The following is a 72089-nucleotide window of genomic DNA, read 5'->3' on the forward strand; positions in this document are numbered from 1 at the left end:
AGTATTGCCCAATTCTAGGGTGGAAGGTAAAGCCAATTAAAATCTTTAAAGTAAATTGTCACTTTGTCCTTTGACAGTATTCAGTGTCCAGGTTGGCAAGTCTGTAGAGACAGAAAGTAGATTAGTAATTGCCTTGCACTGGGATTCGGGGGTCACTGCCATTGGGCACAAGGTTTCTGTTCATACTGATGAAAATGATCTAAAATGGATTGTGGTATTGGTTGCACATTTGTGAATATAAACCTTCTGGAGTTGTGCATTGAGAGTAACGGAGTTGTATGCTATGTGGCTATCTCAGTGAAGATGCCAAAATACAAAACCTGAACAACAATGAAATAGGGCTGAGGAGCAGGAGCCAGAATTGTGGCCCTCCCAGCTTGCCCCTGCCTGCTTGCACCTGTCTTGTTGGTGAGGTGCTAGCACTCTGGTGAAGATCCTATCCCAGTCTGTCCTTCGAAGGTAGCACAGACCTGCTGGGCCTGGGAGCTTCTTGTGTCCTGTTCATGAAGATGGTACTGATGGTGCTGTGAGAAGGAACCACGGTCAAGGGAGGTGGTATAGCTCGGTGGCTCCTGTTGTACATCTCAGGAAAGTATCTGCCTTTGACTGCACATTTTTTTTGCTTCAAAGACAACTTCCTTTGGCTAAAGTTAATAAACCCACCCGTAAAAAGCTTAGTGAGAGAACAGGTGCACCTGGGGCATAAGGTATTGCACAGTACCTCCTTGAGGAACTCACGGTAGTTGGGGCCATTTGTGGTCTTGGGGGGTCAGGTGAGCATATCTTAAGCATTATGAGCCTTATCACATTTTTACATTCAAGTATACATTTTAACGTGATAATAACAATCTCTGGTCTCATACAATAGGATTGATTATGTTCAACATACGATGCATACCAAGGACATGCTTAGTGTTTGTGAGAAAGATGTTTACTATTAAACTTCAAAGGAATGGGCTTCATGAGTTACCTGCAGGGATCTCATGTTTTACTCATTGAGATTATATTGGTTTGGCTAGCACTGCCCTCTAACAAGATGCAGCGTTTGGGAACACATTCCCTATGCCAATTACAAATTATAGTCCATATTACCAGGCCCTGATTTAAATATGGTGCCTTTGCTTGTGAAAGGGGATCAGGTGAGTGTGGTTCAATAGCTCAAGAGAGGAAGGAAAAAAAATCAGCCATCCTTAATATAGAACCGGGGTAAAGTATAAAATGTCAGAGCACAATTTTCTGTGACAGTGGGTAGGCAGTATATACTTGAGCATGAAGAATATCACTAAATTACATATTCCCTGAGATATTAACAACTAGAAATAAAGTTACAATGAAAGCAGAGTCTTGGGAGTTGAAGGAGGAAAACAACTTATTTCAAATAAGTGCATGAAGAAATAGAAGAATCACCCTTAATGGTACATGTGACCATTCCAGGAATGTTTAGAATGTTGCAGTGGAAGTCCTACTTCAAGTAGTATGATAACATCCTGTGACTTAGTAGGCATTGTAGAAGGGACCATCTGCGTGGATGCTACTCAGAAATGAGTACAGTGGTGCATCAGCTTGCTACAGGCTGTACTATGAGAAATGTGTCATTAGGCAGCTTCAGAGCTTTGTGAACATCATGAGTACACGTGCCCAGCGTGGCCAAGAGCTGTGGTGTCACAATGAAGCACGAGCTTATAGGACTACCCTCATGTGTGTGGTCCTTTGTTGACTGAAATGTCACAAGGAAAGAGTTTGTCTTGATCTTTTGCTGTACTATGAATATGTTGAACACTAAAAATTGAAGGAATAATTGTGCTCTTTCTAGACTTCTTTTATTAAAACATTTGCATCTTCACATATTTTTTCCTTTTCCTCAAAAAATATTCCCCATGGCCAGTGTTAGTAAATTCACCTTTCTACCTCAGGGACTTGAAGAACAGAGTAGCATGCTGGGGTCTGGTAATGTTTGCGTGCAGCTCAGGATTGAAGGCAGAGCACGCTGGCCTGGTATGAGTTAATCCTGGTGCTTTGTGTTTCTGACTATTAACAAAGCAAATTTATTTCTTCTTAGGAGTGATGCAATTCCAAAGCAAAATTTTGATGTCAGTTCTAATGAGTCTGCTTTCGATTGTAGAGTGCAATGATGCCCTAGTAAGGATTAGTGAGAAACCTACTTTGTTGTAGATAATAAATCTGAGAAGTTGTCAGCATAGACTGAAGTGAATCTGGCATGCAGTTGCTTTGTGAATGACCCTGTGAGCAGACTCTGCAGTTCTGAATGTGGTTTTAAATCACTGAATTTGTAGGCAGGTACATATTACAATTGTCTGTTTTTCTTTTTAGGGCTCATGTAATCAAAGAAGTTTCTTTGTTGTGTGTATCTTTACAGAACACAACAGGAATTGAAAATGAATCAGGTGAGTTTAAAAATAAAATTTATACAAATACATGATCTAGATGTCAGACCAGTTCTTGATTTTAAAAGATAGCCACACACGTATTTATTCCTCCCAGATTTTCACTTTTGTTTCTTAATGCCATTTATTAGTTTGTTGCTTTCACAGTGTGCATTTGTGGAGTGGAATGTGCTGTTTGGTGGGGTTGACATTTCTGTGGGTCCCTGGAGGGCTCATACTTAGGGATTTTAGTTCAACTTTTCTTTTTTACTTCTCCCCTGCCACACTCTACTGTGAGGTTTTGTCTTTGTTTTTAAGCTTATTAAGCTTTTGTTTTAAACACTTTTTATTTTGCAATTTTCCATTGATTGAAAAGGGAAGAGGGAGTTATTTTTAGAGACTGCCATGGCTCCAGTGTAAACATGAAGTATTTTGTCCTTGAAAGTCCTTTTCAGAGAATAAAGAGGACAGATATTGAAAAATAAGATGTGTTTCTTTTTACAGAAGGGTATGGGATTACCTGGAAATTAAATTATTCTACTCCAGCTATTTCTATAACCTCAAGGATGTTCTGATGAGTGGAATCAGTTGTGTGGATTTAATGTATTCTTATTTTCTGGTTTCAATATTATTTCATTTGCAGTTACCGAAATTTATGGGTGTCAGAAACATTTTCTCAGAAATCTTCATAAAAACATTTTTTAATATGCAGGATAAAACCTAAAAATGTGAAGTATGTATTTTTTTTTTTTTTTAGTTCTTAACTTAGAACTCTCAGACTTGAAAACATTTTGTATCCTTCAGCTGAAACTTTAGACACTATTTTTATCATTTACAGGTGCTTCTAACTTGAGATCACAAGTCCAATTTCATTAGGTGAGGAAGCTTAATAAATTCAGTTCTGTGTTGCATTGAGAGATGTGAAATTTTTGGAATGGATTCTTTTGATTTTTTTTCATTACTTTCTTTATCAGAAATATGTTTATTTTAATGCAGAGGACTATACTTCATAAAAAATGAGTCTGGAAAACACATGGACACATGGTTTCTATTCTTTTAAAACATGGAGATTTACTGACGTGCCTTTGAAGACAAATTATTTTTGAAATGGTGAGGGCGGGGTGAAGGAATAAAGAACAGTGGATTTTCACAGTTTTCATCCAACAAAGTGATGTGCGTATGTATCATAGGTTTCATTTATTTTCTGATTCTTGATGTGACCCTGGTCACTCAGAGGAGCTTGCTCTTCTGCTGCCTCAGGACTTTTGTTAGAGGAGTCTGGATTCTGGTTAGAATGCTCTCCAGTGCTTCCCAGGTGGAGTCTGAATATTGGTTTGGTTCTTGTTGCATCCACGTTCAGCACTCATTTGTTTGAGGGGCCTGCAGTTTTAACCTCAGGCTTAACTATGCCTAATTCTTATATCCTGTTGGGCCAGTAGTGTGTTTTGTGTGTGAACTTTTTTTTTTGTTTGTTTGTTTGTTTTGGACACTTCACACATTTGCTTTAACACTCCATGTATACCAAATGAACTTCCATTTGAAAGAAGACCACATGCCATTCAAAAGAGTTGCAGCAATAACCATTTCTCTTTTTGGCTCATTTACAGTTTCATTCTGCTTTTGACAAGTTCTAATGCCAGATCTATGGAGGGCTGCCTTTGATGTTAAATGCCAGATATCAGTGAAAAAGTGTCCTCTTATGTTTCTAATGGTTAGCACATTTCTGATTTGAGTGTAATTTAAATGGTCTGGTAGTAATGAAAGTTTTATTTGGTTTGTAAAAATTGCTCATTTTCTCTGACTAAAATTTTCAGCATTTTTGCTTAGATTTCATTATTGAAAAAGTATTAGTTGCATGCTATTTAGACTTGATCATTATGCTGTAGCATAAAATCTGTTGGTGTTTTCCAGCGATTGTCCCAGTAATTTTAAGAAATTAAGGATTATTCTTGATAGTTGATAGTTTTCACTTGTGTATTTATTCCTTTCATTTGCAGCCAGTGAAAATAATTAATAAATTGCACTAAAAATTTACTTCAAAATAACTCTACACAAAAAATTCAGATATTAAAAAATGTGAACTTGAGCAAGATTAACTTTCAGTTGAAATCCTGATGATTATTTTGAGGTAGGAGTAGTCTTTCTTGGAACTGATGGGCATTGCTTTGAGCTGTCAGACCTGTCTGATGAAGGGCATGCTATCTAAGAGAATAGTACAGAACTGTTTGTTTCATGTGTCCCTGCCAGTTGAGGTCAGGGACTGAAGGGTCCTGGGTGCTGCACACCATATTGCTAGCAAATGATTATTTTAGAAGAAAATAGAGTTCAGCGCCTGTCAGTATTGTTGGCATTGACCATTGAGAAGCATCCTGAGCTGTCCCACCAGGTCGTGCCTTGCCAGGTTCTCCCTTTATGGTCAGCTATGGGGTTCCACCAGGCCCTGGAGTATTCTTTGTCTTTCTTCCTCTGCCCTTTGTTCCTACTCAGTACTTACTCCTCTCTTCATCTCTAATCCTCTCCACATAGAATTCCAGCTTGCTCTGCGTGCCGTATTGGCAGGTGGAGTAGCAATCACTGACCTCCCCACCCCTATTTCTCATCTTCTCTATTTTCAAATCCTTCCTATTTTTTTTTTCTTTCATTAACATGCTACATCCATCCTGGTACAGATTTTTCTCCACTCACTCTGTGGTTACGTCCCGATAAACCCATCATAAAGTCAAAAAATGGTAAGTCAATCCATAATGTGTTGGGTTTCATCTATATTTAACTTTTGAGGTCTTCTAGTCTTTCCTTAGACTTATTTAATGTTGTAATGCAAGTAGGCTCATAGCCGCTTAGAATAGATATGTAGAGTTTAATACCATTTGCTCTCTATTGAGGTTGCTTAACAAACTGGACAGGCACTCTGTTAAGCATAGTATGTACATTTTCATATTAATTTAGTCTTTGTAGCCACTCAATGAAGCATAGATATTGTAACTTTAATTTTATGGATGAAAATATTAAGGCCCAAACAGGTGGCTGTAGCTTGCTTGTGGTCATTCAAATGGTAAGTACAGCTGTTCTTATAATGAACAGCTCCTCAGATTCCATAGTTCAGGTTCTTGGTCACTGTGCTGTACTGCTGCAGTAGGGTAAATTATGTTATGACGAGGGAGCAAGCAACTTGAAATTTTTGGTGGCACAACACAGCGATAATTTGTATCTTGTTCTTGCCACCAACCCATTGTGGACTTGTTTGGGGCTCTGCTGTTGTAGTCACTCAGGAACCAAGGGTGATGGAAGTTTGTCTCCATATACAGCACCCTGGTGTGCACTCATTGGTACAGTCATGCTGGCATCTCTAACTTAGCACTTGGGTCAGGGGAGCAGTATAGTGCAATTGGGTGCCTCGTAGCAGAGGAGAACTGTGACATTTAAAAACAACCATGATGATTTTACTGCAAGTACTTTTACTACTAATTCACTGAATTACACTTAGATTTTTTTTTCAAGAGTTTTTGCGCAGTGCAAATTGTTATTAGTGTGTCAGTTTAGTGGTTTATGATTGCATTGTCTGTACATCCTGATTAGTAATCTGTTACTGCTGTTTACCAGTAGCAAAGCAATTTAGTTTTCTAAGCTTGTTTCAAAGATTAGTAAAATAACCAAAGGAGCTTTTAATCACTCAGTGTGACAAATTCAACCCTGAGAGTTGGGATGAGCCACCCATAGTTCCATTATCTCAGCCATCTTGAATGTCCCTCCACCTCTCACATCCTGGTGCAGACCCTATCCCAGATGTGGTGGATGCCGCAGAGAGCTAGGTGGCAAAGCACTGTAATCTGTGAGCTCACAGAGGGACAGGGACTGCAGCCAGGCAATTTCCAGTAGTGCAAAGTGCTGTGGTGGAGAATGGTAGGTCAGGATGGGGGAGGTTCTCTGGATTACACAGAGAAGGCTGTCCTAAGGAGATAACAGATAGTAGAAACAAGACTTAGGTGATAACCACGAACTAGCTAGATATGTGAAGATCTAGAGAAAGAAAATTCTAGGCAGAGTAAATGCACAGTAAATACAGGGATCCTGAGGTGGGAATGAGTTTGGTTCAAGAAAGAGAGGGCAAGCCAGGGGGTGGAGCTTGGCCATACTTGGAGCTCCATCTGACTCAGGGACAAGATGACATTGGTGAGAGGTAAGGGCCAGATTTATAGGACTTAGGGCCATGGGAAGGCATTTATATTTATTATATTTACAGTTAGAAGCTCTGGATAGCGACATGATCTGATTTCCATTTTTAGAATATCACTTTTACTGTGCCTTGGAGAGTGGGTTGGGAGGGGGTAAGGACTTGGTAATATGCTTTCTCATTATTGAGATTAACACCATATTTGATGACAGCTTCTTCAGTTGGAGAACTTAATGAGCTGCCAGCTTTTGAAAAGAAGGTATATTTTTGTGTTTGAGAACTAGTTGCCGTTCTTTCAAAGATATAAGTATAAACGACTTTCTTTTCTGTGTCCATCTGCTTATTGTTATTGCAGTTAGATTCATTCCTTAACCAAATGCAGTTTAATGCTATTTCAGTAAAGTGAAGCTTGTTGGATTTTTCCCCCTATTGTTTAGTAGCTTAGAATCTTGATTGTAAGTCTAAAAAAAGAAGAGTTGTCCAAAGAGTTCTGGAATATTTTAATACCCTATGATTCTTGGATGTTCTTTGCTTATAGTAATTGCTATGGGATTCTTCTTAGCCTATTGTAGGAGCAGCCTCTTAACTTTGCATGAAGATAACTACAACATGTTCTTAATATTAAACGTTATTGAGTTTAATGTCCCCATCAGCCACTGCTTTTACTCTTCAGTGTTTTGTTCTGAAAGGTCTGTAACAAGCTAGATGCTTTAATTAAATAGTTAAAGGAGATATAATCATATCCTGTCACTATCTGGGTGAATTGTGTTAAGTGGAATATGAATAAAATATGCTTATTCTTGCATTTTTTAAAAACCAAAAACATGAGTATGTGTTGCCCAGGTGAGGTGGTATATGCAGCCTGTGTAACAGCAGGCAGGGCCAGTTGTGCTGTTCTGTGGGGCTGTCCTAAGCACTGTAGTGGACATTTGTCCAGTGGGATGGAGAGAGGGCCACGGTGAGGGGGTGGAGGAAACTGAGGCTACATGTGCTGGAGCTGAGAGGTGGGGGCTGGGAGAAGGGGTAGGTCGTGGAGAAGGTGTGGGGTCAGCTCCATGGGTTTTGTAAGGACCAGAGTAGAATTTGCCTGGGAGATGGCAGCCTCGAGCAGAGGAATGTTTGGAGGGTCTCAAGCAGAGGAATGTTTGAGTCAGGTTGAAAAAATGAAACTTGATTAAAAAACTTGTTTTGTATTGCATCAGTATTTTTGTCTTTTAAACTATTTTCTTGGTTCACTGTAAGTTTCATTTTAACACGATTTCAAGATAAGAACATAGGAATTATTTATTTTTTAGTTAGCAGTAAAACGTACCCACCTTAAGTGCATAGCTTGTTTGACAAACGTCTACATGCATGTCCACTGTCATCAAATTACAGGACATTTCTGTTATCCCCCAAAGATCTTTTTGCCACCCCAGACAACCCCGGATGAGTTTTCTGTGCCTATAGATTGGTTTTTCCTGTTCAAAACTAGGACCATTCAGTGGCTGCTGTTTCATGTGTGACTTTCATTGATCACTATATTGTTTTTGAGATTGGTTTACTTTCCATGTGTCAGTATTTCATTTCTTGTACAGGAGCTAGTTTGGGGAGAACATCTGACCTTCTAGTTAAGTAAGTTCATAAACTGAGCTTTAAGGGTTGGTGAACTTGGGTTGCTTTCTTTCATTTTGGTTATCTTCCTCCCCTTTTCTAATCCTGAAAATAAACATATTATAAAATAGTTGAAACCAAAAGCATATGCTAACAATATATATGTTGTGTTTTTTATAATTATAAATACAAAGTTGATTTTTCATATTTTTAATTTTTATTTTTTGCAATACTGGGGATCAAACCCAGTGCCTTATGCATGCAGGACAAACATTCTACCACAGAGCTATACCCCCAGCCCTAATTTTCATTTTTTGATATTCTTTTATACTCTTTAATATAACAGAACATATTTACCACTGACTTTAATATTCTTTTTTTAAAAAAAATTGTTCTGTTTGGATATCTTTCCTATTCCCATACTCCCTCCCTTCCCTTCATTCCCCATTGTGTAATCCATTGTGTTCCCCCTGGACGCCCCCTTATTGTGTGTTAGCATAGCATATCAGAGAGAACATTTGGCCTTTGGTTTTTTGGGATTGCCTAGCTCTGACTTTTTTCAACTATTTCAAGTAAGACTTTCAAGTAAGCGCTTCCTATCTGTTACGGCTTAAATATCAATTAATAAATTATTAATAAATTAACATCCTGAATATTGATGGCACCTAAATCTCATTTTGAATCATGTATTCTACTAGATAAATTAGCAATTTATAAAATCTGGGACATTGTCTTTCTGCATCAAACTATTAGATTATTTCTGAAAATTTTAGGTAGGATTTCCTTAAATAACTAGGGGGAGCTTTTGGTGAGAAGGATTACCTTTTATGTTGTTTGGATATTAATACTGTGGTAGAGATATTTCAGAATAGCTCAGCTCTGCCTCCCCTTTGTGGTCTTTTGACTCAGTCTCCATAATTAATTTGGACTCAGCCACTCCAGCTCTGTGACCTTGGCAGGTCACCTGACTTCTTGGTCTTAGCTTTCTTGTCTGTTAACTAGAGGTAGACCTGTACTTTTGTTTAACTGTAAAGGAGTCAGTTAACATAAACGAGCTCAGGCCAGTGCCTGGCATATAGGAAACATTGTGTAAGTATTATTATTATTCATTATTATTTTCAGTCAGTAACCACATCCTGATTCTGCTATATAAAATGCTTTCTAACACTCTTAAGTCTTCATCCCACATACTTCTTGTTTGAACTAGTACACAAACCTCCCAGTTGATTGCCTTGCTGACAGTTTCTCTCCCTGGCAAATCATTCCCCACAGGCCTTGAGTTCTGTTGTTACATAACACAAAACAGACTATATAGGAAGCTAGAAAAGGGGCTATCATGGAGGGTTATCAAGAACTTCATGGGATTTGAACTTGACCTAGTAGTATGTAGAGGATATTGACTGGTTGGAAGAATTGAGGGCCAGGAGGACCAGTGGCTGGATTGTTAGTGAAAAAGCCTGACTAGTGACAGACTCCACCAGGAAGGAAGAGGACCAGGTCTAGGGGCAGTTAGGGGCCTGGGAGGAATCTTGAGAGAAAAATGGGACTTTTCTGTGATTTCTCCCAGTAGAATTTTTTTCCTTAAATAAAGCCATGAGTAGACCAGACGAACCCCACCTGACTTGGAGGGCTGTAGCCCCATGGTTTGATTGGATGAAAATGATTTAAGAAATTATAATCCAGTCATCAGCAGTGGACCCTTAGGAGGCGGCATATAACCTCTACCTGCCCCAGCCCATTCCCACTCTGACTCCATTCCTGTCCAGCCTTCCTGCCAGCCTGAGGGCTGCAGGTGGCAGGAAGCTTGTCCTGTCACTTATTTTTTTGTGGTACTGGAGGTTGAGCCCTGGGCCTAGTGGGTGCTGGGCAAGCACGGCACTCTGAGCTGACCCCCAGCCCTGCTGCTCACTTGCAGTATGGCTGCTGTTAGTGGGATGCCTGCAGGTTCCCACAGCAGCTTGGGGGCCCAGCGCGTGTGAGTCCTGCCTGTTTTGGTTGCTGAAGGCCTAGGGGAGCACTTGCCAGCCACATGGGGGACAAGTGGGGTTGACTGTGCCATTTCAGGTTTGAAGAGTGGTGGTGGCAGTGGGATTGGAGAAGGGCACAGGTACAGAGATTTCAAAGGCCCTGCTGCCTCCCCCTGCTGGGGTCCTCTCCCCAGCTCTGGTCTCCTCCCCGACTGCCTCTCCTCTGATTTGGGGCACTAGCGCCTCTTCACTGCTCTTCTTTCTCTTCCACTTGGGAACACGGTTTCCCGAGGCTCCCTTCTTACCTTTTCCCTCCTCCTCTGTTTACCATGAAGGCCCTCCTGCGGCCCCGGGGAGCCCATCTCCAGTTGAGTCTGTGGCACTGTTCAGCCACCCCGGTGTCCCAGACTGCTTTGCAGTTTTGACTGCTGGACTTTTGTTCCTTCACAGCAGCCACTGCTCTGTGCATGGATGCTGGGCCAGGGCCAGGCACAGCTGCGGTGAAACTGCGCTAGCTCAGTCTGTCTAAGCCTGTCCTTCCTGAGAGTCCAAGTCAGGGCTTAGGAAAGGCAAACTGCAGCGAGTTGAGGAAGTGTTGTAAGGACCTCAGGGGAAGTCCCCCAGGGTAGGATGGTGGGCACCTGCTTCTCAGAGGCCAAAGTGTCTTCTGGGTAGAGCTGAGGCGTGCAATACCGATGCCAAGTGGCCCCTTTAGGTTCTGTGCTGCCTTGCTGGTGCCTTAGCCCCACGCCCCTGGGCTTGATTGCAGAGGGCAGCAACTCTCTTCTGTGTTTCTTTTGTTTCCCTGGAGCTCAGTCTGGGGCACTGAGCATAGACTATTGCACTGGATACTCTGAGACCATTGTGCTTTGCTGGGAGACCCCAGCGGGGCCCTTAGCAGCCTGCAGTGAGGTCTTTCTCAGTCAACTTGGCTTTCCCCAGGTGGCCTCATGAAGCTGAAGTGCAGCATCAGAACTGCAAAGGTGATTTGGTGCAGTATATTCAACTGCAGGCCTTATTTACAAATCTGATACATTTAAAATACAAAATTAAGCAATCAGACATTCTATCATCTGGTGAGTGATGGTGCCATCATACATTTTAGCTTCCAGAAAACTCTCTTCTACACCTGAGAGTGGACAAGGCAGGTGACATCTTGGTGGTGTGATAACAATACTTCTGACCTTGTGAACCCCCAAGAGGGTCTTCTGAAGCATCCCTGGATGATGTGGAAGAGACTTCACTGGGTTGGTCATAAAATGTGGACTCTAGACTTTAACTAGCTGGATTTTATGGGGCTGCTCTGGGCCTGCTTTCTGAGTCCAGACCCCGAGTCCTGACTGCCTGTGTTGGAATAACCCAGTGCTGCCACTTGCTTGTTGTGGCAGTGGACAAGTTTCAGTTTCCTCGGTGGAGTGGGAATCGTAAAAGTGTCTGTAGCACATGGTGATGTGAAGGCCAGACAGGCGATGCAGAGTGCTCCAAGCATGTCTGGGTTCCTCGAAGCACCATCGCTGTGCGGATGATGCTTAACTGAAGAGACACTTCCCTGCCCAGAGGAAGCAGTGAAGGGTTCATTCCTCAGCTCCCCACCTGTCCAGCAAGGGAAGGTTGTCCTGGGAATGGTGTCATGCAAAGTGTCGAAGGACCTGTCACATGCTCCCAGCAAGGTGGCATCTGGAGAACCGAAAAGCTTTCTTGAGGTTTCTTAAATGGTGGGAACAGAGAGGGTCCCCTAGGTGGCACGTTTCATGACAGCTTAACCTTTGTGTCTCCACTGTCCAGCAGAGCCAGCCGGAAGCAGGCACCCAGGAAATATTTGTTAATGACTGAATGAGGGACTGAATGAAGGAGAATGGTTTGTGGCCATTAGTTGGGGAAAGGGGGGAATATTGGCTTTTCTTTGAGTTTAAGGTAGTTGGAAGTTGAAAATATGTATTAATGAGGTTAATTAATGGTTAACAACTAAGTAGCTTATTACATTAACTTAAATTGGACACATTAGGTTGGATGCTTACTGTTCCCTGTCAGTATCGATGTGTTTGGAGACGGTACTCATTAGGCATGAAAGAGTGAGGCCTCCTTGAGGTCTTTGTCACAGGGGAGTAGAGAAGTCCTTCAACTTACACCTCTGTCCCAGTTGTCAGTGATTTAAGGGTCTCTAAACCAGGAATGTGCCTGTATTAGGGCAGCAAGTCAGGGTGCCAGGAGGCTGGGTCACCACAGAGAGGTCCTGGGAGGCTCTGGAGGGAGCTCGGTGCCCCTTGCTGATCCTGGCCTTCTGTTCTCTGATGGTACACTCCTCCCGCTCACTCGCAAATAGCCAGTGGCCTGCAGCCCTGCTCTGCCTACCTCCCCTCTAAGTGCTTCTCTCACTTCCTTTGCCCTGGATGCTTTGGGTTTTTGTGGGACTGCTCGCAGAACACACCAGGCTCCTTCCTAACTTAGGATCTGGTCCCTGCTGTTGAGTATCCTCCCATGTCACCATACAAGTCCCTTTTCATTTTCATTTCTAGAGTCCTGAGCATTCTGTCTGAGTGGCACCCCCATCCCTGCTCCAACACTGAGTCCCCTTTTCATGCTCGATTTTTCTTTTGATCAGGCATTGTGTGTGTGTGTGTGTGTGTGTGTGTGTGTGTGTGTGTGTGTTTGAGTTTATCTGTCTTCCTCCCCAGTAACACATTGTTGGTCCAATTGTGATGCCCAGAACATCGGCCCCAGCAGGAATTCAGAAATCTATTAATATGTTGAGTAGGTATTGCAGTTTCTTTTACATAAGATCAATCTGGGAATAATTCCAGGATCAAATTATGACTCTTTAGTGCAAGAGTTAAGCATTGGGAACCCAGTGCTGAGCAAGTCAGACACCATCTGTCTTCACGGCAGTCTCCCAGGGGAGGCACTCATTAAACACATAATTATACAAATAATTATTAAAATATGTAATAAGAACTACGAAAGAAAAATAAGGAAAGCTAGAAGGTGTTTCTTTATAGGCTGGTCATCCCACAACTTCCCCTCTTCTACTTCTCAAGTCATTACATCTTCTAAGAATGTTCCAGGGAGTTTGCAGTCAGACCCACTGCTGTGGAGAGTCCAGCAGCTGGGGAGGTGGGAGGAGAGGCCCAAGGCCACTGTGTCTGGAGTGGGTTGCTGTGAACTTAGGTTCCTTGTTATAGTTGAGTCCTATTATTGTATGAGCCCATGTGAAAAATCATGGGTTGACCTAAACAGGTAAGCAAAGCCATAGGAATTTTCCTTTTTCTTGTTTTTGCCTGACAACTTTGCTGAGGTTCTTTATATTCATAGGTGATTCAGAAGTTTTAGTCTCTGTGGTCTCTGTCTTGTTCTTGAGTTTCATGTCTCCTGTGGGCATGGCCATGTCTTCTGTAGGAAGTCTTCAGTTGAGTTTTTCCATGCAAGTCTGGAAGTTTTAGGACAGAAATTATCAGATTATATTCCAGAGATTTAAATGCAGATCCCACAGTGGTTGTGAACTTGGGCTCCAGAGTTAGACAAGGGTTCAGATTCCGGCCTTGCTTGAGCAACTTAGTCCCTTTCCCTGAGTCCCACTTTCCTATTCTAGTGTGTGTCAGGGGCAGGACAGGAAGGCACTGGTAGCACCTGTCCCTTGGACTGTTTGGGGTAAACTCCATCAAGCGTGGAAGACTGTTAGCACAGGACCTCGCACCAAGGGAGTCTGCAGAATGTCTTGTGGAGCTGTTACTCCTGTTACTGTGGCAGCGCCTGAAAGAGGGCTAGCAGACGCTGTCCTTTCAGGGAAGTGCTCCTGGGGATGGCAGATGGTGCCAGGTCTTTGCCCAGGATCACAGCCCAGAAAGGGGAAGAGAATTCCCTCTGTACTAAATGGCCAGTGCCTCTACGACTCTGGCTCGTATTTGTTAATATCACTTAATTTTTCAATGTTATAATCATTATGTATCCTTGGATATAATTACCAACTTAACACCTTTTTTCCCCCTTTGGAAAAACTTTATCCACATAAAAAAACCCAGCTTACAGAATAAAAATGTAAAAACAGGGATATTATATTTAGAAGTGAGAAATGTCAGTCCTAATTTTATTCACAGTTTAGGTAATCTGAAGCCATGAGGCCATTTTCTGGGACAATTTGATTTTCCCAGGGTCTGGAAGGCCTGTGTAGGGTTTTGACAAGACAAAGGTAGAGGGCTGGGGATATGGCTCAGGGGTAGAGCGCTCGCCTCACATGTGAGAAGCACTGGGTCGATCCTCAGCACCACATAAAAATAAATTAATTTAATAAAGGTATCGTGTTCATCTACAATTAAAAAAATATTAAAAAAAAAAAGACAAAGGTGGAACTCAGGCAGAGCCGAGCATTTGTGCACTGGTGTCTTGACCCTGCTCAAGAGGTGACCCTGGTCTGTGCACCCCTGCAGACTTTCTGGCTGTCTACACAGGCCAGGGAGCAGACCATCAATATGACTGGGAGATTTATTTCTCGAAGCAGCTATTGATGTTTAAAAAAAGGTTGAGATATTGGAAATCTGCAAATTTGGATGATATTATTTTCTTGGCACATGAACATTCTTAAAAACTATAAAAGCTTCATTGTTGTTGGGAAAAATTAATCTTTTTAGCTCGGAACTTTTTTTTTTTTTGCCTACATTGGCTCCTTTGAAAATCATTGAAACATTTCTTTGCAGTGAAATAAAATACTCATACTACAAAATTCATCATTCTTAGAAGGGGTGTGATAAACAAATCAGTTCTTTAGGGTTTATGTGGTACCAGTTACTAGACACTTGGTTTTCCATCAATTTAAAAATTATTTTTAATGTAATAGTCATGCTCTACCAGTTGGCGCAGATCCTTCCATACATGTCTTAAATTATGATGAATTCTTCCAAACTTTGACAAATAGTTGTATAAAATTCTCTATTTCCTAGTACCTTGGGATGTTGGGATGGCTTTACTGTTTAGCGGTTGGCATACAGTGGTCAGCTCCTGTTTCCTGGAAAGTCAGAGCTCCAGTGTGGACTGCAGGAAGAGTGCAGTGCTCCTGGGGAGAATATGTGAGTTGTGGTCAAGTTGGGTGTGGTCGCTACAGGGATGCATGAGTGAGGCACTGGCAGATTAGTCAGGACAGGCTTTATGGTATGTGTAGCTTTTACAGTTATTCTTTTAAGTGGGGAGGGTTGATTTTTATTTTCAAAATGTGCTTATAGCTACTGGTAACTTTTGATTTTAAATTAAGCTTAAGATGTATTTTTCTGTAGGATTCTGTTGCACTTTAAAAAGGAGTATGGTGCTGGAGATTCATGTATTTTGAAAATGGCTGCAGTGGCAGAACCAAAATAGATCAACACAGATGTGCTTGAAGGTTGAGTGGTTTCCTTTGGGCACTAACAAATAGGCATCAGAGTAACTGCCCAAATGCTTAGCATCATTGTTTCGGATTTGCCCACTTCAGATTTCAGTTGTATTTTGGCATATTTACTTATTGGACCAGATAGAAAAACAAAATACAACAAAACACTACTTGTACTTTCTTCCTTTTGCTCTGATCCTTCTCCGTCTTGACTTGCAGAACGCTCCTGAGCCTTTGGCAGCTGCTGAGACCCTGGCTGAGGTACCTGAACACGTGCTGCGAGGACTTCCGGAGGAAGTGAGGCTGTTCCCATCAGCTGTTGACAAGACCCGGATCGGTAAGTACTGCATTCAGAGAGATGGGCAGCAGAGCAGGCAGAGTCCTGTGGGAGCAAGTGAGGTGGCAGGCAGCACACCCAAGGGCAGTGGATTTGCCCTGACTTAAGAGACATAGATTATTAAAAACAAAACTAGGCACACACCCACACCCCATCCTTGCTGACTCTTCCAGGCATCCCCTGCATCTCTTGGGCTTCTTCCAACAGGATGTGGTGTTCTCTTCTCTCTGTCTTCACTGTGGCTTTTGTATGATCGTGTTATTTTGCTTATTTCATTATTCTGTGGTTGTCTTTACGTCTGTCCCGGTCCTTGATTGTGAGTACCTTCATTTCTTACTTGCCTTTGTGTCTCCAGTACCAGCATTTTATGGACTCTCAGTAGATCTTTGAATGAATGACATGACCCCGGTGTGTCCGAATCTTCTGGTATGGTTTCTCATTGAATACAAACCAAGCTTGTGTGTATTGGGTTATTTTTATTTATAGAAGGCTAAGGAGGTAAATTTTAAAAATCCAACCAAAATGTCTTGGACTATATCATGTTTATATCCCATTTCTTTATTTTTTAAGATGTACTTCTGATATTATAGTTTATATACATATGTAGTGAATACATTTTTAATAAATGTTTTCCTAATTCTCATTGAAAATTTATTTGCTGAACAGTTAAGAGTGTTAATTTGGGGCTGGGTTGTGGCTCTGTGTTAAAGCACTTGCCCAGCATGTGTGAGGCACTGGGTTCAATCCCTAGCACTACATAAAAATAAACAAAATAAAATAAAGTTGTCTGTCCATTTACAACTACAAACAAAAAAAAGTGTTAATTTTGTATAAGTGAAAGGAATTAATTTTATACCTCAGCATATTGTTTGCTAACTGCATGTCATCAAATGCAGTTCATAGCCGACCTACAGAAAAGTGGAATTCATATGTCCTCTCAGGACAGGACTGGCCCACCCTCTACTCCATTCTGTACATAAGGACACTGAGGTTAGAAAATGAAGGAGCTTGTACAGAGTGGCCCTGAGTGCCAATTTTCTTGACTCCCAGGCTGGGCTCCTGCTGATTCACCAACTTGCTTTTTTCATTGCATCTATTTGCTTATGATCTGTACACAGAAGATAGAAACAATCCTAGGCATACCTGGATGAGCATGCATTTTGATTGTTTGAAACTCTAAAAAACAAGTTGTCTCAGTAGCTACATTTTCAGGAAGTGTAGCTAGAGAGAAGAGGTTTTCCACTGTAAACAAATGAATGTCAAATGAATATAAAAAATATTTGCTTATAAAATTATATTTCTAATTCTTTATAAAAACAAGTCATATTTAGTGGAGAAAATTTGAAATCTGTAGAAATGTAAAATGAAGAGTTTTTTTATTTACTTGCATTTTGATACTAGGGTTTGAACGTGGGAACATTTTACCATTGAGCCACATCCCCAGTCCTTTTTATTTTTTATTTTGAGATAGGGTCTCACCAAGTTTCTGAGGTTGGAACTTGTGATCCTTCTGCCTCAGCTTCCTGAGTTGCAGGGACTACCAGTGTGCACTGCCATGATTGGCATGAAAAGTTTAAATTGTTTTAGTTTTATTCCATTCTAATATCTTTTCTCTTCAGTTGTGATTGTTTTCGAAGTGTTTGTGATTGTACTATATGAGCAATCTTACGTGGAAAAATTAAATATAAAACCTTTTCTGGTTATAACACAATACAGGTTCTTTAAACCTATTTAGAAAATATTGAAAAGTATAAAGAAGAAAAATAAAAATCCCTGTTGAGGATTTGATGTAATTTGATTTATCTCAGTTGATTTAACATTATCTTACTTTTAGGGAATCTAGCTTTTTAACTATTTCGTGAAATTGAATTGACTTCATTCAATGCTTTCAATCTTTAAAATAATCACAATACATTTAAAAATATTGGTTTTATTTTCTAGGTGTCTGGGCCACTAAACCAATTTTAAAAGGCAAAAAGTTTGGGCCATTTGTTGGTGATAAGAAAAAAAGATCTCAGGTTAAGAATAATGTATACATGTGGGAGGTAAGAAAGAATTCTGGTTCTTTGTTTATCAGAGTTCTGTACATTTTAAAGCCATCATGATCCTGTTCTCTCAGGTTTTCTCATTTTGAACTTAAAACAATCATTTTAATATGTTCTTTAAAATCAAGAATATTTTTATTAAAGAGAAAATGTGTTTCCTGGGTACAGACTTCTACTGATAATGTATTTTTGTATTTGAACCTGCTTGACTGTCCTCAACAATAAACGTCAAATTTGTTTTTTTTATTTTGACTGTCCAGGTGTTTTACTTTGCAACTAAGACCTCAACTTCCTGTGTGGTGGTTTGTCACTTTACAGGTGTCACTAGATATATACCATAAAAGACTCTCCAAGTGGCTGCAAAGAAAACACTGGTTACTCTATATTTTAGAAAGTAATTTTTGTATCCTTGGAATACTTAGAATTGGTTATATTTAGCACATGGCACACTAAAAAAGCATTTAATTTTTCGGAAGATTTTCATTAATTAATTTTGTGATCTCACAACAGTTCTGGAAAATGGAACAGGGCAAGAGCAGGCCCCTTTTAAAGGAGAACTAGCCAGGAAACAGGCCCAGGCTTGAGGAATACAGATGCAGAGTCAGGAGCCATCTGTCCTGCCTTAAAGTGGGGCATTTAAATTGTTGTCTTTCATTGACTGGGCTCAGATCCTGCTTCTGATTTCATGACTTTGAGCAGGGTACCTGACCTCAGCAGTGAAATCCTCAATTTAAACAATGGGTATACTAAAAGAAATCACTTTAGGATAGTTGAGAAGACAAAAATTTGTCAGTGTCATTCTGTAGGTATTCTGTGTGAATTCTGCATTTATGTTGATTGTAGTTCAGACCAGTGCCCTGTTCAAGCTCCTCAGGTATTGGAGGGTTGTGGTGTGACTCTTTTAAAAGCAAGTTAAGTTTTTTGAATAAGCATTCCTATTAGGTTGTCTTAAATTGAATCACATCTGCTTCTCACATATTAAGATCTGAAAGCCTGAAAGCAAAACATGGCTAGGAAATATTGGGCACTTCCTCCAGAAGTTCTGGGCACTGGGAGGCTTAATGTGTGGCTGTTTTTTTCTAAGGCCATAGCAGTGTTCTTAACTTGGTCTGATGTTTGTCCATCATTTTGGGTTTGTTTCTTGTGAATTTTTTGTAATGCACCTCCTGAGAACTAACCCAGGGGCTTTAAGATAATTTGAGAGTCCTTGTGTTTTATCATTCAACTATTTCTGCGGTGAGGGAATTTTGCAATTGTAGGAAAACTGCCCAGGCAAAAAAGTCTTAATTGCTGAAGAGAGTGCCTGTCTCTCTCTCTTTTTTTTTTTTTTACATTTTTTTTATTGGTTGTTCAAAACATTACAAAGCTCATGATATATCATCTTTCATACATTTGACTCAATTGGGTTATGAAGAGTGCCTGTCTCTTTAAAAATGTCATTACCAGTGCTCCAAAACAAACTGTACTTTTAAATTTTAAAAGTTTATCAAGGGAAACTAACAAACATGCTCTACCAGGTTAAACACTAATCTCAGTGATGTTAATGTCAAGGTACCAGCAAATGCTTGCTCTAGTTCTATGTATGTAATGCCAAGTTTGAACAAATGCCATTCATATTAAGCTTAAGTTAAGGGCACCTATTTTTCCCAGTGTAACAATTTGTATTGTTAGGCATAATGTGTAAATGATTACTCCTGCCTTATGTGAATTTTGAGTTTGATTTGCACTGAAATTCATACATAGTATTGACTTGACAGTAGATTGTTGAAAAATTGTGATTTGGAACCATGAGATATTAGGGACTCACTTTCCACTATGAACTTGTTACTACTACGTTGTTAATTTAAGATACTTGTACTTACATACTAGTCATAGTTTGTAAATTCTTAAAATGGTGCCAGTTCTCTTCAGTCAGGCTTAAGGATTTGGTTGTTAAGGCTGGCTTTCTTTTTCAGCAATTGAAATTGTAGGATCTCATTCACTTAGTTCCCACCATAGGGTGTATGTTTGATATAATGGACTTTAGGCCTCTTGTTTTTTTAAACTCTTTTAAAAATAAAGGTGTAGGGGTTGGGGTTATATGTAGCTCAGTTGTAGAGTGCTTGCCTAGTACGTGTGAGGCCCTGGGTTCGATCCTCAGCATCATATTAAGATAAATAAATAACATAAAGGTATTGTGTCCATCTATAACTACAAAAAATATTAAAGATATTTTTTTAAAAAATAAGGTGTATGTATATATACACCTGCACGTGATATACAAGTATGCATGTGATGAACTATAGGAAATATAGGTTATAATGTATTGAAAAGATAAAAATGTAGTATTTTCCCATTTATTTATTCCAATTCTGGTCTTGTTCTCAGACTTGCATCAGAATGTCTCTAATGTAACAAGTGCTGATCGTCAGACTCTTATCTTGGTATGTGTTCTTCCATCAAGGCCCTTAAACTGGCTTAGAACTCTTATTTTAAAGCTAATCTAAGACAAAGTGTTAAATTGCTTTTCTGGAGCCCTTGGTAATCTAACCTGCACTATGTCCTCTAAGCTTTTACTGAAAATATTCTACTGAGTCAGAAATAACAGGAGAAAAGCTGTAGAGTATGCTCAGGGTGAATGCACAAAATAGGTGCTCAGAAGAGGAGAGTGCATTCTTCACTGTTTCTGGTGGGTAACGTTAGTGAACTGGCAGGCGGGGCTGTGTGCAGTACTCCTCCCAGCTACCCCAAGTGTTGAGCAATCTGCAGTGTTTTGAAACCACTTCTGATAAAAGCCTTCCCACTTGACTTCTGTGGTACTCAAATTACTTCTAGCGAGCAGAACTTTTGAATTGCTTGAATGAGAATTCTTTTAATATGTCTGTTTGCTAAAGAGACTTAATTTTTTCAGCAGTTTTAGTTTCACAGAAAAATTGACCTGAAAATACATAAATGTTTCTATCCTGTTCTGTTTCATGTTGCCATAATAAAATAACACAGACTGGGCAATTTATAGATGCTTTTTATTGGCTCACAGTTCTGGGGGCTAGGAGGTCTAAGATCTAGGAACTACATGCTGAAGGGCTTCTTGCTGCCTCAACGTGGCCAAAGGCATTGCAGGGCATTGAGCTCGCATCATCCCATCAGGCTCTTCCTCTCAACACTGTTGCATTGGGGATTGAGTTTCCAACACATGCTTTTGGGAGATGCTCTCAAACCTTAATCCCCACCCCAACATTCTACACAAGCACAGCCTTCCCCACCATGAGTACCTCACACCAGACTGGGCCACTCATGATAGTTATTGAATCTGCCTTGGCACATGTTTATCACCCAAAGTTCTTAGTTTATGTTAGGTCTCACTCTTGGTGATGTACATTCTAATAAGTCTTTTTTTTTAACTTTATACATTCTCATTGTAAAATCAATTAAACAGTACAGAAAAATAAACAAGAAGGTAAAAATTATTCCATCTCCTGGCACGCAGGTATAACCACTGTGAATGTCTTGGTGAACGTTCTTTTAACTCTGCTTTTCTGTCTGCTTTTTAAATGTCTCTCATATGGTGGGTGTATCATTACACCTGGCTCTTTTTTTTAATATTTATTTTTTAGTTATCAGCGGACACAACATCTTTGTTTGTATGTGGTGCTGAGGATCAAACCCGGGCCGCACGCTTGCCAGGCGAGCGCGCTACCGCTTGAGCCACATCCCTAGCCCCCTGGCTCTTTTTAATAGTTTTTAAAAACCTTTCTTATGGATGAAATCTGATAATTCACTCTTTCTGTTTGTTTTATTCATTCAGGCAAAATTTGAGTCAGGAGGATGAAGGGAAATAGTAGAATTGCATGTCAATTAAACTTGATAGAGAAATGACTCTGAGATGAGAAGACTTTAATTTTTTAATGAAGTGAAAGCACTTTTTATTAGTCAGAACCATTACGATTAATTAAATATTAGCAAGAGTGTGGCATAAACCTTGCTATCTCAATTCTTTTAATTTCAAGTCACTTTTAAGTTAAAATTGCAGGGAAGAAGAAAGAGCGGAGAGAAGTCAGCTAGCTGATTCTGCAGAACCTTTTTTCAGAAAGGGTCAATGAGCCCTTACAGCTGCTTTCCAGCCTCTGAACCTGTGTCAAAGCAGCCTCCTAGGAAAGGTCTGGATCTTTGGGGGAGTCCAACCTGCCCCCTGTTTTTTAAGCCCTGGAGTTACTAAGGGTTTTTACATTTTTTAATGGTAGGAAAAATTCAAATGTTTTGTGACATAGGAACATTTTGTGAAATTCAAATTTTAGTTCATGAGTAAAGTTTTATTGGAACATAGCTCTGTTCATTTGTTTACATGTTATCTGTGGCTGCTTTTGTCCCATAATGGCAGAGTTAAGCAGTGGCAACAGAAACTGTGTCTGGCCTGCTAAGCAGAAAATATTTTTTGCATAATCCTTGATGGAAAAAGTATGCTTAACCCGGCTGGTGTGTGAGGAAGAGGAGGGTAGGAGTGAGCGAGTGAGCTAGCGTGGAAGTGCCTGGTGTTAAACGTTCAGTGAGTGGTGCTGGGAAGTGGGATGGCTGCAGAGCTGGTTGTCATGGAAACAATTGAGCCAATCACATTCTTCTCTCAGGAATTGCAGGACAGATGAGGACATTGAAGTACAGAGGATTAATTGATATTTCTGAGCAAGTTAGCTGTGCTCAGATTGTCAGCCTGGTCTAGGACAAAAAGGAATTTCTCTTTGGGATCCTATTATTTACCTATTTAGTGCCTATCTGTTAAGCTTTTACCAAATACCAGGCCCTGTCCTAAGTTCTGGAACATAAGGCTTGGTGTATAACTTTTGTCATGTTATGAACTGCTGGTGATACCTGATATCTGATGACATGTTCATGGAATGAAGGACTACTAGAAATAACCTAAATTTTACCACAAATCAGAAATTCTTGACCTCCTGGGCTGCTGGATGTCTGTAAGCTGGTAGCCCTGGAGTCACATCAGGAGCCACCTTTGATTGCCTGTGCAGTTCTCTTCCTGTTGGCAAAGAGCATCCCTCAGATATGGCAGCACATCATGGTGAGCACACATGTAGGAACAAAACAGTCACATCTCAGACCTCAAACCAGAGCAGAGTGGGAGGGGACCGCAGGGCCCCACATTTTCTTTTGAGGGCATGGCACTAATAATACTAAGGACCTCACACTAAGTCCCACCTTATCTTACAGGTTCACCGCCTCTCAGTCCCACTAACCAGGGGACCAAGCCTTCACACATGGACCTTTGGGGAGACACTCTAACCATAGCACTCCCTGAAAGTCTCCCCAGAAAGTATGCACATGCACATGCACATGTACACAGAGGAGCTTGCGTGTTATTTCTAGGGTTCTATGGAATTCATAAACATCCTTGGCCCACAGGCCCACAGAGTTTCTGACTTAAGAGTTTCAAGAATAAATTATTTTGTTTATCCAGAAGATGTTGATTGGGGGCCTGCTATGAACCAGTTAGCAGTTATTGATCATCTTTTGTGTTGATATTTTTCAGAACATTTGTGTGGTTGTAGTCCAAAACTTACTGAGAGTCATTTCAAAAGAGAGGTCCAGTCAGTGTGGCTTGCTCCATAGAGATGGATGTTAGACTGTGCGTTAAGGGTCTGAAAGGCTAAGCTATTTACTTTTTAAGTGTGTATTTTCGAGTCCACCTATGTGAGTAACAGGCTTATGGTAAAATGTGCAATGACTGACTGGATTCTCTTACTTCTTTTATTCCAGAATGTTTAGAACATTTCAGAAAATAGTGATACATTTGAGTAGTTCTTTAAAAGTCCCTGCCCTCTGAAAGCAATCTAAAGAGTGAAGTAGTTGATACCGAAGGTCCATTTTTGTATTCCCCAGAAAGTTACTTCTGTGGGGTGAAAGTTTTGTAATCCATAATAAGACCTGCAAATATCCAGCTCTATTATTGAAAAATGACTGGAATTTGAACATATTAAGGAAGTATGGTATTTTCTAGGTAGCAGTTTTAATAAATTCTCTTTATATAAGATATAACTTTTATTAAATGTTTTCACACCAAATTTAGGTTACCCTTTTCTTTTTCTTTATTCTCGTTGATTTGCTTGACTGCAGATTGGAATATGTTTATGAAATTAGTAGTTTAAGACGATTCTGGCTCAGTTTAGAAATATTAGTTGAACCCAAACATTGAAGAAAAACATTTGATCATAGAGAATAAAAATTCTTTTTTTTTTTTGTAGTTGCAGTACAAGTGGGAAACAGAACTAGTCAAGCAAACTAGATCCTCAAGGAGATGAAATATGAAAAGGAGCCTTAGGCAGTGTGGGCACACCAGGGCCACTGAAATGGGGACCTGGCTTCCAGGAGATTCTCTGTCTCTTGGCTGATGTGTTGGCACCCCAGTTTTCCTGTGCTGCAAGGGGTCCAGAGAAGAGTGGAGGGAGAAGGCTTTGCTACTGCGGACTCTGACTCTGGGGAGCTGGTTCCCATGAAAATAGACTCTTTCACAAAGAGAGCTGATACAATATAAGATTTATTTGTTGCCTTAAATTCTGGGAGTGATTTCTGTCACAGTTAGTTGGTTCCTTGCAGGTAAACAGTTGAGGATGTGAATGATGGTATGTTTGCATAAATGAATGAGAATTTTTAAAATTTACAAGGTGAATTAATGCACTTAAAAAGTAACAAATGATAAAGTTTGCTGCACATCTTCTCTAAATGATATAAAGAAATGAATTTGAATGTGTATTTAAATTGGTATGTGCACTAAAGTTTGAGTTTAGATTATTTTATGATAATTTCAAAATGACCAGATAAATTGAATGGAAATTGGGTGGTATCAGACTGACACTCCACAAAGTTGGTGCCTGCTTCCTGATTAGTGATGGAAGCAGAAAGGAGGTAGGCCTAGATAACATAGGAGTAAGAGACTCAAGGGGGTCTGTAAGGAGGGAAGACAGGAAGTAAATTGAGAGCGCCCCTCAAGACAAAAGGGAACCTTTCTCTCCATTCCCTTATTTATATACTGTTTTATTTTAGTGTAGGATATAGGAAAAAATGAGGGGGCCAGGTTTGAACACTGGCTCTGATTTTTATTGACTTGATTACTATAGTGGCCAATCCATTGTCAGTTTCCCTCATTTAGGAAAGGGACTTAGTATTTCATAGATTATCTTTAGATTCTTATGAAGGTTAAACAAATAACTCATAACGCCCCTAGTCTGGTGCTTGGTAGAGTGGCATTGATACTACATAAACAGAACTTTATTTTGTGAAAAGGGATTGTTTTGTGGATTCAGTCAGGAAAAAAAAAATCATTAATTGTATGTAATAACATTTCTCTTAGGATCCAGTAAGCTGAGTATTTCCTGGTTATTGTAAAGATCTGGAAGTAGACTTCTTACATGAAGCCTATCTTGTTTCATTTGTGGGTTTAAGTGAGGGTAGAAGTTCGTCCTGTTTTTGCCTGTCTTGTCTGAAAGGAGGAAATTGGAGTTGGTTTTCCAGCCTAATGGCGGATGGCACTTTTGAAGTCTAGTGATCTGTAGTCACGTGAGGCAAAATTTGATCACATTTTGGAGGTAGGTTCTGTTTGTCATTCATTAAAATTAATTTGATTGGAAACCAGGCTTTGACCTACTAAGATGGGAATTGTATAAGAGCACATTCTCATCCCAGTTCCTAGGTATAAGATTAAGCTCAGGGGGGCTGGGGTTATGGCTCAGAGGTAGAGCGCTCGCCTAGCATGCATGAGGTACTTGGTTTCATCCTCAGCACCACATAAAAATAAAATAAAGATATTGTGTCCACCTGTAACTAAAAAATAAATATTAAAAAAAGATTAAGCTCAGTAAAATGAGAAAGCTATGCGCTGCTGCTTTTTAAAATCTGTGTGATGATGATGATGAAGAGGATTTTGACTTAGGCCTTGGTTACCTTCATTCAGACTTAGGCTTTTGTTCAGAAGAGCATGTGCTCCTCCCGGTCCATCTCCCTCTTTTGCCATGCAGATTCTACTAAGTCAATGGTGGAAAGGTATAGACAATTCTTATTAAACAAGAAAAAAGTAAAAATTATGACTCATTTATCTTTTTAGAGAAAACCACTATTGTGTTTTCATTCATTAAGTTTTAAGAATTTTTTCTTATATAGTTATATGTTTAAGACAAAATGATATCATGTAATTGATTCTTTCTATAATAGCTTGATTCAGTCATCAATGTATTATGTATCTTGATAAATAGATTTCTACAATATCCTGTTATCTTTATTCTTTATTTTCTTTTAGTTACAGAAATTATGTATCACATTAAAAAATTCTTGGGTATAGCAGTGTCTCACAGGAAATAATCCGATTAATCACTTACATAACTTTTAAGTGTCTTCTTAGTACTCTTTTGTATTGACGGATTATAGTTTTCTGAGCTGATTCCATATGGTTTTGTAGTAAACCACACTGCTGGGAACAGCCTTGTACATAAGTGTTGGTACAGTTGCTCAATTGTCTGATTAAAATAAATTCCTCTAAGCTTGCATGCTGGTTGGAATGTGTATATATTGAAAGATTTTTTTTGTTAAGTGCTGCTAAAATTCCACCCAAAACAATTATACCAGTTTGTTCTCTGATTGTAAGCACTTGGGAGAATGTGTTCATACAACCCTTCCAATATGTTTTTTTTTTCCCTTAAAAATAATTTTTGACAATTTAATAAATGAAAACTTTTAATTTGAAATTATTTTTGATCATTAAGTTTCTTTTTTGAGGTTTTTAGGCTATGTGTATTCCTTTGTGAATTCCTTGTTTTCCTATTTTTAAAAAAATTGAAGTGTCCATCTTTTTCTATAAAATTAAGTATTTTCTTTTTGCACACCAATGTGACTTAGAAGTTGCCTTAGTCCCCTTTGAAGCACAGGGAGTTATGCACAAAGAAAGAATTCACTCAACTGGAACAGCTTGCTTTTCACAAAGGTCTGTGCTGACCTGAGAGCTAGGAAGATCCAGCAGAGCCTCATTGTGTGGGCAGGTGGATGTGGCTGCCTTCCTCCACGCTGTGGGATTGCTGGCAGCCATGCCTGTCTCTGCAGTCCCATTGAACACATGTGTCTCTGAAACATTTTAAATGAAAGCAGCTTTTGCTGTTTTGGTGTGTTAAGTTTGAATTTTGCATTGTGATGCAGTTTCTTGCCACATAGGCTACTCTGTTTCAAAGGGGAGGAATGTGGAGAGGGAGTATGACAGTGAGGTGCAAGGGAGCCTGATGCCACATGGTTACCTCTTGAGAGTGGTGCAGGTGGTTGCTTTCTGAGCAGTCAAGTTTTGAATCAGCTCACAGCTGGATGGCAGTTAAAATATGTACCTTGGTGCTTATGATGATGAAATAAACTGACTGCAGAGGGGGTTCTGCCACAGTCCCCACCACACAGTAGGCGTTCATTGGATGGTGGTGGTTATGCACTCGGGTGGTCATTTATTGTTACCTTACTGTATGCCAGGCACTAGTTGAGGTGTTGGAGGCACTGGCACAAGAGAAAAGGCTGATGCCTTCTCAGGGTGCTGAGGCTCTAGTGGGAAAGGCCCTGAACAAGGAACTGAAGTGACAGACGATACTGCACTGCACCTAGCACCTGGAAGGGTAGGAAAAGTGAGGTGGAAAGACTGGGTGCTGAGGAGAGGGAGGGGTGCACTTTTATGGGGGTGGTAGGGGCAGCTCTGGGTCTTGGAGGTTCTGCAGACCTGGGTTTAAGCCCATTTTGGCCGCAGTTGAGTGACTTTGAAAGGAAAGTCGTTTGACTTTTGAGCCTTGGTTTCCACGTGGTGGAAGAAGTAGTAGTAAATGAGCCTCCTGGGGCTCAGTGAGGAAGCAGGAAGTGGTGGGCAGCGGAGCGTCGTGCCTGATGAGCCCCGAGCCCCGGCAGTTGCCCAGGAGGGTGGGTGCTGCACCCTGCTTGCCAGGCCTCTAGGACATCAGGTAGGGGCTGGTGCTTTGTTCTGGAAGGAACAGTGCAGCTATGGGTGGTGATTCACGTGGGAGGAGAGGAGAGGAGGAGCAAGTGGTGGGAGTCATGGTAAGAGTTATGGCATGTAGATTCTTTTCTTTCCTCCTAAAAGGAAAATAAAAAACTTGTTCTTATCTCTCTGCGTTTCTCTTTCAGTGCCTAGTGGGTGTTTTGCAGTTTAGTTTTGGTGAATAAAATGTGTACATGTATTGCATATATAAAAGTTAAAGTGAAAAATTGTTGAAAAATAGATGTTCTTTAAAACCAAGGAATGTTGCCAGGCATGGTGGTGCATGCCTGTAATCCTAGCAGCTCAGGAGGCTGAGGCAGGAAGATCACAATTTCAAAGCCAGCCTCAACAATATAGTGAGGCCCTGAGCAACTCAGTGAGAACCTGTCTCTAAATAAAATACAGAAAGGGGTGTTACTCAGTGGTTAAGTGCCCCTGGGTTCAATCCCTGGTATTCCACAAAAAATAAATAAATACAAGAAGGAATGTTAGCTAAGCGCTGGAAGCCTCTCTGGGAGAAATTGTCTAAGGGTCTTGCAGGGACGCTTCCTGCAAGAGTGGATTTGATGTGACTTCTCAAAGAAGGGCTGAATTTTCAGTATGTTTTTGGAAGGCATTGATGTTTCCTAGAGTGTGACCCATGGCACCTTAGTCCTGACAGGAGCCCTGGATAGAGTGGTAAGAGCTGGCTGAGTTTGCAGAGCATCATGCTCCATCACCCTCGTGACTGGTTCACAGTGTGTGTTTACTTCCTGAAGTCCCTGTCAATCCTGCCAGAAAAAGACCCACTGACTTGGGTCACCCACAGGGCCAGGCCCCCCTGCTGGAGTGGCAGAGCAACCCTGAGAATGGGGATTTGCCCTGCTCAGCACTCTTCAAGCTTCACAGTCCTAAGTCACATTTTCAGGAATGTAGTTGTCACTTCCTTTATGCATGTATTTGCAAAGCTTTTGGTGATCATCAAGTATATTAGTTACATAGCTCCTTCTGTTTAGGGGAAAAAGTAAGCAGGCCCAAATAAAAAAATAATGGGAATCACATGGTTTTGAGTTTCAGTTTTTACTTGGTATTTTTCTTTTCTCTGTCACTTATTTTGTTTCTGTAAAATGCTTTATCGAGTAGTTGTGTGTAATGAGGAAGACTTGTTTTAAACATTGAACATGAAGATACTTGTAAGTACTCCTATCTTAACAAAGGTTGTTTTCCCCCATTTCCAAGGTATATTACCCGAATTTGGGATGGATGTGCATCGATGCCACTGATCCAGAGAAGGGGAACTGGCTGCGATATGTGAACTGGGCTTGCTCAGGAGAGGAGCAAAATTTGTTTCCACTGGAAATCAACAGAGCCATTTACTATAAAACTTTAAAGGTAACAATGTTGGAATAGTCTACTGCAAGTGACTCTGCATGCGTTTTCTAAATGTGGTCCTTAGCTGTGACTGACAATAACTATTTTTCTGACCTTGAAAGGACTATATTTGAAGTGGTTCATTTGTACACTCAAGGTCCTATGGTAAAGAAATGGTTGTCTCTACTTCATGTATGTCAGGGAACTTAACTAAACACGAAGATGGGATTGAGTAATCACATGCTGTGTCTTTCTGGATACTGTGGATAAAGCGTGGGGCAGCTGCTCCCCTCCTCCCAGGACACACGGGAACTGGCTGACTGGCAGATTTATTCCACTGTAAGAAGCCATCAATAGTTGTGGTGATGCTGGGTTCAAAGTCTTCATATGTTCATAGTCTTCAATGTAAATGAAGCAATGAAGCCTTGGGTTGGCTTTTCCTTTCCTTCAGTTTTATTCAGAATAGAAATTACACAGAATGTTGTGTTTTTTTTGCCACATTTTTATTGGGAGACATTAATCACTGAGGTGAGAAGGGGCAAGTCAGGTGTGCCACCAACAAGACTGCATCTCTTTCCTTGTTTTCACTGGTCATGGTCTTGGGGAAGACAGGTCTACACATCATGCATGGAATTGTTCCAAGGTGGAATGTTGAGGTTGTAGAGGCCGATGGTTGTTGCTTGTTTGGAATAGATGGCTTTGCTAAAGTTGCTGTAAGGAAAGCTTGTTTTTATTCACTTGCTTCCATTAAATATAGACTGAGGGACAGTCCGTAAAAATAATTGTCTCTATGGAGTTGATAAGTCTTGATGAGCAAACACTGAAGGTACAGGCCAGCTTTGCAGGTTGAGTTTTGTCACTGGCCATTAAGCAGGTAACTGTTCAATTTTTTTTTTCTGCTACATTTTTTCCTGCCATTGCTACCCAGTTGGAGGGCCCGTTACTTCATTTATACCCATGGCCTTGCATTTAGCCCTTGTAGGAATTGTATGTGTGTGTTACTTTCTCATATGTGACTTCTGAAATCTTGCTTCCTGTTTTCTTTCTGCTGAATTATAGCAGCATGCTTTTCTGGTAGGTATTACTGCAGTTTTGTTCCACCGGATTTGAAATTGGATTCTAAATGTGATTCAAGAATTCATTCTGTTTTACAAATTAACCTAGGTGAGAGATACCTGGTTGAATCTGTGAGGTGGAATCTTGGTGGAGATGGAACGCAGGCCAGGAGGTGACTGTGCGTCAGTCAGTCCAGGCCGTGGGAATGAGGTTCTGAAGGAGCATGAGCCCTGGGAGGTGGACGACCCTGCAGTTACTTCTTTAGGCTTCAAACTAAAGTCTGTTCTCTTCAAGAGCAGACCTGCAGTGACATTAGACTGCAGGGACCTTGAGAAGCCACACAGGGCAGTGGGTGGGAGGGGGAACTCCGAGGCCACACTGCCTGGGCACGGCGAGCCAGGGTGCCCTAGCCCTGTGGCTCTCCCATGTCCTTTCTTGGTGCCCTAGCTCACTCCTGGTCAGATACAGGTCACAGAGTGTGGTGATGAGCACCTGGGTGAACATGGATAGAGAAGCACCCAGTAACTAAGGGCTGTTAATGACAGCTGTCGTTTTTGCTGAGGTGATGTGGTGTGTGCCAGGAGTGGGAATTCTAGAGCAAACCACCTAGTGAGCAAATGTTGGCTTCTAGACGTGTGGCATGTGGTGTTCCTTCATTCCTCTTAGTTTTCTCACTTGTCAAGATGGTGGTAGTAGTATAGGTTGAGTATTCCTTGTCTGAAATGTTTGGGACTAATAGTGTTTTGAAGTTCAGATATTTTTGAATTTTGGAGTATCTGTATGTATCTGCATAACTTGGGGATGAGACCCCCATTTTCATGCTTCCAAACGTAAAATTCATTTGTTTCATATACACATAAACAGAAGGTGGTTTTATACAATATTTTTAGTGTGCTTGCCTTTTGACTGTGACCTATCACATGAGGTGTCAGGTGTGGAATTTTCCACTTGTGGTATCATGATGGCACCCTAAAAGATTCCTTTTTGGGAGCATTTTGGATTTCAGATTTTTTGGATTAGGGATACTCAACCTGCAATACTAATTCATATACCTGTTGTAAAGATGAAGCAATCCAATATGTAGTAGCTTAGGCCAACATAATTACTCAGAATGTGAAGTAACTAGTTGTGCTACTATCATTTTTACCTAAATTTGTCAGAAATAGCACAGTTCTGATTTTTGCAGACCTCCCCCAGTCCTGACCTTTGATATTTACTCAAGTGTTCATGAGGCCTTTCAGATTCCTTACTGGTGATCGTCTAACTGTATTCTTCTGGATTAAGCATTCTGTGGGGTAGGTGTTGTGAATGAATTACGTGTGATGTTTTATGGGCTTTGTATCACCTTCTCATTCTACCCAGATAATTGGGAAATCTCAACACTAGTTTTGTGGTACTTTGATTAAAAATTATTCAAAGTTAACAAGCCTATTATCCATTTATTCATCTACTCAGTAGTTTGACAGATACTGAGTGTGCACTGCAGACGGGTACTCTTCTAGGGTAGTGGGCAGAACAGACAAGGTCCTAGTGTCAGAGAACTTCCATTTTATAGGGGAGGAAGCAGATAAACAAGTAATTAAGTCGATAGAATCATTCCAGATCGAAGCAAGTGCTCTGAGGACAGTCAGATGCCCTGGAGGACTATGTAGGGAGAGGCTGATTGGCCTCCGGCCAAGGGAAGGCTTCCTGAGAAAGACGTTGAATTCCATCCCTGGTTAGAAAGGAAACAGCCACACAAAGATCTGGAGGAGAGCGATCCAGGAAGAGGGGCTGGTAGAAGCAAAGGGCCTTGAAGGAGGAATACACTAGTAGTTTTGTTTTTTGTTTTTGTGTGTTTTTTTTTTTTAGAGAAACAGAACATAGGCTGATGTGACTGGAGGAAGGAGAGGAATAGGAGGAATAGTAGGAGGTGATGTGGGCAGGGGCCAGATCAGGTGGGGCCTCATGACTCACAGAGAGAGAAGTATGAGTTTTAGTCTTAGGCTCAGTTCACTCGTTCAAGGTTTGAGGTTGAGATCTGATTCATGACTTTTTATACATCATGTTGGGGAATGGATTTGGGTGGATAAGTGTGTATGAATTTGGGTATTCCAATGATTCTGGAGCAGTTTTCTTATTTGATCTAGCATCAGGAATATTAGGGACCCTTGCTTCTTCCTAATTGGTCTGGTAAATTTCAGGTTTATATATGCCGATGTTTAGAAAAGAGAGAGTGCTTGATTTTATAAAGACTGCCTGAATCCAAAGGAAAAGTTGCAAGGGTTTGAAGTCTTGTTGTTTTAATTTTTTCTTTAACAACAAAATACAGTACAATCATGCACCGCCATACGATGGGGGTTCCATAAGATTGCATCAGTCAGTGACCTCACAGTGCCTGAGTCTGTGTGAGCACACTCTGTGAGGTTTGTACCACAGTGGCATTGCGTGATGGCACATTTCTCAGAATGTATCTCATCCTTAAATGAAGCATAATTGTATGGAAAAAGGTTGGTTGGTCTTTCAACTTCATTTTTTAAAAATGTGGATTTGTACTTACAATGATAGAACTTTGTGTAAATCTTGAAAATTCTAAGGAGTGCAGAAATGAAAACAGCATAGTACAGAAGAAAAGAATCCTTGATTTAATATATATATATATATATATATATATTAAAAAATGTATGTATTCCCTTCTTCATAAGGGAATGCTGTGTAGCTGCTTTAATACAAAGTTGGGAAGTATATTGCTCCATAGTATAATAACATCTCAGTTTTAAGAGCTTTTCTGTAATCAGGTTGTTGTTTCTCTTGATGGAAGTGCTTTACCAGCCCAATAGTCTTTTAAAAATTTTGTATTAGATTTCAGGTGCAATAGGATTCTGGTGTTTTCATAGTGTGTGTTTTGCAGCAACAAGAGTAACTGGGGGTGCTGGCGTGCTCCCCCGTGAAGTAGCCAGTGCAGCAGGCAGTCTGCCCAGGCCCGGTGGAGGAGCCTTGGAGGCAGGCACTCTTATTCCTGGTGATCCCCTGAAACTGTCAGTTTTCAACCAGGGTCCTGGTTACTCTCATTGGGGGAGGAATATATCAAGAACACAAGTGTCCTCACTCCTCCTTTCTGTGTTCTTGTTTTACTTTTGATTTTGTTTAATAATTAACTACTTCCTAGAACCCTAGGCATTTCAAATATTATTTAATACCACCATATTCATAAATTTGTGACTTGTAACAAGAAGATAAATGAAGTATGTTTGGAATTTACTTTTGAAAAGTAAACACAACCCATTAGCTCATCAGGGTGCCCAAAGGCATTTGTGATTATTAAATTAGATTTTTTGGTTTAGGTTTAACTGATTCACGAAAAAAGAAAAGTGAACCCAGTGCCTCACACAAAATACTGATTCAAAGATAAGAAAGTGTCAGATTTTAGCCATTCTTGGGGGAGCCAAAGAAACAGTGGCTGGTTCTTATATTTTGAAGAATTTAGACTATTTTGAAATTTGAACTATATAAACAGAATTCTGTGGAGAATGCAACAAATTAACATTTGCTTGTTTTCTTTTTAGTTATTCATGACAGAATATATTTTGATATACATACATGGAGTATAAATTTCCATTCTTGTGTTTGTACATGATATGGAGATACGCTGGTTGTATGTTCATATATGAACATAAGAAAGTCATGTCTGATTCATCCTACTTTTGTCTTTCCTATTCCTCTCCTCCCTCCCTTCCTTTCCCTTCATTCCTCTTTGTCTAATCCAGTGAACTTCTATCCCCACCCCTCATTGTGAGTTAGCATCTGTGTACCAGAAGGAATATTTGGCCTTTGGTTTTTTGGAATTGATTTATTTCACTTATCATGGTAGTCTCCATTTACTGACAAATGCCATAATTTCATTCTTCTTTATGACTCAGTAATATTCCATTGTGTATATATACCACATTTTCTAAACTCATTCATCTGTTGAAGGGCATGAAGGGCACCTAGGTTGGTTCCATGGTTTAGCTATTGTGAATTGAGCTGCTATAAACATTGATGTCACTATAGTATGCTGATTTTAAATCCTTTGGGTATATGCCAAGGAGTGGGATAGATAACTGGATCAAATGGTGGTTCCATTTCATGGTTTTTGAGGAATCTCCATACTGCTTTTCAGAGTGGTTGCATCAATTTGCAGTCCAATCAGCAATGTATGAGTGTACACTTTTCCTCACATCCTCACTAACATTTATCATTACTTATATTTTTTTATTAATTTTTTTAGTTGTAGGTGGACACAATACCTTTATTTTACTTTATTTATTTATCTTCTTATGAAATGCTGAGGATTAAACCCAGTGCCTCACACATGCTAGGTAAGCACTCTGCCACTGAGCCCCAGCTCTCATTACTCATATTCTTGATAATTGCCATTCTGACTAGAGTGAATGGAATGCTAGTGTAATTTTAATTTGCATTTCTCTAATTGCTAGAATTGTTGAACATTTTTTCATATATTTGTTTCTTCTGTGAAGTGTCTGTTCAGTTCCTTTGCCCATTTATTGATTTTTCTCTCTCTTTTTTTTTTTTTTTTGTTAAGTTTTTTGAGTTCTTTATCTATCCTGGAGATTTTTTTTTTTTTTTTTTTGGTACCAGGTATTGAACTCAGGGGCACTTCGCCACTGAGCTACATCCCCAGCTCTATTTTGTATTTTATTTAGAGACAGGGTCTCACTGAGTTTCCTAACACACCTCACTGTTGCTGAGACTGGCTTTGAACTTGCAGTCCTCCTGGCTCAGCCTCCTAAGCCACCGAGATTACGGGTGTGTGCCATCTCGCCTGGATCCATTTATTGATTTTACTTCTTGCGCTTTAGGAGTCTTGTTAAGGAAGTCAGTTCCTAAGCTGACATGATGAAGATTTGGGCCTACTTTTTCTTCTAGTGGGCGGGGTGTCTCTGGTCTAATTAATGCCTTGATTCACTTTGAGTTGAGTTTTATGCAGGGTGAGAGGGGTTTAATTTTATTTTGTTATATGAATTTCCTTTCCTCAGCACCGTTTGTTGAAATAGGCTGTCTTTTCTCCAATGTATGTTTATGGCACCTTTGTCTAATATGATGAAACTGTATTTCTGTTTTGTACCATTGGTCTTCATGTCTGTTTTGATACCAATACCATGTTTTTGTTACTCTGTATTTTAACTTAAGGTCTGGTATTGTGATGCCTCCTGCTTTGCTTTTCTCACTAAGGATTGCTCTGGCTATTCTGGTCCTCCTATTTTCCCAAATGAATTTCGTGACTGCTTTTTCTATTTCTATAAAGAATGTCATTGGAATTTTAATAGGAATTGCATTGAATCTATATAGTGCTTCTGGTAGTCTGGCCATTTTGACAGTATTAATTCTGCCTATTCAGGAATGTGGGAGATCTTCCCATCTTCCAGGGTTTTCTTCAATTTCTTTAGTGATCTGTAATTTTCATTGTAGAGGTATTTCATCTGTTTTGTTAGATTGTCTCAAATGTTTTATTTTTTTGAGGCTATTGTGAATGGGATAGTTTTTCTAATTTCCCTTTCATTTCAGTTGATTCATCACTGATGTATTGGAATGCAATTTGATTTTTGGTTTTAATTTTATGTCCTGCTACTTTGCTGAATTCGTTTATAAGTTTTCTGGTGGAGTTTTTTAGATTTTCTAAATATAGAATCATGTCTTTGGCAAATAGGGATAGTCTGAGTTCTTCTTTTCCTTTTATTATCCTTTTAATTTCTTTCTTCTGTCTAATTGCTCTGGTTAGACTTTCAAGGACTATGTTGAATAGAAATGGTGAAAGAGGGCATCCTTGTCTAGTTTTAAGAGGGAAGGTTTTCAATTTTTCTCCATTTAGAATGATGTTGGCTTTAGGTTTAAATATATAGCTTTTACAATGTTGAGGTATATTCCTGCTATCCCTGGCTTTTCTAGTGTTTTGAACATGAATGGCTGCTGTATTTTGTCATGCTTTTTCTGCATCTTTCGAGATAAGCATATGATTCTTTAAGTCTATTGATGTGATGAATTATGTTTATCAATTTATGTATATTGAACTATTGAACTTGCATTCCTGGGATGAATACCACTTGATTATGGTGCACTATCTTTTTTAATAGTAACTTGTTTTTAAGGACTTTATCTATACTAGAAGTTATATTGGCGTGAGGAGCTATTTGTTGACCTCTTAGATGGAATTTCCCTCCCCTTAAAAAAAAAAAAAGACAAAGCAAAACAAAATACCTGGATTATTCTCTTACATAACCATAGTGCAATGATCAGAATCAGGGAGCTAGCATTGAGACAACATTTTAATCGGTCCGCCTGACTCAAATGTTGTCAACTGTTCTACTTGTTTTCATTGTAAGAATACTGTTGTATTCAGTTATCATATCAAGTTTCCTTAGCTTGGACAATACCTTAGTCTTTGCTTACTTTTCAGTTTCAAGGAGAAATGGCTATTTTATAGAATCTCTTAGGTTTCATCATGATTAAATTTCATTTATGTCTTTTGGGCAGAAATCTTCCCAAAAGCAATGTCATGTTCTTTGTGTATCCTTCCAAGAGACATATGATATTCATTTGTCACATTAGGAAAACACAATTTTCCCCTTGTAATTAATAGATATTTTGTTAGGAGATATTTTGAGCCTATGCAAATTGTGCTACTCCTCAGACTTTCACCATTGGTGAGTCTTCCCTGAATCAGTTGTACAACGAAGATTGCCAAGGGGGCAGTTTTCTGATTCTCTCTTTTCACTATGATTCCTTGTGATGGACTTTAAGGAAGAATTTTCCTTTGTATGTATCTACTTGTTCATTCATTTATGTTAGTATTGAGTCATGAATTCTTATTTATTCAGTGGGTTTCTGATGGAATTTTACCTGCATTGTTATTTTTGCAACTTTTTGATCAGGTCAGTCCCTGAGAGAGAAACCAAGAAGCTCTTTTCCTCAGTTCTGTTTAGAGGCCATCTCTCCACTCAGCACCCCCGCGCCCCCAGGGTCTTGTAGGTGTAATCTACTGGTGTGTCTTTGCTCTCCCAGTCACACTGACTGGAAAGAATTCTGAGTTTTAGGAACATTATACCTGGGTGGTGCTTTCCTTGTGTTTAAAAGTCGTAATGCCCTTTTGCTGACCGGAGGAGAGCTGCGCAGGGTCCTGTGCTGCCTCCTCTTAGCTTTCTGCGAAGTGGGCAGCGGGGCAGGGGTAGACGTGCAGCGCGACACCAGGCTTCGCTTGCTTTTGGAATCAGAATCATGTGCTGCCACCTGCTTGTTAATTGTGCTTTAAATTTCTCATTCACTTGGATTTTGTGCAGAAAGAGGTTCCATATTGTGTCTTCTCTTCGCGTGGGGGATTCGGGGACTGGAGCAGTAAGATGTGGAAGCGCCTGGGGATTGAATGAGAGCCTCCGCGATCCGCGGCTGGCTTATCCTTCATCCAGCCTGTGGCACTGGGCCCTGGGCTTCTCTCACCTGCGGAGCCCCTTGCGCATGACCGAGAGAGCCGCCTCCTTGGCAGGGCGCGCGACCGTGAACCCCTCCTCCTCGGTAGGAGCCCCGCCTGCGGGGCCACGATCGCCTCCCTGCGTAGGAACCGTTTTATAGACTCCTCCTCCTGGCCGTGCCCCTTCCTCGCGCGCGGCTGTGAGCTCCTCCTCCCGGAAGCGCCCCCTCCTTCGTGGAGCCACCTCCCCCGCCCCACCTCAGCGCGCGCTGCCGGTGGCGCGCCCGCCTGACAGCTGTTTGCCACGGGCGTGCAGCTCCCGCCTGCTGCGGCGTTGCCCCGCCTCTGCCAACAACCTCTTCTCTGATTGGCCCGGCGCTTGTCTCTTCTCTCCCCACAGCCAATCGCGCCGGGCGAGGAGCTCCTGGTCTGGTACAATGGGGAAGACAACCCCGAGATAGCAGCTGCGATTGAGGAAGAGCGAGCCAGCGCCCGGAGCAAGCGGAGCTCCCCCAAGAGCCGGAAAGGTAGGACCTGCCGGCCGGCCCTCGCCCGGCCCGCAAGCAGCAGCCGTCTCGCTGCAGCCGGCCAGGTCGCGGGTTGGATCGCGGGCTGGGCCCGGCGCCCGCGGTGTCTTGGTGACCTTTTTCGGACTCGGCCAGGCCAGCCCGCGATCACCGCCGCCCCGCTGCTGAATCACGGCGGCTGCCGCTCGGGGTGTTTGCTAACTTGTGCCTGAGCGCTCCTGCGGCGAAAGTGCACGGCGCAGCAGGGTGCGGGCTCTGCCCAGCGGACGTCAGAGTCGGCCCCGCCGCGCTAGACTGGCGGCCTCCGCCTTCCGGCCATGGCTGACAGCCCGCTCCGCGGACAGCGGAGAGACCAGGAGGAGACAGCGAGGGGGGAGGGAAGCGCCTGCCGGGAGGGGAGAGGCCGGGCCCGGGCCGGAGGGCAGGGACTCCCCGAAGGATGCTGCGGGCGGCGTGCAAGTTGGGGGGGGGGCAGTTGCTGCTTTGTCGTTTTGAGTCACTTCTCATAGTTTTATGATTTATGATGTTTTTGAACAAAAGGTAAAGTGTAGTCGCATTTACAAAGGAGGGTTAAATTTCTGGTTAGGAAAATAGTTTGGTCGGCTATATCATATTTCCAGCTGGCATGCTGATACGTTGTTGGAATTTTTTTTTTAATGAAGAATTTTAGTGTGAATTTGGGAGTCTTTTATAGAGCTCAGTTTGAATATGTGCCAAGGCACGGTCTGGTAGTTTTTTGTTTTTGTTTATTTGTTTTTTAAAATTAATACAAGTACATTATTATTATTATCCTATCTTAGGTCTTAAGTAACTTTTTGTAATCATCCCAACAAATGAGTCTGTTTTTTGTCCAGAACATTTCAAAGTATGTTGTGGAAGTCCAGCTGTAAATAAAAGCATAAAGTACTTGCTTTGGAAGATTTTAACATTAATATTTAAAAAATGTAGGCAAGAAGACCATTCTGATTTTTCAGTTACTCGTTCTTTGTATTTCGACGCATAATGGAAACATAACTAATTCCCTAAGGGCCGGCTAGTTGGTGGGCCTTGTGCTGACTACACTGAAGGTCATTAAATAATTTGATTCTGAATCAGATGATCAGAGTTTAGAACATTCTAGGTCTTATTTTAATTGTTTTAACCTTGTATTGGAATTTTTTTTATATCAAGCTTAGTGCTTGATTGTTGGCAAACTCTTCACAAAATTTTACTTGCTCCTTTATTTAGTATGTATTTTATTTATAATTTATGTTATCAGCCTTTCCACAAGAGTTGTGATTTGTATGGTCTGGATATTGGGAAGTGGGGACTCATTACTGTGCTACTAAACATATTTATGTATTTAAACATTTGTAGCTTAATAGCAACCTCACCCTAAGGCTTTTCTGTTTGGCATAGTTTGTGCATTTTCAGAATGTATTTCACTACTCATTTGCTTTCTTATTTATCTTTTATTGTTGTGTCCATTTAATTGGATATAGAGGAAAAACCTGAATGTAAACTGTTTGTTTTAGTAGTTGATAGATGAATTTATATATTTCATGCCTAGACTATTGTTTTTCATCTTGAGCTAAATAATTGGTATTTTTTCTTATCCCATTATTGTTCACATAACTATTGTGAGAAGCATATAACCCACTGAATCCTAGGTTTTAATTAAAGGACTAGCATGAAGCTCAGGCTTGGAACGTAACATCTGCTTTGGACAGCTTACTCATAAAAGAGGTCTGGTTGCTGTCTGTGACCTAAAAGTTTGGAGAGTTTGAATAATGAGTCAAACCTTTTTTTATTTTTAAGTTAAATACTCTGAAAACTAATTTATAGCTTGCAAAGACCTGAAATGGAGAGCTTTTTATATTAACTCAGTTCTATTTAGGCCTATGTGTGACCTCAGATATTTAAATAATATCTTTTCAGGCAGTGATGTCAGAGAGTGAATCAGTGCAAATTTTACTCAGAGATAATGTTACCTTAGTATTTCTGAAAGCCAGATGTTGAAGACATACAGCTGACAGGAAGATTGACATTGGGTCTAACCTCATTTTGGTTATGAGAAAGGCAGAGAGAAACAAAGGGCTGAATTCTTCTTCCTAGTTCTGGACCTTGACTACTTTGCATGACAGCTGCTGTGCCTACAGCTGTGCATGGCATGTGGGCCTTTCAGAAGTCATCAGATTTCTGGTGGATGGTAAGGCCTGTTTGGGCAGTTGAAAAGCCCTAATGCCTTTACACACACAAACTGGCTCCTTCTCTCTCCTCTCTCACATTCAACTAATGTTTATTAAGTCCCTGCCATGGGGACTTTTTGATCAGAAAAAGGCAGCAGTAAGTCTTCCCTTGGTGCCTAGAGTTCAAGCTGGTAGGGGGACAGTAGCACATCACTAAGTCACTGATGAGTGCCTAGATGGTTGGTTGACAGGTAGTAGGCCCTCAATAAATATTCCTTGATTGTCAAACAAAGACTCATACAAACATTGTGTAGAGAAGGAAAGAACACAGTGCTGTGAGAACACAGTTGATATTGTCTCTGACCAAAGAGCATGCAGTTCTGCCATGGGCTACAGATATACATACACCAGGCATTTTTGACTTGGATTTATTTTGGATTCTCAGCTTCACATTTCTGTTTGACTTTATTCATGTCTGAGTAGCCCTGTAAGGTTAAATGTGAGAAGTTTCTTGTCAGGGAGGGGGTGGTGTTGGGGTTCAGACTTTTTAAGTGTGAACCATAGAAAGACTATAATCTATAAAGTAGTATAGTAAAGGCCACATTTACAAGTTTCTGTCATCTTCTTGATCTCTGTCCTGCTCCTATTTATGACTATAAGAAATGAGAGATTAAATTTGCCTGTTAGTAACAAGCCAGGGCTCTTGGTGCACACACTTCTGAAGTGCAGTGGCGTGTGTTGCCTGTTCTCGGTTGGCTGTGTGAGATCCATACGTGATAGAAGTCCTTCTGTCTGGAAGAAACAACAGTAGCTTTCCACAGATGGGTTTGATGGAAGGAAATAGAAATGTGGACACTAGATTTCTATTAGGTGTGGTGCAGTTCTCCCCAAGACTTAAAAATGGATGTCAGAATAGTGATGTTACTTACTTACACTATCTAACTTCACAAGGCTGTCCTCAAGGGCTTGCGAGATAGTGGAAAGGAATGAACTTTGTGAAGCATGTGGGGTCTTGGTAACTGTAAATGCCATGTCTCAGTGGGGCTGGCATGCTTTTTGCCAAGAAACTACTCGGTTTGCAACTCCTTTAGTGGGTGAGTATTTATGAACCATAAGTACCAGGTCTCTTCTCCATGGTCTTCCCCATGCTGGAACTGGAGTCTGGCTCTGCTGACCCTCCCCTCCTAGAGGCCACTTCTCATCTACCGACCTCACTGTTCCTAGCAAATTAGAAGGAAAGAAAGTGTTTTTAATAGTGCAAGAAGTTTTGTACTTGATAGGCCTAATGGTGAAAAAGACAGTTCATTCCTAGTTTTGTTATAAACTTGTCTTCTTCACTATTGGGCTTTCAGGTGTAGTTCCTTAAGATCACTTAAAAGGGTCATATAACCCTTCATAAAAACCTTAAATAGCCCTGAGCGTATCAACAGTGACTTTTAGTTACTATAAAGCACTAAATTAAGATTAGCTTAAAAAGAAAATATTTCATTTGTCTCTAAAGTAGAGTAGTTCAAATGAAAAACCTTGATACTGTGAAGTCACTCGGGTATTTTGAAATTGCATGTATTTGAAATCCTTGCTCAAGGGTGCTGAATAATCAAAGCCTCTAAAGGAGACCTGTAGTGAGTCTAGGAAGGTAAAAACTCCATATGCAAAGAGAACTTAGTCCCAGGTAGCCTAAAAAGAAATTGCTAGTCTAGAGCATAGGCGGTAAGGATTGGTGACATTCAGAAGAGAAAAAAGGCATTTAGGGCGGGATTGCCCAGGGAGGCCTTCTTTAGAAAGGGTGGTGGGATGGGGATGTGCAGAGGAGGCTGGGCGCTGTGAGCAGTCAGAGAAGTTGCGGTGTCTGCAGGTCCCTCCAGCTCCTTAACAGGTCTTGGTCAGGCTTGTGTCAGGTGCAATTCTGGGTGTAGAATCACAGCAGAAGACCCAAATGAGGGGATCACATGCCACAGGTGAGCGAGACACTTAGTAATGTCAGCACCAGGGGTAGAGAATGAGTAAGCTGCAGTGCAGCTGTTGATGGGGAATCGGGAGCCTTTCTGTTGCTATGACATAAAGGACATAGGAAGTTCTAGACTCTGAGGGCTCCAGGAACAAGTCCAGCTTGGTGTTCTAATAGCATTTCTGCTCATGTAGAAACCAACATGAGTGTTTTGAATTATAAAACTCAATTATAATTCAAAATTTGCTGCCAAGTACCATATAAGTGGCTGGGTTGGTAGGTAAGGTTGGAGAGATGGCTGTATCCAGCACTAGACACCTGCAGTGTGGAGCTCTGTCATTGTAACCAAGTGCAGTTCACACTTGGGGTTATGGTTGATGTGTCTCAACAGGAGTCTTGGGGAGAGGAGTGATAAAAGGAGCTTCGTGGGAAAGTTCTTGAGAGGGAAGGAGAGGAGGGGAAGAAGGAAAGAGCAACACATAAGTTATCCCTCAGAGGGTCATGGGATGTCACAGGGAAGGAAATGCTGAACAACAGGTGGAAAACAGATGTGGAGGGAGGCTCTGAAGGTGACGTGGAGCCTCCTGGCAGAGGTGTGTGTATCCCAGAGAGTGCTGAGTGCTTCATGAGTATTCTTACTAGCCCTGTGTTTGTGAGGTGGTTCCTACCAGCTCTAGATGAAGACTGGGCCCTTCTCAAGGTTGTAGATCTTGTTCAGGATCACTCTGCCAAGGAATGTCAGAGTCAGAACTGGCAGGGAGGAGTTCCATGCATATTCATACATGCAGTCTGCTTTTTGCTTACTTGTACACAGAGGGCAGAAAAAGGGACAGCACTGTTTAGCACTGTTTCTGCTTCAAGTCAGTGTTAGAGAATACACTTAGTAAAAGCAGAGAACAGTGAGCCTTCGTGGATTGGTCTGCTGATCTTCCCTAGCAGCTGGCAGCTCTGTTTCAGGATCCTTGACCAAAGCTGAGTGACAGTAGCATGGCTGTGGTGTCTGAGAATGATGGCAGATGGGTCCTATAGCTCCACTCACTAACAAGACGTTCACTCATAGTTCTTGTTTGCAGGTGGAGCAGGTCGTGAGGCAGTTGGAAGCAGCTTTGTATCTGTGCTTTCTTTATGCCTTGCGGATATATCATGTTGGACCGAGGTGGGCTGTGTTCTCTGGAGTGGGTTCCTGCCAAAGCGCTCACTGCTTTCTAGCTGAGTGGTGCAGAGCATTGGATGTCCTATCTCTGGTATCTGCCCATCAGGTTGATCTCTCTGCTGTTGTTGTGTGGGATATTTTTAAAAGCTTAATACAATTTTAATTAATTTTTCCAATAGTAGGAGTTAGACTTTTGTTGTTATTATTATTTTTTTAATTTCTAATTTTATTTCTGCTCTCATTGAATTTCTCTAGCTAAAAGATTGGTCAGTATTTTTGTTTTGTGTCTTTGATTATATACAGCCTTTTTAATAAGGAAATTATGTTGATTAACTAAAATTTTCCAAGGCATTTTTGCAAAATTTTCAACTATTTTAATGGATACATTTGCAAAATCCTAATATATGCCATAATGAAAAATTGTTTAATAGATCTTTATTGGGAGTACTAGGAACTGTGCTGCACGGTGTCTGTTCTTAGGTGGTTATACTGGTTTTCCTGTCCACTGTAAATGGAAAGGTGAGACTTGGGTAATGCAGAAAAAGGTTTAATTATGGTTAGGTTTTCTAAAAGGTAAAAGAATAATAAGACCTGTATAATGAGCTCAAAATAGTTGGTTTCTAAAAAAATACTAGTAACTGACAGTAAAACAACAACAATTTGTTGTTCTTTCCTTGAATATAAACTCCAGGTTTTTTTCCTAAATTACATATTTTTATTGTTTTAAAAATTCCTGCAGTGTTTCCTTGTCCTCAGCAATTTCACGTTCCACCTTACAGATGTCTCTTATAGTAGGTGGACTTAATATTACTATGAGCAGTACAGAGGGGAGGGTGTGGTTTTACATTTAAAGTCACCTCTAAAGAGAAGGAATTGGATGAATACCCCAACAACACCAGTTTGGAGGTTAAACTTGAGTAGGCACTCCGGCAAAGGCTGAGTGGAGAACTGAAAGTTGCGGTTTCAGATAGCCTGGCATGGCGCTCTGGAGGCATTCCCATTACCTGTTTATATGTCACATGCTGCCAGAAACAGTTCTAAGGTTTGGTTTTATTCATGTTAATAGTTTAGAGGATCTGTGACACAGAGAAGCAAGAGCCATTTGGGGGAAAAAAATTAAATGTGTTTTCTCTAAGCAAAAAAGATAAATACCAATCTTTTTTGCTTATTTTTCTCCTTACCACTTGTATTGAACTAGTTGCATTGATTGCAAGAGTTCTTGGTTGAATTCCTTTATTGGATGTATTTTTATATGGATGAATCTCATGATTTAACTCTTAATCTGCGTATCATGCTGTTATGTACTGAATCACTACTTTGAACTGACGGTAACAATGATGGCAGTTACTCTGTTTTCTAGCCAACTGGTTTGGTGCTCCATATATACCATCACTAATCTCCCTAATAACTGCAAAGTAGGGACCATGGTTCTCCTTTGTAGAAGAGGGAATTCGCTCAGAGGGGTTATACACTTGCCCACTAAGTACTCTACCTTGCTCGCCTACATCCAGTTTGACTCATAATAGTTCTGGGTAGGACAGTTATATAGCACAGCCTATGGTAGTAGCAGTGCTCATTGGCTTTACTAATTAGCTAGGGTGAATTTTCACTACTCACTATAGTGAAAATTGCCCACTTTGATCCTAAATCACAAGGCGATGATTAACTGCTCTTTGGTGTACGAAAGCTAAGTTATGATGAGAACTGATGCCTCTGGTTATTTTTGCTTTGGTGTGGTTTATGAATTGAATAGACATATTCCTCGGAGCACAAAGGAATAGACAGTTTTTTAAAACACAAAACTACTTTTTTAAAAAAAAATTATCTTTGTAGCTGTTGTTTATTATTTATTTTCTTTTTACTTTTTGTGAATATTTTCTTTCAGGGTTTTATAATATTGTGGCAGTTTTGAAACCACAATAACAGAGCAAGGCTTTGCTTTTGTTCCATCCCCTTTTCGGTGCTGATGGCAGAGGGGTTGGAGTCCAGGACTGTAGGGCTGGCTCTTGTGTAGTTTGACTGAAGAGTTAGTTCAAGGAGCCATGATGTTTAGCTCTTCCTCTTCGGCACTGTTCTTTTGCAGAGAATGACTGGCTGTTCTGAAGGCTAAAATACAAATGTTGAAGTTTTCTTATGCTGAATGTTACAGATCATGAGCATGGTTTAATTAACATAAATTCTAAACATTAATATAAACACTGATTTAAATCATGCCTGTTTCTGTTTCAGAATGTGACCCAAAGATGGAGACTTGAGGGTTTTGTTTGTTTTGCCAAAATTTCTATTTGCGGGGGATAGTTTTTTATATTTGTCTTGTCCTTTAGGAGAGGGTCTTGTTTGCTGATGAAGCTGTTGGCCTTCCTAACTGTTCAGCTCATTCCACTGGAAGAGTGTGAAAGGAAACCAGGAAGGGAGGAAGAAGTGCCCTGATCTTTCCTGTCCACTCTCAGATTTTCCTAAGGAGAGGCTGGGGTTTATTTCTTCTGTGTTTATCCCACATAGATTTTTTAGAATATATGTGCATGCATAAAATTTAAAAAAAATTTTTGAATTGGGAATAAAATGTAATACAACTTTTTCTGCCTAACACTTACTGAGAGTACTTGATTTGCTTGTTTCTTAAAAATTCAGCAAGTAGTTAACACCCATCCCATGCCCCAAGCCATGGGTAGGCAAAGCAAAATTCTGTTTTTATTTTTAAAGTATTTTAAGCATTGCCTTTCTGTTCTACCCTTTTCTCCAAAACTTAGGAGGAAGTAATTTTGCTTAAATGTTTTTAAATATGTTGCTTAAGAGGTTAAAACTTGGTGCATATATTAAGAAGAAAATTCTGAGGAATTGTGAGGTAGGAGACTAGAAAATTCTCAGAGTTCTGAAGCATTAATTGTAGCTGTATTCTTATGTCTGTGGTCATGATCTTGAAATTTCAAAATATTTTTTGATGGAAGTTTTTTAATCATTAGCTGGTAGGTATAGTTATTTTAAATGTTACATATTGAAAGCTTACAGCATGTTTTTTTATATACAAAGAATATTTGAATAGTTTTAGAGGCAAAAGATTTATTGTAATGAAGAAATAACGATATTTGTTTGTTTTATAAAATACCATAGTTTCTAAAATGAGATTACGACATCTAAAATCCTTGCTAATCTGATATTTTCAATTTTATATGTTCTTATTAGTTTACTGTCTAAATGATCAAAAGCCAGTTTCGTCCCTAATGAATTAGCTGTGTCTTACCAGTTCTATATAGTTGTAAAGGATTGTTTTGCTTTGGATAAAAAGAAAAGCAATAAATATTGCTTAGGCTAAAATCTCCTCTTTTCCTCTATTTAAGCTATAGTGATTAACAGTCTTTTTCTGCCTCTTGGTGTAGTCTTTCCTGTGACATCACATGCCACAAAAATGAAGGCAAATTGGTTTGTTCACCTGTGTTTAGATCCTCAAAACGGAATTATGTGTAGTGTTTGAAGCTGCACTTATAGTTTAAAATAAACAACCACATGACTTGGGGAAATGTCCTGATTTGGCTTCTCAGGTTCAATTTTCATTTTCTTGTCAATTTGAGGCATAGAATATACCTATATGATTCCATTGGCTGCATTTTTGTTCTTAACCTATGGGATTATCAGACCCTGTTTCTCTGTAGAGTAAAGTGACTACCGGCTTTAAGTGGAAGTCCTAGAGAAGAAGGTGAGCTTTACTGTTTCTCGCCGCCTTGTTCCTTTGCCTGAGGATGTTGGGTTTGAGTCTTCTATTCATCCAGTCAGGTTATGCTGCTGGCTGTGCTGCAGTGGTGAAAGTAGTCCCTGTTGTGATCTTTCCAATTAAACAGTCTTCTTGTCTTTTTCTATGTAAGGAATTGTAAATTTGGTAGGATTAACACTGGAGCTCAAATTAAGAGTTTCCCTCTCACTGGCATCCAATGAATAAATAAAAAATAATAAAAAGGAGTATCCAACTGTTAATAGTGGTAGTCTTGATTGGAATTTTTTGATGGAGGGTCTAAGATTTCAAATCCACTTGTCTGTGGGTATTTTATCAGTTGCTTAATTGTATAACACAGGAAGTATCTTTTCTGTGTTCGGTGGAGCATAGTAGTGTTTGATACAAATTTTAGTATTAACTTTAATATCTATAATTATCAGTTCATCAAAATTAGTAAATTCAGGAATTTAAGATAGAAAATATTACTACTATCTGTATACCAAAATAAATTTATGGTTATAGTAGGTATAGAAAATGTTAAGCAGATTCTAACCCTCTTAAATTTTAGAGAGATGGGAGTCCTTTAAATCTTATGTGTAGTTGTCAAAAAACACATGGAATTGCCCTTCTTTCATATTACTTGCTAAATCATGTTAAAAAGGAAAATAAAACTTACCTTTTTTTTTTTTTTTTTTTTTTGCTGAGTGGCAGTGTGCTACATGGGCTTCACTGTTGCTTCCACATTGAGTACAAATGGATCAGTATTTCACAGGTGTATAACTTGTTTAAAATGAGCTTGAAATGGTGTGTGTGTGTGTGTGTGCGCGCGCGCACGTGTATGTGTGTGGTGTGGAAGAAAGAAGGCTAAGCTGGACCCAGAATGCGAGGAGATGTGTGTGTCCCAGAGCAAGGCGTTTGTTGTGGTGTGCTGGAGCAGAGCCTTGGAATTAGGAGGAGGCCAGATTTCAGTCCCACTTTACAGTTAGTATGACTTTGAATAGATGATTCTAATTGTTCTGGTCTTTGGTTTACCTATCTATAAAATGGGGGTGAGACCTACCCTGTAGGTTGCTATGAGCACTGTTAGCCTTTTAGGTACATTCATGGTATACTGACCTTTGTTTTATCATACTGTCATTGATAGACTGGCAGAATTCATCCTATACATCATATAGTAACTCTGCCCATCTTTTGGCTTATCAGTATGCTTCTAAACAAATGAAGAGTTTCAACATTTTCTAACATGTTCTTTTAAAAAATCCATGATTTCCTTTGATGATGTGGAATGAAGTAGATTTCAAATTAAGAGTCAAGGGCTTATACACGTCATGACCCTGAGGAACTTCTCAGAGACCTGCTTCTTTCTTTAAAGCTGTCTTGCTTTAATTTTTGCCCAAACCAGTACACCTCTGCTTATACAGGTTGGTGGAACAGAGGACTCTTGGAATTTGATATGTGGCATATACCTGGTCAGAAGCACGCCCCTCTCCTTATTTGTTTGTTATAAGGAGCTTAAAATTTTCTTATTTTTTTCTTACTGTTATATGGTTCATATCACTTATGAGTCTAGTGTTATAACCAGATTTTACTCATCCAGACATTTTATATGAATTTCGAATACATTTTCTTAGACATTATCAACCTTGAAAGTAATAACGACGTGGGAGCAGTTGCAGAGTTATATATGACAGAATTCTTCGCAGTCTTTCTGGATGTGAAATCATGAAGAAACCAATGTGTAAAAGAACCAGTTTTCTTAAGGAGAAATTACTAATTAAGTTGATGATACCAGTTTTAGGGAAGCAAATGTGGTTGTTACTTGTGTGGCATCTTGAGTGTTCTAAGAAATGGGGGTTCTTTTTCAGGGATCAGTCATAAAGGTGTACTTCTGTTGAAACACAACACTTGCAAACTCACAACCTGGTTCTATGATAAGAAGAGGCTCTTGAGTCCCCAACATTGTTTACCAAATTGTTTACTTATGTCCATTGGTGACTATCTGGAGAGAGGGGCCTCCGGTATACCTGATTCTCAAAGGGTCCAAACTCTCTAAAGATTAAAACCTACTAATGGCAACCCCAGTATGTTTAATTTTTAAAATTAAGCAGAAACAGTTGTTTAGAACAACAAAATCAATGGGTAATGGACTTTAAGAATGAAATATACTCAAAACTTATACCATTAAAGCATCAGTAATCTATTGAGGGGGACATTAGTGAGTGATGGAATTCTTTGCTGTCTTCCTACTGTCCTCATTGGACATGTACATGTCCCTAATGGTATCTGGCCTTGATTCTATGTAAAGCAACACCAAGGCGCTAAGCAACTCATTGAGACCTTGTCTCTAAATAAAATACAAAAAAGGGCTGTGGATGTGGCTCAGTGGTTGAGTGCCCCTGAGTTCAGACCTTGGTACTCTGCGCCGCCCCCCCCCCACCAAAAAAAAAAAAAAAGAATAGGGAGCTTGGGTTAAAGTGGAATCATAAGCTGACATAAGTGAGCACAACCAAGGATGAGATATTGATATATTGTTGGGTAGTTTAGAAGAATTTTATTTTTAGGTAGAGATCTGTAAGAAAAAAAATTGAAATTTAATTTAAATGTAATTTATAATTGAAAAAAATTATGAGGATGTGTTTTAGCTCATTTTCCTCTTCTTAGATCTGAAGGACAGCCTGAGCAGTGTTGAGTCTATCAGAGTTCAGAATTCTGTTTTCGCCAGCATGCACATGAAGAATCTAGCAGTCTGAGATCTTTCCTTCTGGAGCGATGAGTGTTGTCCTTAGTTCTGATAGGGGCACAGCCACAGGGCATGGTGGGGCTGGATGGCAGTTGAGAGCTGCCATGGAGGGATCAGACCCATCCACAGCACTGCTGCAGAGTCACACTGGAAGGAAAGTGCCTCACTTCATGGTAGGTCCAAGTGATGAGGTGGTTTGTGTGCATAAATGTTCCTGTTTTCGTAAACCTCTGCCAAAATGCAGCATCTTCAAATGCTTACTCTTGCATTTTAAGAGAAGCAGAATGAAAGCTTGTCAACAATACTCTGTGCTTGTCACAGTTGATGACCAAGACCTGAGGCCCAGGTTAATACTCAACCTGCTTGTTTAGATATTTATTTAAATAATAGTGCTGGGCATAGTACTAGCCAAGGGCATTAAAACAACAAGAAGACACACAGCGTATCTGTTTGAAAGGATGAGGCCAATTAATGTTTGAAGTTCTGTGTTGCAGAGGTAGAACTGCCTAAGCATTTGTGACTAGTTATCTGCTAAGAGCATTTTTAATTCCTTTTAAGACTTCATAACTGTGTTGTGGATTTGATTTGATGTTTTTGGAGAAAGTGGTTTTTTGTTTTTTGTTTTTTTTAAAACAGTTTTACTGGGTGTGCATAGGTAGGAGATTAGAGAACAGAGAAGCACTTGAGCAAGTTCTTGTTGCTCAGCAGGCCCAGTGGAAAGTTTGAGGCCTGGTCCAAATTGTACTTTGATAAAATTGTACATGTTAATCTCAACCAGCAGGAATGTTTACAGTTATCTTTATTAATTTTGCTTTCATGGGCATTTCTTTCTCTCTTTTTTTAAAATAATTTATCCATTAATTTTTTTGCATGGTGTAACCAAATGTTCATCTTAGAAATACAGGTAGGGAAAAATATACCCTTTCCAATCATTACATCACTGGGAACCACCTGCCAGCTTCTTAATATATCTCTTCTTGGTTCAGTTGGAGTTTACATCTGTGAATGATACACTGCAGCCTGGTGTTAGTAATGACTGTTGTTCCTTTGGACATTTTTATAAACAAATGTAAAGCATGAATTTTATTATTTTATATCAAGTTTTTATGTCTATAAACTTATTATTGAAAATATTTTTGAACTAAATTTTGTAGTTGATTCACCAGAATACTATTTTTAAATTTATATGTGCTTTGAGAAGAGAAAAAAGGACTTTCCATTGAGAATCAATTCTAGAGGGTGTCTCCCCTGTTTTGGGATTGCAAGGCACTTGTAATGCACACCTCTGCAGCAACTCCCACTCCTATTGATTTGGCAAAGGGGGACTGAGACTTGAATTCAGTCCTTAATTTTCCTTTCCTCTTCACTTTGCATATGTTAAGATCTGCCCCCCCCCCCGCAAAATAAAGGCTACTTAAAAAACCATGAGAAGAAACCTAGAAACTAATCTATAAAATAAAACAGGTTACCAGCTTGCTTAAGTTTCCAAGATAGTTAATTAAATAGACTCTAAAATAATTTTGTTAGTGCCCTGAGACTTGAAGTTCCAAAAAGTGTAAGGAAACAGTGGTTTTTAAAATTTAAATTTGCCAATATGTATTTGAGGAGTTTTTCCTAGGATTTGGGTAGGATTTGGAAGGATCCAGTGAAAGCCACTATTAAAACCTTTTAAAGAAAAATCTGAAGTATAATATGATGTTGCTTTCTCCCATCAGCCTGGCTTTGGAGGAGAGGGGGGGCCTGTAGCCCTCACAGGGATGGCTCAGCGACACCCCCCTAGCAGGAGCAAGCATTTCAGGAATTTATACTGCAATCTGCAGAATTGCAGAATCCAGAACTTTTCCATTGTTTCTGTTGGAAGCGAAGCCTAGAATTCCATTTTAATACCATGTGCAACTTATAACCAGAGAGGTTTTGTTTTTATAGTTTGCCTCCAAGATTACAGACATCTCTTGGTGAATTTAACTGTAAAGTTTATGCCAAAACAGCTTATTAGAATTTTTTGACTATCAGGGAAATTTCAAAATTATTTCCAGTGAAAAGAAAAACTATAGAAAATGTATAACACACTACTTTTGTAAAAAAGCAACTGTCACAGTATCAAGTGCAAAGGACCCAGAGGGCCTGGCCCCAGGTGGCTCATTTTCCCACTGATGTCACCTTGGTTGCTTGTAGTGACCACTTCTGACCTTGTTGCCACATGTGATGCTGTTGATCTTTATGGAAGCCCTGGTTGCCATTATTCCTGATCTCCAGGGTTCCTGATTCTCCTTGCACTGACTTTGGGTGACTTCCAGGGCACCCACCATAAAGCATTCATTTTGGATATTGAAAGGGATTGTTAACTCTTTAAACTTAGTCATATGTGTTTTCCTCCTTTTCTCCTTCTCTTTCATCACACAAATTGCAGAATGTCAAACCATACCCAATATAACACAGAGCTGTGGTCGTCTTAACTCCTGCCTTTCCTTTAAGGTCTCACACATAACATCATTTGGCTGTTCTTTATTGTGACAAATTTTGCCCTTATCCATTCATTCCCCTTCCTGACAATAGTGTATAGACAGTGTAGCTTTTTCCTTGTTTTAATCTTATAAACGAGTCTTTTAACTTTATGCCTTTCATGTTGCTTTTGGAACTTAAGCTTGTCTCTAAAGTAGATGGCAGTGCATGACTGACTGATGGCAGCCCACCACTGGTCTGCACTTTAGGTTCTCAGAAATGTAAAAAGATGTGTGGTGAGCTTATCTACATTAAAGAATTTCTCACACTTGCCTGAATTGCAGGTGACATTGTTATGTCCTTTTTAAAATATATGTATATATTTTAGTTGTAGATGGACACAATACCTTTATTTTGTTTGTTTTTATTTTTATGTGGTGCTGGGAATTGAACCCAGTGCCTCACTCATACTAGGCAAGTGCTCTACCACTGAGCCACAATCCCGGCCCCTTGTTATGTCCTTTTTAATAGTGAAATTAGAACCCAGAAAGCATTTCTAACAGAACTGCTGGGAGAGTGGTAGGTTGGATGGGAATTGAAGTCCCATTTTTGCTACTGACTTGGTGTGAGTTTGAAGCCATTCATGTAATGCACTGAAGCTCAGAGAGGGGTGTGTGTGTGTGTGTGTGTGTGTGTGTGTGTGTGTGTTTCAGGAAGCTGACTGGGATCTCTAAGAGTCCTCTTGCTCCACAGTCTCCTAGTTCTTCTTCTCTCCCATCTTTTAATTAGCCAGTTTATCTCATTATCCCATGTCTTCGTGTTCCCCAAAGCTTCTGTCAACTTATTACCTCTCTGGTTATAAGTTGCACATGGTATTAAAACTTTAGTTTTGCATATGTGTTGAAGCCTTTCTTTGATCTAATGTAAGATCATGGATGGCTCCAGCCTTCCCTTGCTGATGAGGGGCCCTCTCCTTTAGGGGCAGGAGGAAGAGGAAGATTGTGCAGAAGTGGGAGGTTCTGGTGGGCAGTGTTAAAAGCCTGGGGAGAGGAATTGCAGTAGCAGATCTACAGCACTGTCACATGTGAGGGAAAAACTTGCGGGGGGGGAAGTGAAGAAACACTGGATTTGTAATTATGAGGTCAGAGGTAACCATGGAAGTGGTGTTCCTTTCTCTGGAAAGGACCAAAACTCAGTTGCAAAGAGGAAAGGCAGGAGTGCAAGGGGGATTGAAGAAACTGGAGGCAGCAGGCACAGCCCACCCTTGGGAGTAGTGGGTCCATGTTGATCCTGTTCAGGGCAGCCCGTGGTCTTGGGTGACCTTTAATGCACAGTTGTGGAACCCTCACAGGCAGTCTCTGCTGATTTGAAATCAGCTATGTATCTGAGTATGACAGCGAGCTCCCCAGAAGATCAGGTGGACCTGGCTTCTCTTCTCTGATACCTAATTCTGATTTTGTACTTCAGGATTGGAATGTTTCCCAGTGCGGAGGCAGCACATACAGAGTTCCATAGAGTTCTAAATTTAATTTACTTAAATCACCAAATGCATGCGACTTTACTGTTGTGATGAATTTTTAATGTAACTTGAGCAATACTCTTAAAATTTTGCATTCTCTTTGCTACTTGAAAATTTTTAAGTGAAACATTCTCTAGAATATCCTGGTGTTTGTCTAATTTTTTTAAATAGTAGAACATAAACCAAACCTAGGTGAAATTATTTACAAGCTGCATTAGGCAATTTTGATTTTGCAACTTGCACCCCAGGCACCAGGAGTAATGCCATCCATTGTCTAAGAAAGTAGTCATTATGGCCTCCTATATGTCTCCGTGGTAGCTGTTTCACTAGAAAATCCTGCTTCTTTATGTTACTTGAGGTGAATTGTGTTTAGATCTTGTTTCTATGCAGTTGACTTATTTTTTTATTTCAGATAAAGCTGAAATGTAAAAATGCTGCTTTCTAATTTGTTGTTCCTTTACTGTTAAATATAGTGGAAATCTTTATGCAACTTTTAATTTCTGTTACCGGTTGAAATAATGGATTCGTAAATGTTTCATAAAGAGTAATAAGGTGTGCTCATTAAACCATTATTGCTGTTAAGAAATAATAGTAGGAAAAAGAGCACTTTTAGTGTTATTATCTTGGGTTTTAATTTTCACTCCAGAATTAATGCCATTGTGTGACCTTGTTTGGGACTTGGGGTCTTCTAGTGGAATTGGTCTGGAATTGGTCTTCTAGTGGTGCTGGCATCAGGTGGCATCACAGGCGTTGGTACAGGCTTGAGAATGAATACAGTGCACCATGGTCTTGGCCTCAGCAACTAGACATAAGTACACAATTAGAGATTTTTTAAAATGTGAGACCCTTGATGCAATAGATATCTACTGTTTTCCTTCTGGAGTTTCACATACTGTTCTTCATCTCTATGTGTTTATTTCCTTTCCTTCTGTACATAAAGTTTTGTTCTATCCTTCATGCTATTCTTTGTGGTCATTTTCATTTCACTTTCTTTGTATTTCATTCCTGTATCTTTCTTGTCTAGACCAAGTGGAGCAGCCAACTGGCAGTAGCGCCATGTAGGACCCTGCAGGAACCCAATGGAAAGTGCACTTGTGTACTTGCCAGGCGCCCTGCATTGCCTCTTGACTTGCAGGCAGAGGCTGACGAGCCTCCTTGACCCTTTGTAAAAGTTCTGCTAGGTTGTTTTGTGTTTTCTTTTTTTGGTACTGGGGATTGAACTTGGGGGCACTTTACCACTGAGCCTTATCCCCAGCCTCCTTTTGTATTTTATTTAGAGACAAGATCTCCCTGAGTTAGCACCTCGCTAAATTACTGAGGCTGGCTTTGAACTCAGGATCCTCTTGCTTCGCTTCTTAAGCCTCTGGGATTACAGGCATGGGCCACCAGGCCTGACTGTGTTTTCTTTTAATACATCTTATATGGATGACATATAGAATGAAAATCAAATATCAGGAAGGAATTTAACTGATTTGAGGAAGTGTCACAGGCTCCTCCATCAGTGTTTGCCGTGTTTGACATCGTGACTCCAGGCATGTGTAAATGTGAGCAGGACCCTTGGTTCTGACTTGTGTCCTGCCATAGAATTGCTTTGTGCCACTGTGTCCCCAGCCTTCAGTTGTTTCCTCAAAAGAGCAGATAGGATTGTTGGTTTTGATGGTCATCTCATCTCTGCTCGAGGCCGTAATGCAACGTGTCTTGATTAGCTGATTGTTCTGATTAAGACTGAAAAAGTAGTATGTGTTGGATATCTCAGTTCCATGAATGAATGATAAAAGAGCCATGCTACACACTGAGTCTATCATGTTCATCAAATTACTCTGGTGGTAAATCTAATTGTTCTATTCCTTCATTTTTAGAATTGGTTTACAGTGTGACTCAAGTACTTACTGTTATTTTTAATAAATATATAGACCACAGAGTACCTATACTTTTAGTTACCCCACAACACAGAATATTGTTCTAGCCCAGTGACTCTTTATCTGGGAAGATTTCCTTCCAAGGGGTATTTGACCATGTCTTGAGATTGGAGTTATCACAACTAGAAGTGAGGGCACTGCTGGCATTTGGCATATACTGCAAAATATCTTCCAATGCATCTATAACCCCCTAAGTCAGAGAATTATCTAACCCTAAATGTCATTCACATGTCAGTTGAAGATGCCTGGGTACCCTGCAGCCTTCTTGGCAGGGTGCCCTTGTGGCTCCTCTGCACAGCATACGGAAGATATACCTACCCCATGTAGTTTCTCTCCAAGATAGGTTGTTTCCACAGTCATGCCTTTTAAAGTGCTTATCTTGGTGGGAGGGGGTGGAGAGAAAAGGAACTTCCCACTGATGTTTGGGGAGTCCAAAAAGGGACATCTGACATTCAGTACCAGCTAGGTGTTATATTAATTAGGCAGGGAATAAAACTCCAAATAACACTTTATCTTTTAGGTGTTATGCCATTACCTTTTGAGTACATCTTAATAGTAATATTAAAATTGTGCTTTGTTTTATAATAATGGGAAATCTAGAAATTTCACTTAATAGTCTGTGTATGTTTTCTTATTAACTAGGTTTGCATGGCACTTGAGATTGTAAAAAACTTCTGAGTTGCCTCTGGAGGGGTTATTTTCGTGACAGATTTTCATCTGTTTTTCTGTTAAATTTTATGCAGTGTAAGGTTTATGAGAAAAGCATTAAGTAAGTGATTAAAAAAAAAGAGTACCTGTGTCACATGAACACTTTTTTAGGAGAGATAAGACTATTACACTTTAGTAAGTAGCAATCTACTCACCTGTGTTAAATGTTATTAATCTTATGGGTTTCATTGGGTCCTACCAAAATTTCATATGAAGTTCTAATTCCCAGGAAACTATAAGATGACTTCATTTGGAGATAAGGTATTTAAAGAGGTAATTAAGGATAAATGAATTTATTGAAATGAGCTCTACATCAATGTGATTGTTGTACTTAGTTCAGTGAGATGACACACATACACAGAGGAGAAACCAGGTGAACATACAGGTAGAAGCTGGTATCTATAAGCCGAGTACATAGAACTCAGAAGAAACCCACCATGTGAAGCCTTAATTTCAGACTTCCCGCCTTCAGAATGGTTGAAAAGCCACCCAGGCTGTTGCCCTTTGTTATAGTAGCTGTAGCTAACCAGGACAATCAACAGTTTAAAGGTCCACTTTAAGAAGGTCTTCTCATCACACAAATTCCAAATTGTTATACCTTGAACAGTTTCTAATCCTAATCAGTTCTTCTTCTTGAAAGACCTCTCTTAAAGTATTTGAACATATTCTCCTAAGAAACCAATAAACACCCCACTTCCAACATTGTAGTAAGACTCACTCGATTAAAAATCTAAGACTGAGTCTAGTGGTGATTCCCTTCATTCAACATAGTGGATTGTACTTACTTTTGCTTCATTAATAGGTTTTCTGGTGATGTTTTGGGGAGTTCTGCAATATGTAGTAGTATTCATAAACATGCACACACCACTTGCTGTTGTCACTCAAATTATTCAATTTTAAAACAGCAGGCTCAACTAATACCTATTAAAGCTCAAACTCAGGGGAAATCTGACAGTGATGGTAAAATAAGTTTCATACTGGGTCTGAATTATGCATTGTTGTCTTCAAGACTCCGAATAATAAATTAATTTTGTCTCCAAGGAAATCGTATTGCATTTAGTTGGTTTTGGGCATTTGATCAAGTTTGACAACTCCTCACCCTTAGGGATAACCTGTCTTATTCCCATAGTTCCTTGTTAGTTTGTGTTCTGTCACTTAAGAGAACCTATACAAAGATGATAGGCAGTGGGACAAAAAGTCTGCCCTTTAAATAATTTGAGAAGCTACCACTTGGACACACTATAAACAAACTTATATTTTGTCCCTGAGAATTGCTTTGCTCAGTTCTGTCTGTCAGGAATTGTTTTGTCAGGAATTTGATGGGTGATGACTATGCTATTAATTAGAGTTTTAGAGACATAATTTTTTTTTTTTTAAAAAAAATATTGTTATTTATTGGTGTAGCTCTAATGATGTCTTATTAATATAAATCTAAGTTTATGCTTCCTCTGGGCCAGAGACCTGGCTTGAATTACACCATAATTCTAATTAAATGGATTATATAAAGAATTGTAATTTCAAAGCTGAGGATTTAGAATTAAAATCACTTTTGAAGGTCTTTTGTTGTGAACAAAATTGTTCATGTGAGAAGTACCTTAGAAATGAAAGAAAATTAATCTAAACATTTAATGGTCCAAATCTAGTAGAGTACAATTAAAAGGAAGTTTTCAAAAGAAATTCAGATTCTTGGTGTGGAGAAAAATGATCCCTAAAACATCTGGAGTTTCTTTGCCCAGAGACACACCAAGTTGAATAGCTATGTAAGCCCCAAACTGCTATCACAAGAGCTAAGAAAATAAAGGGAGAGTCCCTAAGGTCTACTTTTATTTGGGAGAAGTTACCTTTATTTCTTTCCCTCCTTTTCCTCCTACTTCAAGTAGCCCAGCAGGGGAGAGATATCTCCTGCTTGGGGAAGGGAGACAAAAATAAGTCCGGGAATTTGATTTAAAATCCAGTACTACCTGCCATGGTGAAAGGTGCTGTTGGACAGAGATCCAGGACTCCTGTCCCCAGGCCAAGGTTAGTACAATAAGATGCTCGAACTTTAAAGTGAGGTGGAGTTGGTTCTATCCTCCTCCACCAATCACCTGTGGCAAACAGAAGCAACACTGTTACTGATCAGAAGCAAGGTAAGAGAGCTAGTCCAGGTTTCTTTGTATTAGAGCTCTGTTCCAGGCCTGCTGTGGTGAGACTGGGCAGGTTTCTATGACTCTGAGTCTCAGGAGTGACCTAGCTTAACATTAGCCTGGATGAACAAGGGACAAACTCTATCACAAATCCCCAAACCTCAGGCAACACTGCTGTTGCCAGGCCAGTGATCACAGACAGAGCTCTAGAGCTACCAGGAATAACCTGTGTCCTTATTGGATGGACTTGCATTTTAGCCCACATCACTGCCAGCAGTAACATGGATCTCTATGCATGCTTGAGACTTCACAGGTCCTTGTGGCTAAAAGAGTAAAGTAATATTCTAGTATGAACCTAGGTGATCAACTGACACACTTTACCAGCACTAGAAAGTGTGCATGTGGGTAGTGGCTGAATGTCGCTGACATTTGGCTGAATGGATCACTGACCCATTTAATGATGTTTTCAGATACTTAAAAAACTAATTTGTTGTTTCTTAAACATAATAAATCATTTTCAAAGTAGGGCAGGCATCTAAAAGTTCATAGTAATACCTGAACTTTCTCTACTGAAAACCGTCATCTTCAAACCTAGACACAATAGAAACAAAAACCAAAGCAAACAAAAAACTAGAAAGATTTATTATTCTTTTAGGAATATGAATTGGATATTCCCAAATCTTTATCCATGACTCACATGTCAACAAGAATCTCTAATACAAAATTGTTAGAATGAAACAGAAGCAGAAGACCCTAAGCATGACTTAGTGGAGTTGAAATTTCATGGAAAACAAGTAGGATTTAAAAAAATAATAATGCATTTACTTCTTGGATGAAATCTTTTGGAGGATATTTACAATGTCATTTCTTGTGAAAATAGATGGAACCCTAATTTAGTCTACCATCAAAGAAAATATTGTCCACTGGGAATTTCACATAACATCCATTATAAAACCTTAAAGTTGATATGATTCTCCCTTTCTCCACTTACTGAAAGTAGGTGTTGGCCAGGAAGAGGGGACTTAATCTGTATTCAAATCTAGATAGGATATGGTCCTAGAAAATATCCCATAATATTACTCATGAACCTAGAACAAACTGAAAGTCATTGACATGAAATATCTAGATGATCCGGGTCTGTTCACCAAGCCTGCAAGAAATTGCCCTCTGGATTAAGGAACCTTTTGTATATAAGGAGAAAAAGCACTTTAAAAACGACTGATCTGAGAGGGGATTCCAAGATGGGACAGCACTGGGATGGGCAGGGAGTGCAGAGGAGGTCTCCTGGGGGCCATGGGACAGCACTGGGCTTGGCAGAGAGTACAGAGGAGGTCTCTTGCGGGCCATGGGATAGCACTTGGCTGGGCAGGGAGTGCAGAGGAGGTCTCATGGGGCCATGGGACAGCACTGGGCTGGGCAGAGAGTACAGAGGAGGTATCCTCAGGGCCATGGGACAGCACTGGGCTGGGCAGGGAGTGCAGAGGTGTTCTCCACATGAGCCATGGGACAGCACTGGGATGGGCAGGGAGTGCAGAGGAGGTCTCCTGGGGGCCATGGGACAGCAATGGGCTGGGCAGGGAGTGCAGAGGAGGTCTCCAAATAAGCCATGGGAAAGGACTGGGCTGGGCAGGGAGTGCAGTGAAGGTCACCTGGGCGCCAAGGGACAGCACTGGGCTGGGCAGAGAATACAGAGCAGGTCTTTTGGGGGCCCCGGGACAGTATTGGGCTGGGCAGGGAGTTCTGAGGAGGTCTCCTGGCGGCCATGGGACAGCACTGGGCTGGGCAGAGAGTACAGAGGAGGTCTCCTGGGGGCCATGGGACAGCACTGGGCTGAGCAACGAGTACAGAGGAGGTCTCCTGGGCGCCATGGGATAGCACTGGGCTGGGCAGGGAGTGCAGAGGAGGTCTCATGGGGCCATGGGACAGGTGTGTGCTACTGAATCCTTCCAGTGTTGGGGGTTTTTGTATTAATGATGAAAGGTTGTTAATTTTGTTAAGACCTTTTTGTGACTTAAGATGATCACGTGGGCCAGGTGCAGTGGCATACACCTGTAATTCCAGACTCAGGAAGTGGAGGCAGGAGTACTCCAAGTTTAAAACCAACTTTCATTTACAAAGGTGTTAATTCTTTTTTTTTATTAGAAATCATTTTAATTCCCACTTACTCCACAGGTTGTGCACCTGTTTTGTACTCTCGTTCAACAAAACTTGAAAGTTTTTTTTCTCCCACCAGAATGTTCTTTTTCTCTGTTTTTTAAATAGCTTTATGGAGACATTAGGATACCATACAATTCACTGACTTGTACAATTTAATATTTTAAATATTTTCACAGAGTCTTGCAATTTAGGATAGTTTCATCTTCTACAAAAAGAAAACCTGTACCTATTTGCAGTCTTTCCTCATTGCTTCTCCACTGACTCGTAGCCCATGGAAGCTACTAATCTACTATTTTATATGATGGAAATTTCATATAAATGGAATCTTATAATGTAATGGTCATTTGTGAATGATTTCTTTTACTTTGTAAAATATTTTCAAGGTTCATTTATGTTGTAGTAAAAGTATTTATGTTTTTTTCTTTTTATTGGCAAATATTCTTTTATATGGACATACCACATTTTATATATCCATTCATCCGTTTGTTAGACATTTGGGTTGATTTTACTTTTTGGTTATTGTGAATAATGCTTCTATAAATATTCATGCACAAGTGTTTGTATGTGGATGATTGTTTTGATTTTTCTTGGGTATATTCCTAGAGTAGAATTTTAGTTCATGTGATAATTGTATTTAACTTCACAAGAAACTATCAGACTATTTTCAAAAGTGACTCTACCATTTTATATTTCCATCAGTAATATTTGAGAGTTCCAGCTTCTCTACACCCGTGCCCTGTTGTCTCTTTTTGATTTTAGTCATCCTGGTGGTTTTTTTAGTGATATCTTATCATGGTTTTAAAATGATTTTTGTTTTCCTAATGTCTAATGATGTAGAGTGAACTTTTAAAACCTTAAGTCCTCATTCACTCCTCTGCTGAAAACACTGTAATCAGGGTTCCTGTGTGATGTGCTCACCCATTCCCATTTGACCTTTTCTTTTCTTAATCTCATTTCCTGTTACTTGCTCACCTGTATTTTCTTTTCCAGTCTTACTAGCCTTGCTCTTATTAGAATAAGCCAGGCATATTCTGCCTCAATCTTTACCTTATTTATTCTACTTGGAAAGATCTTTCTTCAGTTATCATTATGTCTGCCTTTCTGTATGACCGCTTTTCTGTGACCTCTATGAGGTCTATCTTGATTATTTAAAATTACAACTGCATTTCTTGCTTTCTTATTCCTACTTTGTACTGGCACTCTTGATCTCCATATCCTTCTCACTCTTTTCCAGTAACACTTGTCAATATAATTATGTTTCTTGTTTCTTGTGTGACTCTCCATATTAAATGTACATTTCTGAGGGAAGGGGTAAAACAGTGCCTGAAACACTGCCTGGCATATACTGCTAAATTTGTTGAGTAAAAAGCAGTTTCTCCACAAATAACTTTACTTGACTATTTCAGGTGCTTTTACTAATATAGTAACCAGTGCATCAATCTAATGGAGCCCAACCCCAAAATACCAAATAGTACATACATGCTACTTGGTGTGTGTGTGTGTGTGTGTGTGTGTGTGTGTGTGTGTGTATGTGTGTATGTGTGTAAAAAGAAAATACAATTATTGACATTTTAATTTAGGGACTAAAGTTACATATATCTGTAAATCATTAGTAATGATTTACATTACAGAGAGGCATTATATACCTCTCTTTTGTTCAGATTTTGTTTTATAAAATGAAGAAATTAAATGAGTGGCTTCCAGATACTTGTTTGAATCCTTTTGAACTACCTAGGGCATGTGTTGAAAATACAGATTCCATCAGTCACTGTGGAGTACAGCTGAAATTCCAAGCAGCTCGAGGCTGAGACAGGAGGATTGCAAGTTCAAGACCAACCTTGGCAACTTAGAGAAACCTGTCTCTAAATAAAAAGGACTGGGGACTTAGATTAAGCACCCTGGGTTAAATCCCCAATACTTCCTCAAGAAAAACCCAAATAATAAATAAATATCTATCTATCTATCTATCTATCACGCGTGCGCTCGCTTGCACTCTCTCTCTCTCTCTCCCTCCCTCCCCACACACACAAACACACACACACATATACACATACATACATACATATGTACGTATGTATATTTATTTTTGGTACCCTACCCCTGGGGTTTTAACCGCTGGCTTAGCCATTTTTATGTTTTATTTTGAGACAAGGTCTCACTAAGTTGCTTAGGGCCTTGCTGAATGGCTGAGGCTGGCTTTGAACTCATGATCTCCTACCTCAGCCTCCCAAGCTGCTGGGATTATGGGCATGGTGGCTTAGAATATTTATTTTTAATAGGTGCCCCAGGTAATTCTTTCTTATGACTGGGTTTAAGAACAACTGTGGATAACTATAGGTAATGGATAATCTTTAAGTTTTTGTTTTGTTTTGGTGGTGCTGGGAATGAAACCTATTACCTGCCTTGCTAGGCAGTGCTTTTATCACTGTGCTATTCCCCAGCCCTCTGCAAGTTTCTTTAAGCTCCTCCATGCTACTTTTGATATTCTACAATGAAGTCTTGATCTGTTTTTTTTTTAAGTTGCAGATGGACAGAATGCCTTTATTTGTTTATTTTTTTATGTGGTGCTGAGGATTGAACCCTGTGCCTCATGCATGGAAGACAAGCGCTCTACCACTGAGCTGTAGCCCCAGTCCTGTTTTTTTTTTTTTTTTTTAAATTGGGAATATGAAGTTATTGTACCAAACAACCAATGTGTTCCTTCTAGAAATAATTGACTTTGAAGTTCACTTTAAAGTTGGTATGGCTGAAGTACTTTAAATGGGGGTAAGAGAAATAGACATTTGCTTCCATGAAAAAAGAACTCCCAAGTTCTTTCACCAGGATTAGTGATCTGAAGATAAAATATTTTTTATTAAAATTTGTTTATATTTGATGATAGTTCTTAAATTTGTGTTGTAAATATTGGAATAAATATACTCAATATTGATAAGATCTTAAGAAACTAGTCTGTTGCACTCACTTTGCTGAGAATAAAGATGAGGTTGAGACCAGTTAAGAAGCCAATATTACCAAAACCTAGTTTCTGACTTACTCTTCCTATACTAATTAAGTTTCATAATTAATAATATCTTAGCTGCCTCTTCCTCTTTTGGATTGCTAATCTAATAATGGCACTGTTATACTTACCTAGAATTTAAAAACTAGTATTAAAAAGATTTTGTCATGTGAGATCTTTACTGGGTAAAGTACGATAACATAGACAATTATGGTATCTAAGGAAAGGAATTTTAGGTTGTTTTTATATGTAATCAGAAAAACAAAACTTACAGGAAAAATAGAATAAAGGCAGGGTTGGACTTTACATTGGGTAATAATTTCTGCTTTGACAGGTATTTGGAGGCTTGGAAGTGAAATTCTCTTTTATCATCCCAAAAGCAATGTGGAGACTTTCAGTACCTTTGCGGACCGGATGAAAAATATTGGTGTCCTGAATTATGTGAAGGTAAGAATATAGACTTTGTGAACTTATATTTACAGTGTTCATATTGTTTTCTGAATTGTTTGTATCAGTGTAAAGTAAACAATAGTGAAGAAAGGGTAAGATACTGGGATAAATAAGAAAGAAAGCAGTGTTGTGCCAGCCATTCCTTAGTTTCTGATCATCTTCCATGTTGTATGATGGGAAATACCTCCTCTTTGTTTATCTGGTTGCCAAAACCAGTCCATCAGATGTTGAAGTTGTGCTTCTACTCTTTGCCCAAGTTATTTGTGCTGAGTTAGTATTTTTGGAAAAAGCGAAACAAGTGGGGAATTTGAATGTGTAAAAACATTTTAATTCCTATTTGCATGGAACCTTCTCTCCAAGTTAATATGTTTTATTAAAAGTATTACCAAGAGGGCTGAGACAGTTCCAAGATTATCTCTCTCTCTTTTTTTAACAGAGCACTTTTCAATAAAATTTTATAATTTGTTTTTAATTATTTTTCAAGGCCAAAAGGTTTTACTGGAATACAGCCACACACATTCATTTCCATATTGTCAATAGCTGTTTTTTAATGAAAATGAGTAATTATGAAGAAGTCATGTGCCATGCAAAGCCTAAAATATTTACTTTGCAGCTAGTTTTAAATTTTGTTTTGTTTTTACTTTTCCTGTTTTCTGGAATTTTAAATTGTGATTGTTTATAATGGAACATGCTATCTTAACCATTTTAAGTATACAGTTCTGTGGTATTAACTATATTCACCATGTTGTAAACTATCACCACTATTTCTAAAACATTTCCATTACTCCAAACAGAATCTGTATATTTATTAAGCAATAGTTCTCCATTTTCTCCTCCTCCCCATGCTACTGATAGTCTCTAATATCTTTTCTGTTTTTATGAATATGCCCATTTTAGATGTTTTAGATAAGTGGAAGCATGCACTTTCCTTTACATTGGAATTGACATCATTCTCCAACACTCCCTGTTAAGATGTTTTCTTTTGAGCTGATTTAATATATTTAAAATAGTTATATTATTGGTTGTCTACTGTAGCCCAAACTAGGAATTAGTAGTATGCAAAAGTTAAGTCTCATTTTAATATATTTAAAATAGTTATATTATTGGTTGTCTACTGTAGCCCAAACTAGGAATTAGTAGTATGCAAATGTTAAATCTCATTTAATTTTTTAATTAAAATTAAATCTCATTTAATCCTAACAACACCCTTCTGAAGGATTAAGAATTGTCTCATAAAACAGGTGAGACAAAAGGACGAATAAGTTATTCAGATTTATTTAGCATTTAACTGGCATATGAGCCAGGACACTGTCTTCAAAACCCCTGTTTTTTGTTTTTTGTTTTTTTCACTATTGTACTGTCTTCTCTTTGTAAGTTTACATAATTTAGCTTTCATTTACATAGTGTCATTTCATGTGTCTCTCTTCTTTGTTAGGTTGAAATTGTTGATGACAGGGACAGTGTCATATGTTTCGTGTCCAATCAAGGACTTAGTCCATCATATATTTACTGTGTTTTTTGAGTAATGGTTATCTTAATGACTTCAGTGACAGTGGGCTTTTTCTTATTACTGGTGCAGATCTCCTTACAACATGCATTATACCTTATGCATCATGGAATGCTTGAAGATGCAAACAGAAATCTAAGTCAGGCAGAGACATGGAGATATGGTGAAAAATCGTCTTCTCAGGAAATATTAATCAACGTTGTTCAGGCCTACAAAGGGCTTTTGCAGTATTATACGTGGTCCAAAAAGAAAGCTGAATTGTCAAAGCTTGGTGAGTGAATATGAATAAATTATTTTCTTATAGTGAAGAGACTGAAAAGCAGAAGGGATCTTAAGGAGTAATCTAGTAATCCATCTACTGACTTCATTCAGATAAATTCTTGATCATCCTTTATGATATTTCTGATATATCATAAAACTTCTTGGTCATAAATTAGATGATTCATTGCTAAATTTAATGATTTTTAAAATTTTGGTCAGAGGTAAACAGCTGGACCTCATTGGTGAAAACACATTTTATTCAGTAAGTTAAGAGCTAAGCTCCATTGCAGTTGGTACAGAGGCGATTCAGTATCTTAAATAGAAAAGGGGGGATGACAGTGCCTTGAGTAAGAAAAGTAAAAAATTCTAAAGAAGGGGGAAATAGTCCATGTGAAACCCATCTGGATTTACTAACTGGGTTTATGCAAGTGAGGCACCTACTCTCCCACAGAGGTTAAGTGTCAGGAGCCCTATCTTTAGTAGGAGTGTTGGCTAGAACAAGCTAAATTCTTTGGGCAGCCTTGAGTATACCCTTTAAGGAGCACTAAGGTCATCCTAGGGATATAGCCTCACATTAGAAATTATCTTAGTGTTTCTTGGCTGGGTTTGTGGCTCAGTGGCAGAGCACTTGCCTCGCACATGTGAGACAGTGGGTTCAATCCTCAGTCCACATAAAAATAAATAAAATGAAATAAAGTTATTGTATCCATGTCTAACTAAAAAATATTTAAAAAAAGAAAAGAAGAGAAATTATCTTAGTGTTTCTTAAAGTCTTTACAGATAGACCAGGATTGGGGCACAGTCCAAAGAGGGACTAGGCTTAGAGGAGCTGGTTGGAGTTTGATCTAGGAGAGAGTCTTTGAATTTATGAGAAAGGTTATAAATTTTCTTTAGCAGCCATTATTGCATGTAATAAACTCTTCTTGTGTGTTTAGAATAGAGTTTAGTTTGTTCCATATTATTGTTCCCCAGAATAACGTTTAAAGAATAGGGCAAGATAAAAAGTAATTTCTGTACAAAGGTTGTAATGCAATTTTTTAAATTTACTGGCCATACCAAAAATTGAGCACTCAGTTCTCAAGCTGAGTTCCCCTTCTCTTAACCTTCTTTGGTGATATCATCCTCTCCTACTCCCAGATATACATTCTTTGAAGCTACATGATTCTCTGCACTTTTCTTTCCCTTGTGTAATTTTCCTCCCTAGCTTCTCTAGAATTAAGTCTTTTCTATTTTCACATCCTTCATCCCAATTTTAGCCCTGGTATTTATCACCTTATAGGTGATAAACACTATTTCCTTATTATCCTTATGTAGTAAGTAATATTTCCTTTGTCCCTAGGCATGTAGATTTCACCAATCTCAGTTCCCATCCTTCTTCTTGTGTTACCTCTTCTTGTCTCCCAAGATTCTTCTGGAAGGCCCTAGTGTTAATCTTGTGACATTTTTGCAGTTTCTTCATCTATTATACCCTCTGTCCGTTAAGACTCTTCGAAACCTTCCCTGGCACCTGATTCATAATGCTTTAAACCTTCTATATCAGCTGCCTGTTCAGCCTATGTCATTTGGCTTTTCATCTCTTGCTTTTTAATTGTTCTGAGTTTTTTCAGGTATATTTTATGCTGTATCTTATTTAGATTAAGCCATCTTTTGATGTCACATGTTTGTCTTCTATTTCTTTTAAGTTTGCTATCATTTCTGATATAATTTTCTTTTTTCCTCTATTTTAACCTTGCTATCATTTCTGGTATAAATTTTCCTTTTAAAAAGGCTTGTTGATATTAATTGATTAGGTGAGTTTTACAATCACTATTTACTTTTTTTTGTTACACATGGTTAGAAAAAACTTGAGCAAATATTTGACTAAAGCAATTGGAATATGACATTTTGACTGTCACTCTCATGACTAGATTCAGTACTTTTATGCAGCTGACATTTTGTTCTCTGGCTACAAGAGATGAAGGTGAGATACTGTATGGAGCAATATGGAGTCCATTTTTGTTCACTTAGAAAATAATATCAACACCTGTTTTTATTGTGGTATTATGTTGTGCTTCTACTAGTTGTTACTGTTTAAACCTTAAGGTTATGAAATATAATGTAGACAAGAAAAACATGAAATAAATGAGTGCTGTAATGCATAAGTTTAAAGTTGCATTCCTCTAACTACTATCCAGATTAAGGATCACAGCATTGCTGTCACCTTAATGTAAAAGTTTTCTATGTGTGCTTTCCTGATCATACTTCATCCCATTCTGTATCATGAAAATCATTGTAAGGTCTTTTAGGGTTTTCATCCTCTTGCTTTTCTTTAAATGGTAAACAAAATTAGTTTTGCTTATGTATGAATTTCTTGCCTATATATAAATTTTTTATTGTGTTTATTTTTTGGGCCTTGCATATTTTATTCAACATTGGTTTTTAAGACAATTGTATTGTTGAATGTAACTCTAGTTTATTTTTACTGCTATAAAACATATATGTTATCACACTAATTATTCCTTCTGTTATTGATGGCCTTTAGTGTATTATAGTTTAATGCTGCTTTGAAATTAACCCCTCATAAGCATGCATTGCTAGGAGTAGAATTGTCATAGAGTATATGCATCTTTGTCACTGTATGAAATACCTTAGGAAGCTAATTTTACAAAGAGAAAAGGTTTATTTAGTTCATAGTTTTGGAGATTCAGTGTCCAAGATTGGGTGGCTCTACAGTAGGTAGGAGCAAGTGGTCACATCTTGAATATGAGTGCCAAGGAAAAGGAGGGTGGAGCCAGGCTGTTTCTGTTCTAACAATCCTCTTGTCAGAACACAGGAGGTTACATAAGAATTAGCCTGAGGACCTGAGGACCTCCCCCAAAGCTCCATCCCCCACTGTTTTCATCTCCCATAGCACCACACTGAGGACCAAGCCAGTAATCATAGTGTGTCTTTGGGCAACAAAAACCATGGCAATATATAATATGCTAAACTCTTTCCAAAGTAGTACCAATTTATATTCCACTGGTAATCTGATTAGGGTTTTCTTTTGTCAGTATGTTCCTTAACATCTGTTAATTTCAGAATTTTTTTTTATATCTGCTAGTTTATTGGGTATAGTGGTCTCATATTTTTTTAAGAAAATAATAGTTTTATTGAAAATTGAGAATATAGTTTATATGCCACATAAATATATCCACTTAAAGCATATAGTTCTTAATATATTCATAGAGTTGCCCAGTAATCATCACCACCATTAAATTTGGAACATTTTCATCACCCCAGAAAGAAACCCTGAACTCTCCATTTCTTCATAAGCTTCTAGGCAACCACTAATCTACTTTCTGTCTTTAGAGATTTATGTATTCTGGGAATCTCATGCAAGTGCAACCATCTATACAATATGTGCTCACTTAGCATAATGATTTTAAGGTTACAAGTAACTGTATTTCATTCCTTTTTGTTGTTGAATAACATGCCATTGTATAGAGATACCACATTTAACCATTCCATGTTTATCAATTGATCGACCTTTGGGTGGTTTCTACTTTTTGAATAATATTGCTGTGAATATTTATGTTCAGTTTTATTTTTCTTGAATATGTTCCTAAGAGTGAGATTTTTGGATTATATAACTATGTTTAACCTTTGGAAGGAGCACTAGATTGTTTTCCAAAATAGCTGCACTATTTTAAATTACCACCATTATCAATGGAAGGATACTAAAGTCCATGGTATCTGTGGTTTTGATTTGCATTTCTATAGGGACTAATTATGTTGAGCTCTTTTCATGTGCCTGTGAGCCATTTGTATGCCTTTGGAGAAATTTATATTTATATCTTTTGCATATACTTTGATTAAACCATTAATTTTTAGTTATTGGGTCATGAGTTCTTCATATATTCTAGACAGAAGTCTCTTAATAGATAGACTTAATTGAAATCTCTTAATAGGAGATATTTTCTCTGATTCTGTAGGTTGCCTTTTTACTTTCTTGCTGATGTCCTTTGAAATACATTTTTTTTATGAAGTCCAATTATGTGTTTTTGCTTTTGTTGCTTGTGGTTTTGTTGGCATATCCAAGAAACCATTGCCCACTTCAAGGACACAGAGATTTTCACTTACAAGAGTTTTATAATTTTAACTCTAGCATTTAGGTCTTTAATCTATTTTGAGTTAATTCTTGTGTGTGATATGAGTTAGGAAACAATCTAACTAAATTATTATGCATGTGAATGTCCAGTTGTGCCAACATAGTTGTTGAAAACAAGTATTTTCTTACTGAATTGTCTCGGTACCCTTCTTCAAAATCAGATACCATAAACCATGAAGGTGTTGTTCCTGTACACTCAGTTTTCTGTCATTGATCTATGTATTTTCGTCCTTACACCTACATCATACTGTCTTGCTTACTGTAGCTTTGTAATGAATTTGTAAAGTCATGGTATGAATCTTCCAACTTTGTTCTTTTTAAAAATTTTTTATTCTATTCTCAGTCCCTGGGATTTTCATATAAATTATAGTTAGCTTGTCCATTTATACAAAAAGATTAACTGCGCTTTTGATAGAAATTATAGGACTCTGTAGACTAGTTTAACAATAGTAGTCTTCCAACCTATGTATCTGAGGTGTCTTTATATTTATTTGGGTCTTTTGAAATTTGTTTCAACAATATTACTTTTCAGATGGAACTTTTCATCTCTTTTTTAAAACTTACACCTTTTATTTTTAGTTTTTGATGCTTTTACCAATGGCATTGTTTTCCTAATTTTATTGTTTGCTTCTTCATTGTAAATTCATTTATTGTATTTATCTTGTACCTGGCAACATTGATTAATTCATTTATTAATTCTAATAAATTTTTAATGGAATTTTAGAATTTTCTAGACAGAAAATATAGTTTTCCTTTTCAATCTAGATGTCTTTTCTATAATTTGCTGTAAGCCCTAGCTAAAACCTCCAGTATAATGAATAGAAATAGTGAGAGGGGACATTCTTATCTTGTTCTTGATTTTAGGGGAAAAAGCATCCAATCTTTCACTATTAAATTTCATGTTTACTGTGGGTTTTTCATAGATACTGTTTAATCAGATTGTGGAAAGTTCCTAGATTGTCGATGGTCACAAGATGATCATGTGGTTTTTGTTCTTTGGTCTACTGATTTGGTTTAGATCAGTAGATCTTTATTTACATCAATAGATTTTCAGTTGTTAAGCCAACCTTGCATTCCTAGAATAGATCCCACTTGAGCATGATGTATTATTCTTTTAACAATAGCTCAGTTTACTATTGTCTTAACAGAAGTTCTCAATACTAAACAACTTTTCTCTCTTTTTTTTGTTTTTTTGTGATGCTGGGGATTGAACTCTGGGCCTTCACCAAATGACTTTAAAAAAATTTTTATCTTCGGGCAGATGAAAATGATTATGCATACAGTTCAGCAACCCAAAGTATGCTCAGTGATAGCTGGAAGACATCTGTAAATATTTGTGGATTGATTAAAACTCCTGGAGTTTGGGACCCTTTTGTGAAGAGTTATGTAGAGGTAAGTAGACTTTTCATAAAATTGTATTGGTTTTATTTTTGTCTTAAGCCTATGCAGAGATTGCATGCCTAATTATCTTTATTGATCAGGAGGAAATTTAATGGAAAAAATTGTAAATCTAACTAAATAAATAGAAAAAGAGTATGGCATATTTCTTTCTTGGTCTAAATAATTCGGGGTGGTGGCAGGTACCAGGGATTGAACTCTGGGACACTCAACCACTGAGCCACATCCCCAGTTCTTTTTTGTATTTAGAGACAGGGTCTCACTGAATTGCTAACACCTCACTTTTGCTGAGGCTGGCTTTGAACTCTGTCCTGCCTCAGCCTCCCAAGCTGCTGGGATTGCTGGTGTGCATCACTGCACCTGGCATTTTGTTTATTAATAAGCTGTTGATGTTACTTTTTTTTTTTCATTACTGGATAAACTGTCTGGGCCTTCACCAAATGACTGATCACCAAATGGTGATCAAGATTTGAAGCCTGAAAGATAGCCAAATATCTACAAAGTAAATAACAATATAATTGTAAGTGTCTGTTCTG

The 72089-nt window shown here is 39.2% G+C and overlaps 1 protein-coding gene across 1 annotated transcript; it reads left to right on the forward strand.

The window, feature by feature from the left end:
* Positions 1-2335: 2335 nt before the first annotated feature.
* On the forward strand, positions 2336-38433 carry LOC143386179 (PR domain zinc finger protein 2-like). The gene is made up of 5 exons (XM_076841447.1): positions 2336-2405; positions 15688-15805; positions 17747-17850; positions 29063-29215; positions 38095-38433. The coding sequence occupies exons 1-5, from the start codon at positions 2397-2399 to the stop codon at positions 38431-38433; spliced, it is 723 nt and encodes a 240-aa protein (XP_076697562.1). The 5' UTR covers positions 2336-2396.
* The last annotated feature ends 33656 nt before the right edge of the window (positions 38434-72089 follow it).

The sequence above is a fragment of the Callospermophilus lateralis genome, unplaced genomic scaffold (genome assembly GCF_048772815.1).
Source record: "Callospermophilus lateralis isolate mCalLat2 unplaced genomic scaffold, mCalLat2.hap1 Scaffold_98, whole genome shotgun sequence".
NCBI classification, from domain to species: Eukaryota; Metazoa; Chordata; class Mammalia; order Rodentia; family Sciuridae; genus Callospermophilus; species Callospermophilus lateralis.

What these genes read in the sequence shown, in the direction of transcription:
- LOC143386179 (XM_076841447.1), top strand. An exon ending in ATAATGTATACATGTGGGAG is followed by an intron (nt 17,851 to 29,062) that starts GTAAGAAAGAAT and finishes CCCATTTCCAAG; the next exon opens with GTATATTACCCGAATTTGGG. An exon ending in TTTACTATAAAACTTTAAAG is followed by an intron (nt 29,216 to 38,094) that starts GTAACAATGTTG and finishes CTCTCCCCACAG; the next exon opens with CCAATCGCGCCGGGCGAGGA.